Source organism: Myotis nattereri, assembly GCF_964212035.1.
Source record: "Myotis nattereri genome assembly, chromosome: 19".
Classification (NCBI taxonomy): domain Eukaryota; kingdom Metazoa; phylum Chordata; class Mammalia; order Chiroptera; family Vespertilionidae; genus Myotis; species Myotis nattereri.
In genome coordinates this window covers 649,684-721,772 of record NC_138095.1, presented here as the reverse complement: position 1 = coordinate 721,772, position 72,089 = coordinate 649,684, and positions in this window count along the sequence as shown.

The following is a 72,089-nucleotide window of genomic DNA, read 5'->3' as shown; positions in this document are numbered from 1 at the left end:
CAATTCTTCCTACATTTCCTGCCGTTTGTAATCACAGACATTACCAGTGGAAAGCCGTGAAATGACCAGCAAACTGATAATATTTACAACTCCGGGCACTTTAGGGAGCGTTTTCTCTTGAATTTGCTTTCAAATATTAGGAATTCTTGTTTATACAGCTCAAAATTTGTGCAGAAAGCCTGTAAGTGAGGATTGTACTGCTTATGTTTACAATTGAGACCGCATTACTCTGGCGAGTTTTGTGTGACTCTGTTAAAATCCTGACGGTTCCAGTACATATTTGTAAGAAAACTCTCGAGTTGTGGTAAAACTCTTAAAATACGCAATTAGAGTTTCGAGAAATGATTTAAAACTTGGAAGAACCCCTTGAAATTAAAGTAAATCAATTCTTCCTACATTTCCTGCCGTTTGTAATCACAAACATTACCAGTGGAAAGCTGTGAAATGACCAGCAAACTGATAATATTTACAACTCTGGGTTCTTAAGGGAGCGTTTTCACTTGAATTTGCTTTCAAGTATTAGGAATTCTTGTTTATACAGCTCAAAATTTGTGTAGAAAGCCTGTAAGTGAGGTCTAAACTGCGTATGTTTAAAATTGAGACCGCATTACTCTGGCGACTTTTGTATGACTCTTTTAAAATCCTGACGGTTCCAGTACATATTTGTAAGAAAGCCCTCTAGTTGTGGTAAAACTCTTAAAATACGCAATTAGAGTTTCGAGAAATGATTAAAAACTTGGAAGAACCCCTTGAAATTAAAGTAAATCACTTCTTCCTACATTTCCTGCCGTTTGTAATCACAGACATTACCAGTGGAAAGCCGTGAAATGACCAGCAAACTGATAATATTTACAACTCCGGGCACTTTAGGGAGCGTTTTCACTTGAATTTGCTTTCAAATATTAGGAATTCTTGTTTATACAGCTAAAAATTTGTGATTTGTGTAGAAAGCCTGTAAGTGAGGTCTAAACTGCATATGTTTACAATTGAGGCCCCATTACTCTGGCGACTGTTTTATGACTCTGTTAAAATCCTGACGATTCCAGTACATATTTGTAAGAAAACTCTCTAGTTGTAGTAAAACTCTTAAAATACGTAATTAGAGTTTCCAGAAATGATTAAAAACTTGGAAGAACCCCTTGAAATTAAATTAAATAGATTCTTCCTACATTTCCTGCCGTTTGTAATCACAGACATTACCAGTGGAAAGCCGTGAAATGACCAGCAAACTGATAATATTTACAACTCCGGGCACTTTAGGGAGCGTTTTCACTTGAATTTGCTTTCAAATATTAGGAATTCTTGTTTATACAGCTCAAAATTTGTGCAGAAAGCCTGTAAGTGAGGACTGTACTGCTTATGTTTACAAGTGAGACCGCATTACTCTGGCGAGTTTTGTGTGACTCTGTTAAAATCCTGAAGGTTCCAGTACATATTTGTAAGAAAACTCTCTAGTTGTGGTAAAACTCTTAAAATACGCAATTAGAGTTTCGAGAAATGATTTAAAACTTGGAAGAACCCCTTGAAATTAAAGTAAATCAATTCTTCCTACATTTCCTGCCGTTTGTAATCACAAACATTACCAGTGGAAAGCTGTGAAATGACCAGCAAACTGATAATATTTACAACTCTGGGTTCTTAAGGGAGCGTTTTCACTTGAATTTGCTTTCAAGTATTAGGAATTCTTGTTTATACAGCTCAAAATTTGTGTAGAAAGCCTGTAAGTGAGGTCTAAACTGCGTATGTTTAAAATTGAGACCGCATTACTCTGGCGACTTTTGTATGACTCTTTTAAAATCCTGACGGTTCCAGTACATATTTGTAAGAAAGCCCTCTAGTTGTGGTAAAACTCTTAAAATACGCAATTAGAGTTTCGAGAAATGATTAAAAACTTGGAAGAACCCCTTGAAATTAAAGTAAATCACTTCTTCCTACATTTCCTGCCGTTTGTAATCACAGACATTACCAGTGGAAAGCCGTGAAATGACCAGCAAACTGATAATATTTACAACTCCGGGCACTTTAGGGAGCGTTTTCACTTGAATTTGCTTTCAAATATTAGGAATTCTTGTTTATACAGCTCAAAATTTGTGCAGAAAGCCTGTAAGTGAGGACTGTACTGCTTATGTTTACAATTGAGACCGCATTACTCTGGCGAGTTTTGTGTGACTCTGTTAAAATCCTGACGGTTCCAGTACATATTTGTAAGAAAACTCTCGAGTTGTGGTAAAACTCTTAAAATACGCAATTAGAGTTTCGAGAAATGATTTAAAACTTGGAAGAACCCCTTGAAATTAAAGTAAATCAATTCTTCCTACATTTCCTGCCGTTTGTAATCACAAACATTACCAGTGGAAAGCTGTGAAATGACCAGCAAACTGATAATATTTACAACTCTGGGTTCTTAAGGGAGCGTTTTCACTTGAATTTGCTTTCAAATATTAGGAATTCTTGTTTATACAGCTCAAAATTTGTGTAGAAAGCCTGTAAGTGAGGTCTAAACTGCGTATGTTTAAAATTGAGACCGCATTACTCTGGCGACTTTTGTATGACTCTTTTAAAATCCTGACGGTTCCAGTACATATTTGTAAGAAAGCCCTCTAGTTGTGGTAAAACTCTTAAAATACGCAATTAGAGTTTCGAGAAATGATTAAAAACTTGGAAGAACCCCTTGAAATTAAAGTAAATCAATTCTTCCTACATTTCCTGCCGTTTGTAATCACAGACATTACCAGTGGAAAGCCGTGAAATGACCAGCAAACTGATAATATTTACAACTCCGGGCACTTTAGGGAGCGTTTTCACTTGAATTTGCTTTCAAATATTAGGAATTCTTGTTTATACAGCTCAAAATTTGTGCAGAAAGCCTGTAAGTGAGGACTGTACTGCTTATGTTTACAATTGAGACCGCATTACTCTGGCGAGTTTTGTGTGACTCTGTTAAAATCCTGACGGTTCCAGTACATATTTGTAAGAAAACTCTCGAGTTGTGGTAAAACTCTTAAAATACGCAATTAGAGTTCGAGAAATGATTTAAAACTTGGAAGAACCCCTTGAAATTAAAGTAAATCAATTCTTCCTACATTTCCTGCCGTTTGTAATCACAGACATTACCAGTGGAAAGCCGTGAAATGACCAGCAAACTGATAATATTTACAACTCTGGGTTCTTAAGGGAGCGTTTTCACTTGAATTTGCTTTCAAATATTAGGAATTCTTGTTTATACAGCTCAAAGTTTGTGTAGAAAGCCTGTAAGTGAGGTCTAAACTGCGTATGTTTAAAATTGAGACCGCATTACTCTGGCGACTTTTGTATGACTCTCTTAAAATCCTGACGGTTCCAGTACATATTTGTAAGAAAGCTCTCTAGTTGTGGTAAAACTCTTAAAATACGCAATTAGAGTTTCGAGAAATGATTAAAAACTTGGAAGAACCCCTTGAAATTAAAGTAAATCAATTCTTCCTACATTTCCTGCCGTTTGTAATCACAGACATTACCAGTGGAAAGCCGTGAAATGACCAGCAAACTGATAATATTTACAACTCCGGGCACTTTAGGGAGCGTTTTCACTTGAATTTGCTTTCAAATATTAGGAATTCTTGTTTATACAGCTAAAAATTTGTGATTTGTGTAGAAAGCCTGTAAGTGAGGTCTAAACTGCATATGTTTACAATTGAGGCCCCATTACTCTGGCGACTGTTTTATGACTCTGTTAAAATCCTGACGATTCCAGTACATATTTGTAAGAAAACTCTCTAGTTGTAGTAAAACTCTTAAAATACGTAATTAGAGTTTCCAGAAATGATTAAAAACTTGGAAGAACCCCTTGAAATTAAATTAAATAGATTCTTCCTACATTTCCTGCCGTTTGTAATCACAGACATTACCAGTGGAAAGCCGTGAAATGACCAGCAAACTGATAATATTTACAACTCCGGGCACTTTAGGGAGCGTTTTCACTTGAATTTGCTTTCAAATATTAGGAATTCTTGTTTATACAGCTCAAAATTTGTGCAGAAAGCCTGTAAGTGAGGACTGTACTGCTTATGTTTACAATTGAGACCGCATTACTCTGGCGAGTTTTGTGTGACTCTGTTAAAATCCTGATGGTTCCAGTACATATTTGTAAGAAAACTCTCTAGTTGTGGTAAAACTCTTAAAATACGCAATTAGAGTTTCGAGAAATGATTTAAAACTTGGAAGAACCCCTTGAAATTAAAGTAAATCAATTCTTCCTACATTTCCTGCCGTTTGTAATCACAAACATTACCAGTGGAAAGCTGTGAAATGACCAGCAAACTGAAAATATTTACAACTCGGGTTCTTAAGGGAGCGTTTTCACTTGAATTTGCTTTCAAATATTAGGAATTCTTGTTTATACAGCTCAAAATTTGTGTAGAAAGCCTGTAAGTGAGGTCTAAACTGCGTATGTTTAAATTTGAGACCGCATTACTCTGGCGACTTTTGTATGACTCTTTTAAAATCCTGACGGTTCCAGTACATATTTGTAAGAAAGCCCTCTAGTTGTGGTAAAACTCTTAAAATACGCAATTAGAGTTTCGAGAAATGATTAAAAACTTGGAAGAACCCCTTGAAATTAAAGTAAATCAATTCTTCCTACATTTCCTGCCGTTTGTAATCACAGACATTACCAGTGGAAAGCCGTGAAATGACCAGCAAACTGATAATATTTACAACTCCGGGCACTTTAGGGAGCGTTTTCACTTGAATTTGCTTTCAAATATTAGGAATTCTTGTTTATACAGCTCAAAATTTGTGCAGAAAGCCTGTAAGTGAGGACTGTACTGCTTATGTTTACAATTGAGACCGCATTACTCTGGCGAGTTTTGTGTGACTCTGTTAAAATCCTGACGGTTCCAGTACATATTTGTAAGAAAACTCTCGAGTTGTGGTAAAACTCTTAAAATACGCAATTAGAGTTTCGAGAAATGATTTAAAACTTGGAAGAACCCCTTGAAATTAAAGTAAATCAATTCTTCCTACATTTCCTGCCGTTTGTAATCACAGACATTACCAGTGGAAAGCTGTGAAATGACCAGCAAACTGATAATATTTACAACTCTGGGTTCTTAAGGGAGCGTTTTCACTTGAATTTGCTTTCAAATATTAGGAATTCTTGTTTATACAGCTCAAAGTTTGTGTAGAAAGCCTGTAAGTGAGGTCTAAACTGCGTATGTTTAAAATTGAGACCGCATTACTCTGGCGACTTTTGTATGACTCTCTTAAAATCCTGACGGTTCCAGTACATATTTTTAAGAAAGCTCTCTAGTTGTGGTAAAACTCTTAAAATACGCAATTAGAGTTTCGAGAAATGATTAAAAACTTGGAAGAACCCCTTGAAATTAAAGTAAATCAATTCTTCCTACATTTCCTGCCGTTTGTAATCACAGACATTACCAGTGGAAAGCCGTGAAATGACCAGCAAACTGATAATATTTACAACTCCGGGCACTTTAGGGAGCGTTTTCACTTGAATTTGCTTTCAAATATTAGGAATTCTTGTTTATACAGCTCAAAATTTGTGCAGAAAGCCTGTAAGTGAGGACTGTACTGCTTCTGTTTACAATTGAGACCGCATTACTCTGGCGAGTTTTGTGTGACTCTGTTAAAATCCTGACGGTTCCAGTACATATTTGTAAGAAAACTCTCGAGTTGTGGTAAAACTCTTAAAATACGCAATTAGAGTTTCGAGAAATGATTTAAAACTTGGAAGAACCCCTTGAAATTAAAGTAAATCAATTCTTCCTACATTTCCTGCCGTTTGTAATCACAAACATTACCAGTGGAAAGCTGTGAAATGACCAGCAAACTGATAATATTTACAACTCTGGGTTCTTAAGGGAGCGTTTTCACTTGAATTTGCTTTCAAATATTAGGAATTCTTGTTTATACAGCTCAAAATTTGTGTAGAAAGCCTGTAAGTGAGGTCTAAACTGCGTATGTTTAAAATTGAGACCGCATTACTCTGGCGACTTTTGTATGACTCTTTTAAAATCCTGACGGTTCCAGTACATATTTGTAAGAAAGCCCTCTAGTTGTGGTAAAACTCTTAAAATACGCAATTAGAGTTTCGAGAAATGATTAAAAACTTGGAAGAACCCCTTGAAATTAAAGTAAATCAATTCTTCCTACATTTCCTGCCGTTTGTAATCACAGACATTACCAGTGGAAAGCCGTGAAATGACCAGCAAACTGATAATATTTACAACTCCGGGCACTTTAGGGAGCGTTTTCACTTGAATTTGCTTTCAAATATTAGGAATTCTTGTTTATACTGCTCAAAATTTGTGCAGAAAGCCTGTAAGTGAGGACTGTACTGCTTATGTTTACAATTGAGACCGCATTACTCTGGCGAGTTTTGTGTGACTCTGTTAAAATCCTGACGGTTCCAGTACATATTTGTAAGAAAACTCTCGAGTTGTGGTAAAACTCTTAAAATACGCAATTAGAGTTTCGAGAAATGATTTAAAACTTGGAAGAACCCCTTGAAATTAAAGTAAATCAATTCTTCCTACATTTCCTGCCGTTTGTAATCACAGACATTACCAGTGGAAAGCTGTGAAATGACCAGCAAACTGATAATATTTACAACTCTGGGTTCTTAAGGGAGCGTTTTCACTTGAATTTGCTTTCAAATATTAGGAATTCTTGTTTATACAGCTCAAAGTTTGTGTAGAAAGCCTGTAAGTGAGGTCTAAACTGCGTATGTTTAAAATTGAGACCGCATTACTCTGGCGACTTTTGTATGACTCTCTTAAAATCCTGACGGTTCCAGTACATATTTGTAAGAAAGCTCTCTAGTTGTGGTAAAACTCTTAAAATACGCAATTAGAGTTTCGAGAAATGATTAAAAACTTGGAAGAACCCCTTGAAATTAAAGTAAATCAATTCTTCCTACATTTCCTGCCGTTTGTAATCACAGACATTACCAGTGGAAAGCCGTGAAATGACCAGCAAACTGATAATATTTACAACTCTGGGCACTTTAGGGAGCGTTTTCACTTGAATTTGCTTTCAAATATTAGGAATTCTTGTTTATACAGCTAAAAATTTGTGATTTGTGTAGAAAGCCTGTAAGTGAGGTCTAAACTGCATATGTTTACAATTGAGGCCCCATTACTCTGGCGACTGTTTTATGACTCTGTTAAAATCCTGACGATTCCAGTACATATTTGTAAGAAAACTCTCTAGTTGTAGTAAAACTCTTAAAATACGTAATTAGAGTTTCCAGAAATGATTAAAAACTTGGAAGAACCCCTTGAAATTAAATTAAATAGATTCTTCCTACATTTCCTGCCGTTTGTAATCACAGACATTACCAGTGGAAAGCCGTGAAATGACCAGCAAACTGATAATATTTACAACTCCGGGCACTTTAGGGAGCGTTTTCACTTGAATTTGCTTTCAAATATTAGGAATTCTTGTTTATACAGCTCAAAATTTGTGCAGAAAGCCTGTAAGTGAGGACTGTACTGCTTATGTTTACAATTGAGACCGCATTACTCTGGCGAGTTTTGTGTGACTCTGTTAAAATCCTGAAGGTTCCAGTACATATTTGTAAGAAAACTCTCTAGTTGTGGTAAAACTCTTAAAATACGCAATTAGAGTTTCGAGAAATGATTTAAAACTTGGAAGAACCCCTTGAAATTAAAGTAAATCAATTCTTCCTACATTTCCTGCCGTTTGTAATCACAACCATTACCAGTGGAAAGCTGTGAAATGACCAGCAAACTGATAATATTTACAACTCTGGGTTCTTAAGGGAGCGTTTTCACTTGAATTTGCTTTCAAATATTAGGAATTCTTGTTTATACAGCTCAAAATTTGTGTAGAAAGCCTGTAAGTGAGGTCTAAACTGCGTATGTTTAAAATTGAGACCGCATTACTCTGGCGACTTTTGTATGACTCTTTTAAAATCCTGACGGTTCCAGTACATATTTGTAAGAAAGCCCTCTAGTTGTGGTAAAACTCTTAAAATACGCAATTAGAGTTTCGAGAAATGATTAAAAACTTGGAAGAACCCCTTGAAATTAAAGTAAATCAATTCTTCCTACATTTCCTGCCGTTTGTAATCACAGACATTACCAGTGGAAAGCCGTGAAATGACCAGCAAACTGATAATATTTACAACTCCGGGCACTTTAGGGAGCGTTTTCACTTGAATTTGCTTTCAAATATTAGGAATTCTTGTTTATACTGCTCAAAATTTGTGCAGAAAGCCTGTAAGTGAGGACTGTACTGCTTATGTTTACAATTGAGACCGCATTACTCTGGCGAGTTTTGTGTGACTCTGTTAAAATCCTGACGGTTCCAGTACATATTTGTAAGAAAACTCTCGAGTTGTGGTAAAACTCTTAAAATACGCAATTAGAGTTTCGAGAAATGATTTAAAACTTGGAAGAACCCCTTGAAATTAAAGTAAATCAATTCTTCCTACATTTCCTGCCGTTTGTAATCACAGACATTACCAGTGGAAAGCTGTGAAATGACCAGCAAACTGATAATATTTACAACTCTGGGTTCTTAAGGGAGCGTTTTCACTTGAATTTGCTTTCAAATATTAGGAATTCTTGTTTATACAGCTCAAAGTTTGTGTAGAAAGCCTGTAAGTGAGGTCTAAACTGCGTATGTTTAAAATTGAGACCGCATTACTCTGGCGACTTTTGTATGACTCTCTTAAAATCCTGACGGTTCCAGTACATATTTGTAAGAAAGCTCTCTAGTTGTGGTAAAACTCTTAAAATACGCAATTAGAGTTTCGAGAAATGATTAAAAACTTGGAAGAACCCCTTGAAATTAAAGTAAATCAATTCTTCCTACATTTCCTGCCGTTTGTAATCACAGACATTACCAGTGGAAAGCCGTGAAATGACCAGCAAACTGATAATATTTACAACTCCGGGCACTTTAGGGAGCGTTTTCACTTGAATTTGCTTTCAAATATTAGGAATTCTTGTTTATACAGCTCAAAATTTGTGCAGAAAGCCTGTAAGTGAGGACTGTACTGCTTATGTTTACAATTGAGACCGCATTACTCTGGCGAGTTTTGTGTGACTCTGTTAAAATCCTGACGGTTCCAGTATATATTTGTAAGAAAACTCTCGAGTTGTGGTAAAACTCTTAAAATACGCAATTAGAGTTTTGAGAAATGATTTAAAACTTGGAAGAACCCCTTGAGATTAAAGTAAATCAATTCTTCCTACATTTCCTGCCGTTTGTAATCACAGACATTCCCAGGGGAAAGCTGTGAAATGACCAGCAAACTGAAAATATTTACAACTCGGGTTCTTAAGGGAGCGTTTTCACTTGAATTTGCTTTCAAATATTAGGAATTCTTGTTTATACAGCTCAAAATTTGTGTAGAAAGCCTGTAAGTGAGGTCTAAACTGCGTATGTTTAAAATTGAGGCCGCATTACTCTGGCGACTTTTGTATGACTCTTTTAAAATCCTGACGGTTCCAGTACATATTTGTAAGAAAGCCCTCTAGTTGTGGTAAAACTCTTAAAATACGCAATTAGAGTTTCGAGAAATGATTAAAAACTTGGAAGAACCCCTTGAAATTAAAGTAAATCAATTCTTCCTACATTTCCTGCCGTTTGTAATCACAGACATTACCAGTGGAAAGCCGTGAAATGACCAGCAAACTGATAATATTTACAACTCCGGGCACTTTAGGGAGCGTTTTCACTTGAATTTGCTTTCAAATATTAGGAATTCTTGTTTATACAGCTCAAAATTTGTGCAGAAAGCCTGTAAGTGAGGACTGTACTGCTTATGTTTACAATTGAGACCGCATTACTCTGGCGAGTTTTGTGTGACTCTGTTAAAATCCTGACGGTTCCAGTACATATTTGTAAGAAAACTCTCGAGTTGTGGTAAAACTCTTAAAATACGCAATTAGAGTTTCGAGAAATGATTTAAAACTTGGAAGAACCCCTTGAAATTAAAGTAAATCAATTCTTCCTACATTTCCTGCCGTTTGTAATCACAGACATTACCAGTGGAAAGCTGTGAAATGACCAGCAAACTGATAATATTTACAACTCTGGGTTCTTAAGGGAGCGTTTTCACTTGAATTTGCTTTCAAATATTAGGAATTCTTGTTTATACAGCTCAAAGTTTGTGTAGAAAGCCTGTAAGTGAGGTCTAAACTGCGTATGTTTAAAATTGAGACCGCATTACTCTGGCGACTTTTGTATGACTCTCTTAAAATCCTGACGGTTCCAGTACATATTTGTAAGAAAGCTCTCTAGTTGTGGTAAAACTCTTAAAATACGCAATTAGAGTTTCGAGAAATGATTAAAAACTTGGAAGAACCCCTTGAAATTAAAGTAAATCAATTCTTCCTACATTTCCTGCCGTTTGTAATCACAGACATTACCAGTGGAAAGCCGTGAAATGACCAGCAAACTGATAATATTTACAACTCCGGGCACTTTAGGGAGCGTTTTCACTTGAATTTGCTTTCAAATATTAGGAATTCTTGTTTATACAGCTCAAAATTTGTGCAGAAAGCCTGTAAGTGAGGACTGTACTGCTTATGTTTACAATTGAGACCGCATTACTCTGGCGAGTTTTGTGTGACTCTGTTAAAATCCTGACGGTTCCAGTATATATTTGTAAGAAAACTCTCGAGTTGTGGTAAAACTCTTAAAATACGCAATTAGAGTTTTGAGAAATGATTTAAAACTTGGAAGAACCCCTTGAGATTAAAGTAAATCAATTCTTCCTACATTTCCTGCCGTTTGTAATCACAGACATTCCCAGGGGAAAGCTGTGAAATGACCAGCAAACTGAAAATATTTACAACTCGGGTTCTTAAGGGAGCGTTTTCACTTGAATTTGCTTTCAAATATTAGGAATTCTTGTTTATACAGCTCAAAATTTGTGTAGAAAGCCTGTAAGTGAGGTCTAAACTGCGTATGTTTAAAATTGAGGCCGCATTACTCTGGCGACTTTTGTATGACTCTTTTAAAATCCTGACGGTTCCAGTACATATTTGTAAGAAAGCCCTCTAGTTGTGGTAAAACTCTTAAAATACGCAATTAGAGTTTCGAGAAATGATTAAAAACTTGGAAGAACCCCTTGAAATTAAAGTAAATCAATTCTTCCTACATTTCCTGCCGTTTGTAATCACAGACATTACCAGTGGAAAGCCGTGAAATGACCAGCAAACTGATAATATTTACAACTCCGGGCACTTTAGGGAGCGTTTTCACTTGAATTTGCTTTCAAATATTAGGAATTCTTGTTTATACAGCTCAAAATTTGTGCAGAAAGCCTGTAAGTGAGGACTGTACTGCTTATGTTTACAATTGAGACCGCATTACTCTGGCGAGTTTTGTGTGACTCTGTTAAAATCCTGACGGTTCCAGTACATATTTGTAAGAAAACTCTCGAGTTGTGGTAAAACTCTTAAAATACGCAATTAGAGTTTCGAGAAATGATTTAAAACTTGGAAGAACCCCTTGAAATTAAAGTAAATCAATTCTTCCTACATTTCCTGCCGTTTGTAATCACAGACATTACCAGTGGAAAGCTGTGAAATGACCAGCAAACTGATAATATTTACAACTCTGGGTTCTTAAGGGAGCGTTTTCACTTGAATTTGCTTTCAAATATTAGGAATTCTTGTTTATACAGCTCAAAGTTTGTGTAGAAAGCCTGTAAGTGAGGTCTAAACTGCGTATGTTTAAAATTGAGACCGCATTACTCTGGCGACTTTTGTATGACTCTCTTAAAATCCTGACGGTTCCAGTACATATTTGTAAGAAAGCTCTCTAGTTGTGGTAAAACTCTTAAAATACGCAATTAGAGTTTCGAGAAATGATTAAAAACTTGGAAGAACCCCTTGAAATTAAAGTAAATCAATTCTTCCTACATTTCCTGCCGTTTGTAATCACAGACATTACCAGTGGAAAGCCGTGAAATGACCAGCAAACTGATAATATTTACAACTCTGGGCACTTTAGGGAGCGTTTTCACTTGAATTTGCTTTCAAATATTAGGAATTCTTGTTTATACAGCTAAAAATTTGTGATTTGTGTAGAAAGCCTTTAAGTGAGGTCTAAACTGCATATGTTTACAATTGAGGCCCCATTACTCTGGCGACTGTTTTATGACTCTGTTAAAATCCTGACGATTCCAGTACATATTTGTAAGAAAACTCTCTAGTTGTAGTAAAACTCTTAAAATACGTAATTAGAGTTTCCAGAAATGATTAAAAACTTGGAAGAACCCCTTGAAATTAAATTAAATAGATTCTTCCTACATTTCCTGCCGTTTGTAATCACAGACATTACCAGTGGAAAGCCGTGAAATGACCAGCAAACTGATAATATTTACAACTCCGGGCACTTTAGGGAGCGTTTTCACTTGAATTTGCTTTCAAATATTAGGAATTCTTGTTTATACAGCTCAAAATTTGTGCAGAAAGCCTGTAAGTGAGGACTGTACTGCTTATGTTTACAATTGAGACCGCATTACTCTGGCGAGTTTTGTGTGACTCTGTTAAAATCCTGAAGGTTCCAGTACATATTTGTAAGAAAACTCTCTAGTTGTGGTAAAACTCTTAAAATACGCAATTAGAGTTTCGAGAAATGATTTAAAACTTGGAAGAACCCCTTGAAATTAAAGTAAATCAATTCTTCCTACATTTCCTGCCGTTTGTAATCACAAACATTACCAGTGGAAAGCTGTGAAATGACCAGCAAACTGATAATATTTACAACTCTGGGTTCTTAAGGGAGCGTTTTCACTTGAATTTGCTTTCAAATATTAGGAATTCTTGTTTATACAGCTCAAAATTTGTGTAGAAAGCCTGTAAGTGAGGTCTAAACTGCGTATGTTTAAAATTGAGACCGCATTACTCTGGCGACTTTTGTATGACTCTTTTAAAATCCTGACGGTTCCAGTACATATTTGTAAGAAAGCCCTCTAGTTGTGGTAAAACTCTTAAAATACGCAATTAGAGTTTCGAGAAATGATTAAAAACTTGGAAGAACCCCTTGAAATTAAAGTAAATCAATTCTTCCTACATTTCCTGCCGTTTGTAATCACAGACATTACCAGTGGAAAGCCGTGAAATGACCAGCAAACTGATAATATTTACAACTCCGGGCACTTTAGGGAGCGTTTTCACTTGAATTTGCTTTCAAATATTAGGAATTCTTGTTTATACTGCTCAAAATTTGTGCAGAAAGCCTGTAAGTGAGGACTGTACTGCTTATGTTTACAATTGAGACCGCATTACTCTGGCGAGTTTTGTGTGACTCTGTTAAAATCCTGACGGTTCCAGTACATATTTGTAAGAAAACTCTCGAGTTGTGGTAAAACTCTTAAAATACGCAATTAGAGTTTCGAGAAATGATTTAAAACTTGGAAGAACCCCTTGAAATTAAAGTAAATCAATTCTTCCTACATTTCCTGCCGTTTGTAATCACAGACATTACCAGTGGAAAGCTGTGAAATGACCAGCAAACTGATAATATTTACAACTCTGGGTTCTTAAGGGAGCGTTTTCACTTGAATTTGCTTTCAAATATTAGGAATTCTTGTTTATACAGCTCAAAGTTTGTGTAGAAAGCCTGTAAGTGAGGTCTAAACTGCGTATGTTTAAAATTGAGACCGCATTACTCTGGCGACTTTTGTATGACTCTCTTAAAATCCTGACGGTTCCAGTACATATTTGTAAGAAAGCTCTCTAGTTGTGGTAAAACTCTTAAAATACGCAATTAGAGTTTCGAGAAATGATTAAAAACTTGGAAGAACCCCTTGAAATTAAAGTAAATCAATTCTTCCTACATTTCCTGCCGTTTGTAATCACAGACATTACCAGTGGAAAGCCGTGAAATGACCAGCAAACTGATAATATTTACAACTCCGGGCACTTTAGGGAGCGTTTTCACTTGAATTTGCTTTCAAATATTAGGAATTCTTGTTTATACAGCTCAAAATTTGTGCAGAAAGCCTGTAAGTGAGGACTGTACTGCTTATGTTTACAATTGAGACCGCATTACTCTGGCGAGTTTTGTGTGACTCTCTGAAAATCCTGACGGTTCCAGTACATATTTGTAAGAAAACTCTCGAGTTGTGGTAAAACTCTTAAAATACGCAATTAGAGTTTTGAGAAATGATTTAAAACTTGGAAGAACCCCTTGAGATTAAAGTAAATCAATTCTTCCTACATTTCCTGCCGTTTGTAATCACAGACATTCCCAGGGGAAAGCTGTGAAATGACCAGCAAACTGAAAATATTTACAACTCGGGTTCTTAAGGGAGCGTTTTCACTTGAATTTGCTTTCAAATATTAGGAATTCTTGTTTATACAGCTCAAAATTTGTGTAGAAAGCCTGTAAGTGAGGTCTAAACTGCGTATGTTTAAAATTGAGACCGCATTACTCTGGCGACTTTTGTATGACTCTTTTAAAATCCTGACGGTTCCAGTACATATTTGTAAGAAAGCCCTCTAGTTGTGGTAAAACTCTTAAAATACGCAATTAGAGTTTCGAGAAATGATTAAAAACTTGGAAGAACCCCTTGAAATTAAAGTAAATCAATTCTTCCTACATTTCCTGCCGTTTGTAATCACAGACATTACCAGTGGAAAGCCGTGAAATGACCAGCAAACTGATAATATTTACAACTCCGGGCACTTTAGGGAGCATTTTCACTTGAATTTGCTTTCAAATATTAGGAATTCTTGTTTATACAGCTCAAAATTTGTGCAGAAAGCCTGTAAGTGAGGACTGTACTGCTTATGTTTACAATTGAGACCGCATTACTCTGGCGAGTTTTGTGTGACTCTGTTAAAATCCTGACGGTTCCAGTACATATTTGTAAGAAAACTCTCGAGTTGTGGTAAAACTCTTAAAATACGCAATTAGAGTTTCGAGAAATGATTTAAAACTTGGAAGAACCCCTTGAAATTAAAGTAAATCAATTCTTCCTACATTTCCTGCCGTTTGTAATCACAGACATTACCAGTGGAAAGCTGTGAAATGACCAGCAAACTGATAATATTTACAACTCTGGGTTCTTAAGGGAGCGTTTTCACTTGAATTTGCTTTCAAATATTAGGAATTCTTGTTTATACAGCTCAAAGTTTGTGTAGAAAGCCTGTAAGTGAGGTCTAAACTGCGTATGTTTAAAATTGAGACCGCATTACTCTGGCGACTTTTGTATGACTCTCTTAAAATCCTGACGGTTCCAGTACATATTTGTAAGAAAGCTCTCTAGTTGTGGTAAAACTCTTAAAATACGCAATTAGAGTTTCGAGAAATGATTAAAAACTTGGAAGAACCCCTTGAAATTAAAGTAAATCAATTCTTCCTACATTTCCTGCCGTTTGTAATCACAGACATTACCAGTGGAAAGCCGTGAAATGACCAGCAAACTGATAATATTTACAACTCCGGGCACTTTAGGGAGCGTTTTCACTTGAATTTGCTTTCAAATATTAGGAATTCTTGTTTATACAGCTCAAAATTTGTGCAGAAAGCCTGTAAGTGAGGACTGTACTGCTTATGTTTACAATTGAGACCGCATTACTCTGGCGAGTTTTGTGTGACTCTCTGAAAATCCTGACGGTTCCAGTACATATTTGTAAGAAAACTCTCAAGTTGTGGTAAAACTCTTAAAATACGCAATTAGAGTTTTGAGAAATGATTTAAAACTTGGAAGAACCCCTTGAGATTAAAGTAAATCAATTCTTCCTACATTTCCTGCCGTTTGTAATCACAGACATTCCCAGGGGAAAGCTGTGAAATGACCAGCAAACTGAAAATATTTACAACTCGGGTTCTTAAGGGAGCGTTTTCACTTGAATTTGCTTTCAAATATTAGGAATTCTTGTTTATACAGCTCAAAATTTGTGTAGAAAGCCTGTAAGTGAGGTCTAAACTGCGTATGTTTAAAATTGAGACCGCATTACTCTGGCGACTTTTGTATGACTCTTTTAAAATCCTGACGGTTCCAGTACATATTTGTAAGAAAGCCCTCTAGTTGTGGTAAAACTCTTAAAATACGCAATTAGAGTTTCGAGAAATGATTAAAAACTTGGAAGAACCCCTTGAAATTAAAGTAAATCAATTCTTCCTACATTTCCTGCCGTTTGTAATCACAGACATTACCAGTGGAAAGCCGTGAAATGACCAGCAAACTGATAATATTTACTACTCCGGGCACTTTAGGGAGCATTTTCACTTGAATTTGCTTTCAAATATTAGGAATTCTTGTTTATACAGCTCAAAATTTGTGCAGAAAGCCTGTAAGTGAGGACTGTACTGCTTATGTTTACAATTGAGACCGCATTACTCTGGCGAGTTTTGTGTGACTCTGTTAAAATCCTGACGGTTCCAGTACATATTTGTAAGAAAACTCTCGAGTTGTGGTAAAACTCTTAAAATACGCAATTAGAGTTTCGAGAAATGATTTAAAACTTGGAAGAACCCCTTGAAATTAAAGTAAATCAATTCTTCCTACATTTCCTGCCGTTTGTAATCACAGACATTACCAGTGGAAAGCTGTGAAATGACCAGCAAACTGATAATATTTACAACTCTGGGTTCTTAAGGGAGCGTTTTCACTTGAATTTGCTTTCAAATATTAGGAATTCTTGTTTATACAGCTCAAAGTTTGTGTAGAAAGCCTGTAAGTGAGGTCTAAACTGCGTATGTTTAAAATTGAGACCGCATTACTCTGGCGACTTTTGTATGACTCTCTTAAAATCCTGACGGTTCCAGTACATATTTGTAAGAAAGCTCTCTAGTTGTGGTAAAACTCTTAAAATACGCAATTAGAGTTTCGAGAAATGATTAAAAACTTGGAAGAACCCCTTGAAATTAAAGTAAATCAATTCTTCCTACATTTCCTGCCGTTTGTAATCACAGACATTACCAGTGGAAAGCCGTGAAATGACCAGCAAACTGATAATATTTACAACTCCGGGCACTTTAGGGAGCGTTTTCACTTGAATTTGCTTTCAAATATTAGCAATTCTTGTTTATACAGCTAAAAATTTGTGATTTGTGTAGAAAGCCTGTAAGTGAGGTCTAAACTGCATATGTTTACAATTGAGGCCCCATTACTCTGGCGACTGTTTTATGACTCTGTTAAAATCCTGACGATTCCAGTACATATTTGTAAGAAAACTCTCTAGTTGTAGTAAAACTCTTAAAATACGTAATTTGAGTTTCCAGAAATGATTAAAAACTTGGAAGAACCCCTTGAAATTAAATTAAATAGATTCTTCCTACATTTCCTGCCGTTTGTAATCACAGACATTACCAGTGGAAAGCCGTGAAATGACCAGCAAACTGATAATATTTACAACTCCGGGCACTTTAGGGAGCGTTTTCACTTGAATTTGCTTTCAAATATTAGGAATTCTTGTTTATACAGCTCAAAATTTGTGCAGAAAGCCTGTAAGTGAGGACTGTACTGCTTATGTTTACAATTGAGACCGCATTACTCTGGCGAGTTTTGTGTGACTCTGTTAAAATCCTGACGGTTCCAGTACATATTTGTAAGAAAACTCTCGAGTTGTGGTAAAACTCTTAAAATACGCAATTAGAGTTTCGAGAAATGATTTAAAACTTGGAAGAACCCCTTGAAATTAAAGTAAATCAATTCTTCCTACATTTCCTGCCGTTTGTAATCACAAACATTACCAGTGGAAAGCTGTGAAATGACCAGCAAACTGATAATATTTACAACTCTGGGTTCTTAAGGGAGCGTTTTCACTTGAATTTGCTTTCAAATATTAGGAATTCTTGTTTATACAGCTCAAAATTTGTGTAGAAAGCCTGTAAGTGAGGTCTAAACTGCGTATGTTGAAAATTGAGACCGCATTACTCTGGCGACTTTTGTATGACTCTTTTAAAATCCTGACGGTTCCAGTACATATTTGTAAGAAAGCCCTCTAGTTGTGGTAAAACTCTTAAAATACGCAATTAGAGTTTCGAGAAATGATTAAAAACTTGGAAGAACCCCTTGAAATTAAAGTAAATCAATTCTTCCTACATTTCCTGCCGTTTGTAATCACAGACATTACCAGTGGAAAGCCGTGAAATGACCAGCAAACTGATAATATTTACAACTCCGGGCACTTTAGGGAGCGTTTTCACTTGAATTTGCTTTCAAATATTAGGAATTCTTGTTTATACAGCTCAAAATTTGTGCAGAAAGCCTGTAAGTGAGGACTGTACTGCTTATGTTTACAATTGAGACCGCATTACTCTGGCGAGTTTTGTGTGACTCTGTTAAAATCCTGACGGTTCCAGTACATATTTGTAAGAAAACTCTCGAGTTGTGGTAAAACTCTTAAAATACGCAATTAGAGTTTCGAGAAATGATTAAAAACTTGGAAGAACCCCTTGAAATTAAAGTAAATCAATTCTTCCTACATTTCCTGCCGTTTGTAATCACAGACATTACCAGTGGAAAGCCGTGAAATGACCAGCAAACTGATAATATTTACAACTCCGGGCACTTTAGGGAGCGTTTTCACTTGAATTTGCTTTCAAATATTAGGAATTCTTGTTTATACAGCTCAAAATTTGTGCAGAAAGCCTGTAAGTGAGGACTGTACTGCTTATGTTTACAATTGAGACCGCATTACTCTGGCGAGTTTTGTGTGACTCTCTGAAAATCCTGACGGTTCCAGTACATATTTGTAAGAAAACTCTCGAGTTGTGGTAAAACTCTTAAAATACGCAATTAGAGTTTCGAGAAATGATTTAAAACTTGGAAGAACCCCTTGAAATTAAAGTAAATCAATTCTTCCTACATTTCCTGCCGTTTGTAATCACAGACATTACCAGTGGAAAGCCGTGAAATGACCAGCAAACTGATAATATTTACAACTCTGGGTTCTTAAGGGAGCGTTTTCACTTGAATTTGCTTTCAAATATTAGGAATTCTTGTTTATACAGCTCAAAGTTTGTGTAGAAAGCCTGTAAGTGAGGTCTAAACTGCGTATGTTTAAAATTGAGACCGCATTACTCTGGCGACTTTTGTATGACTCTCTTAAAATCCTGACGGTTCCAGTACATATTTGTAAGAAAGCTCTCTAGTTGTGGTAAAACTCTTAAAATACGCAATTAGAGTTTCGAGAAATGATTAAAAACTTGGAAGAACCCCTTGAAATTAAAGTAAATCAATTCTTCCTACATTTCCTGCCGTTTGTAATCACAGACATTACCAGTGGAAAGCCGTGAAATGACCAGCAAACTGATAATATTTACAACTCCGGGCACTTTAGGGAGCGTTTTCACTTGAATTTGCTTTCAAATATTAGGAATTCTTGTTTATACAGCTAAAAATTTGTGATTTGTGTAGAAAGCCTGTAAGTGAGGTCTAAACTGCATATGTTTACAATTGAGGCCCCATTACTCTGGCGACTGTTTTATGACTCTGTTAAAATCCTGACGATTCCAGTACATATTTGTAAGAAAACTCTCTAGTTGTAGTAAAACTCTTAAAATACGTAATTAGAGTTTCCAGAAATGATTAAAAACTTGGAAGAACCCCTTGAAATTAAATTAAATAGATTCTTCCTACATTTCCTGCCGTTTGTAATCACAGACATTACCAGTGGAAAGCCGTGAAATGACCAGCAAACTGATAATATTTACAACTCCGGGCACTTTAGGGAGCGTTTTCACTTGAATTTGCTTTCAAATATTAGGAATTCTTGTTTATACAGCTCAAAATTTGTGCAGAAAGCCTGTAAGTGAGGACTGTACTGCTTATGTTTACAATTGAGACCGCATTACTCTGGCGAGTTTTGTGTGACTCTGTTAAAATCCTGACGGTTCCAGTACATATTTGTAAGAAAACTCTCGAGTTGTGGTAAAACTCTTAAAATACGCAATTAGAGTTTCGAGAAATGATTTAAAACTTGGAAGAACCCCTTGAAATTAAAGTAAATCAATTCTTCCTACATTTCCTGCCGTTTGTAATCACAGACATTACCAGTGGAAAGCTGTGAAATGACCAGCAAACTGATAATATTTACAACTCTGGGTTCTTAAGGGAGCGTTTTCACTTGAATTTGCTTTCAAATATTAGGAATTCTTGTTTATACAGCTCAAAATTTGTGTAGAAAGCCTGTAAGTGAGGTCTAAACTGCGTATGTTTAAAATTGAGACCGCATTACTCTGGCGACTTTTGTATGACTCTTTTAAAATCCTGACGGTTCCAGTACATATTTGTAAGAAAGCCCTCTAGTTGTGGTAAAACTCTTAAAATACGCAATTAGAGTTTCGAGAAATGATTAAAAACTTGGAAGAACCCCTTGAAATTAAAGTAAATCAATTCTTCCTACATTTCCTGCCGTTTGTAATCACAGACATTACCAGTGGAAAGCCGTGAAATGACCAGCAAACTGATAATATTTACAACTCCGGGCACTTTAGGGAGCGTTTTCACTTGAATTTGCTTTCAAATATTAGGAATTCTTGTTTATACAGCTAAAAATTTGTGATTTGTGTAGAAAGCCTGTAAGTGAGGTCTAAACTGCATATGTTTACAATTGAGGCCCCATTACTCTGGCGACTGTTTTATGACTCTGTTAAAATCCTGACGATTCCAGTACATATTTGTAAGAAAACTCTCTAGTTGTAGTAAAACTCTTAAAATACGTAATTAGAGTTTCCAGAAATGATTAAAAACTTGGAAGAACCCCTTGAAATTAAATTAAATAGATTCTTCCTACATTTCCTGCCGTTTGTAATCACAGACATTACCAGTGGAAAGCCGTGAAATGACCAGCAAACTGATAATATTTACAACTCCGGGCACTTTAGGGAGCGTTTTCACTTGAATTTGCTTTCAAATATTAGGAATTCTTGTTTATACAGCTCAAAATTTGTGCAGAAAGCCTGTAAGTGAGGACTGTACTGCTTATGTTTACAATTGAGACCGCATTACTCTGGCGAGTTTTGTGTGACTCTGTTAAAATCCTGACGGTTCCAGTACATATTTGTAAGAAAACTCTCGAGTTGTGGTAAAACTCTTAAAATACGCAATTAGAGTTTCGAGAAATGATTTAAAACTTGGAAGAACCCCTTGAAATTAAAGTAAATCAATTCTTCCTACATTTCCTGCCGTTTGTAATCACAGACATTACCAGTGGAAAGCTGTGAAATGACCAGCAAACTGATAATATTTACAACTCTGGGTTCTTAAGGGAGCGTTTTCACTTGAATTTGCTTTCAAATATTAGGAATTCTTGTTTATACAGCTCAAAGTTTGTGTAGAAAGCCTGTAAGTGAGGTCTAAACTGCGTATGTTTAAAATTGAGACCGCATTACTCTGGCGACTTTTGTATGACTCTGTTAAAATCCTGACGGTTCCAGTACATATTTGTAAGAAAGCTCTCTAGTTGTGGTAAAACTCTTAAAATACGCAATTAGAGTTTCGAGAAATGATTAAAAACTTGGAAGAACCCCTTGAAATTAAAGTAAATCAATTCTTCCTACATTTCCTGCCGTTTGTAATCACAGACATTACCAGTGGAAAGCCGTGAAATGACCAGCAAACTGATAATATTTACAACTCCGGGCACTTTAGGGAGCGTTTTCACTTGAATTTGCTTTCAAATATTAGCAATTCTTGTTTATACAGCTAAAAATTTGTGATTTGTGTAGAAAGCCTGTAAGTGAGGTCTAAACTGCATATGTTTACAATTGAGGCCCCATTACTCTGGCGACTGTTTTATGACTCTGTTAAAATCCTGACGATTCCAGTACATATTTGTAAGAAAACTCTCTAGTTGTAGTAAAACTCTTAAAATACGTAATTAGAGTTTCCAGAAATGATTAAAAACTTGGAAGAACCCCTTGAAATTAAATTAAATAGATTCTTCCTACATTTCCTGCCGTTTGTAATCACAGACATTACCAGTGGAAAGCCGTGAAATGACCAGCAAACTGATAATATTTACAACTCCGGGCACTTTAGGGAGCGTTTTCACTTGAATTTGCTTTCAAATATTAGGAATTCTTGTTTATACAGCTCAAAATTTGTGCAGAAAGCCTGTAAGTGAGGACTGTACTGCTTATGTTTACAATTGAGACCGCATTACTCTGGCGAGTTTTGTGTGACTCTGTTAAAATCCTGACGGTTCCAGTACATATTTGTAAGAAAACTCTCGAGTTGTGGTAAAACTCTTAAAATACGCAATTAGAGTTTCGAGAAATGATTTAAAACTTGGAAGAACCCCTTGAAATTAAAGTAAATCAATTCTTCCTACATTTCCTGCCGTTTGTAATCACAAACATTACCAGTGGAAAGCTGTGAAATGACCAGCAAACTGATAATATTTACAACTCTGGGTTCTTAAGGGAGCGTTTTCACTTGAATTTGCTTTCAAATATTAGGAATTCTTGTTTATACAGCTCAAAATTTGTGTAGAAAGCCTGTAAGTGAGGTCTAAACTGCGTATGTTTAAAATTGAGACCGCATTACTCTGGCGACTTTTGTATGACTCTTTTAAAATCCTGACGGTTCCAGTACATATTTGTAAGAAAGCCCTCTAGTTGTGGTAAAACTCTTAAAATACGCAATTAGAGTTTCGAGAAATGATTAAAAACTTGGAAGAACCCCTTGAAATTAAAGTAAATCAATTCTTCCTACATTTCCTGCCGTTTGTAATCACAGACATTACCAGTGGAAAGCCGTGAAATGACCAGCAAACTGATAATATTTACAACTCCGGGCACTTTAGGGAGCGTTTTCACTTGAATTTGCTTTCAAATATTAGGAATTCTTGTTTATACAGCTCAAAATTTGTGCAGAAAGCCTGTAAGTGAGGACTGTACTGCTTATGTTTACAATTGAGACCGCATTACTCTGGCGAGTTTTGTGTGACTCTGTTAAAATCCTGACGGTTCCAGTACATATTTGTAAGAAAACTCTCGAGTTGTGGTAAAACTCTTAAAATACGCAATTAGAGTTTCGAGAAATGATTAAAAACTTGGAAGAACCCCTTGAAATTAAAGTAAATCAATTCTTCCTACATTTCCTGCCGTTTGTAATCACAGACATTACCAGTGGAAAGCCGTGAAATGACCAGCAAACTGATAATATTTACAACTCCGGGCACTTTAGGGAGCGTTGTCACTTGAATTTGCTTTCAAATATTAGGAATTCTTGTTTATACAGCTCAAAATTTGTGCAGAAAGCCTGTAAGTGAGGACTGTACTGCTTATGTTTACAATTGAGACCGCATTACTCTGGCGAGTTTTGTGTGACTCTCTTAAAATCCTGACGGTTCCAGTACATATTTGTAAGAAAACTCTCTAGTTGTGGTAAAACTCTTAAAATACGCAATTAGAGTTTCGAGAAATGATTTAAAACTTGGAAGAACCCCTTGAAATTAAAGTAAATCAATTCTTCCTACATTTCCTGCCGTTTGTAATCACAGACATTACCAGTGGAAAGCCGTGAAATGACCAGCAAACTGATAATATTTACAACTCTGGGTTCTTAAGGGAGCGTTTTCACTTGAATTTGCTTTCAAATATTAGGAATTCTTGTTTATACAGCTCAAAGTTTGTGTAGAAAGCCTGTAAGTGAGGTCTAAACTGCGTATGTTTAAAATTGAGACCGCATTACTCTGGCGACTTTTGTATGACTCTCTTAAAATCCTGACGGTTCCAGTACATATTTGTAAGAAAACTCTCTAGTTGTGGTAAAACTCTTAAAATACGCAATTAGAGTTTCGAGAAATGATTAAAAACTTGGAAGAACCCCTTGAAATTAAAGTAAATCAATTCTTCCTACATTTCCTGCCGTTTGTAATCACAGACATTACCAGTGGAAAGCCGTGAAATGACCAGCAAACTGATAATATTTACAACTCCGGGCACTTTAGGGAGCGTTTTCACTTGAATTTGCTTTCAAATATTAGGAATTCTTGTTTATACAGCTAAAAATTTGTGATTTGTGTAGAAAGCCTGTAAGTGAGGTCTAAACTGCATATGTTTACAATTGAGGCCCCATTACTCTGGCGACTGTTTTATGACTCTGTTAAAATCCTGACGATTCCAGTACATATTTGTAAGAAAACTCTCTAGTTGTAGTAAAACTCTGAAAATACGTAATTAGAGTTTCCAGAAATGATTAAAAACTTGGAAGAACCCCTTGAAATTAAATTAAATAGATTCTTCCTACATTTCCTGCCGTTTGTAATCACAGACATTACCAGTGGAAAGCCGTGAAATGACCAGCAAACTGATAATATTTACAACTCCGGGCACTTTAGGGAGCGTTTTCACTTGAATTTGCTTTCAAATATTAGGAATTCTTGTTTATACAGCTCAAAATTTGTGCAGAAAGCCTGTAAGTGAGGACTGTACTGCTTATGTTTACAATTGAGACCGCATTACTCTGGCGAGTTTTGTGTGACTCTGTTAAAATCCTGAAGGTTCCAGTACATATTTGTAAGAAAACTCTCTAGTTGTGGTAAAACTCTTAAAATACGCAATTAGAGTTTCGAGAAATGATTTAAAACTTGGAAGAACCCCTTGAAATTAAAGTAAATCAATTCTTCCTACATTTCCTGCCGTTTGTAATCACAAACATTACCAGTGGAAAGCTGTGAAATGACCAGCAAACTGATAATATTTACAACTCTGGGTTCTTAAGGGAGCGTTTTCACTTGAATTTGCTTTCAATTATTAGGAATTCTTGTTTATACAGCTCAAAATTTGTGTAGAAAGCCTGTAAGTGAGGTCTAAACTGCGTATGTTTAAAATTGAGACCTCATTACTCTGGCGACTTTTGTATGACTCTTTTAAAATCCTGACGGTTCCAGTACATATTTGTAAGAAAACTCTCGAGTTGTGGTAAAACTCTTAAAATACGCAATTAGAGTTTCGAGAAATGATTAAAAACTTGGAAGAACCCCTTGAAATTAAAGTAAATCAATTCTTCCTACATTTCCTGCCGTTTGTAATCACAGACATTACCAGTGGAAAGCCGTGAAATGACCAGCAAACTGATAATATTTACAACTCCGGGCACTTTAGGGAGCGTTTTCACTTGAATTTGCTTTCAAATATTAGGAATTCTTGTTTATACAGCTAAAAATTTGTGATTTGTGTAGAAAGCCTGTAAGTGAGGTCTAAACTGCATATGTTTACAATTGAGGCCCCATTACTCTGGCGACTGTTTTATGACTCTGTTAAAATCCTGACGATTCCAGTACATATTTGTAAGAAAACTCTCTAGTTGTAGTAAAACTCTGAAAATACGTAATTAGAGTTTCCAGAAATGATTAAAAACTTGGAAGAACCCCTTGAAATTAAATTAAATAGATTCTTCCTACATTTCCTGCCGTTTGTAATCACAGACATTACCAGTGGAAAGCCGTGAAATGACCAGCAAACTGATAATATTTACAACTCCGGGCACTTTAGGGAGCGTTTTCACTTGAATTTGCTTTCAAATATTAGGAATTCTTGTTTATACAGCTCAAAATTTGTGCAGAAAGCCTGTAAGTGAGGACTGTACTGCTTATGTTTACAATTGAGACCGCATTACTCTGGCGAGTTTTGTGTGACTCTGTTAAAATCCTGAAGGTTCCAGTACATATTTGTAAGAAAACTCTCTAGTTGTGGTAAAACTCTTAAAATACGCAATTAGAGTTTCGAGAAATGATTTAAAACTTGGAAGAACCCCTTGAAATTAAAGTAAATCAATTCTTCCTACATTTCCTGCCGTTTGTAATCACAAACATTACCAGTGGAAAGCTGTGAAATGACCAGCAAACTGATAATATTTACAACTCTGGGTTCTTAAGGGAGCGTTTTCACTTGAATTTGCTTTCAAATATTAGGAATTCTTGTTTATACAGCTCAAAATTTGTGTAGAAAGCCTGTAAGTGAGGTCTAAACTGCGTATGTTTAAAATTGAGACCTCATTACTCTGGCGACTTTTGTATGACTCTTTTAAAATCCTGACGGTTCCAGTACATATTTGTAAGAAAACTCTCGAGTTGTGGTAAAACTCTTAAAATACGCAATTAGAGTTTCGAGAAATGATTAAAAACTTGGAAGAACCCCTTGAAATTAAAGTAAATCAATTCTTCCTACATTTCCTGCCGTTTGTAATCACAGACATTACCAGTGGAAAGCCGTGAAATGACCAGCAAACTGATAATATTTACAACTCCGGGCACTTTAGGGAGCGTTTTCACTTGAATTTGCTTTCAAATATTAGGAATTCTTGTTTATACAGCTCAAAATTTGTGCAGAAAGCCTGTAAGTGAGGACTGTACTGCTTATGTTTACAAGTGAGACCGCATTACTCTGGCGAGTTTTGTGTGACTCTGTTAAAATCCTGACGGTTCCAGTACATATTTGTAAGAAAACTCTCGAGTTGTGGTAAAACTCTTAAAATACGCAATTAGAGTTTCGAGAAATGATTTAAAACTTGGAAGAACCCCTTGAAATTAAAGTAAATCAATTCTTCCTACATTTCCTGCCGTTTGTAATCACAGACATTACCAGTGGAAAGCTGTGAAATGACCAGCAAACTGATAATATTTACAACTCTGGGTTCTTAAGGGAGCGTTTTCACTTGAATTTGCTTTCAAATATTAGGAATTCTTGTTTATACAGCTCAAAGTTTGTGTAGAAAGCCTGTAAGTGAGGTCTAAACTGCGTATGTTTAAAATTGAGACCGCATTACTCTGGCGACTTTTGTATGACTCTCTTAAAATCCTGACGGTTCCAGTACATATTTTTAAGAAAGCTCTCTAGTTGTGGTAAAACTCTTAAAATACGCAATTAGAGTTTCGAGAAATGATTAAAAACTTGGAAGAACCCCTTGAAATTAAAGTAAATCAATTCTTCCTACATTTCCTGCCGTTTGTAATCACAGACATTACCAGTGGAAAGCCGTGAAATGACCAGCAAACTGATAATATTTACAACTCCGGGCACTTTAGGGAGCGTTTTCACTTGAATTTGCTTTCAAATATTAGGAATTCTTGTTTATACAGCTCAAAATTTGTGCAGAAAGCCTGTAAGTGAGGACTGTACTGCTTCTGTTTACAATTGAGACCGCATTACTCTGGCGAGTTTTGTGTGACTCTGTTAAAATCCTGACGGTTCCAGTACATATTTGTAAGAAAACTCTCGAGTTGTGGTAAAACTCTTAAAATACGCAATTAGAGTTTCGAGAAATGATTTAAAACTTGGAAGAACCCCTTGAAATTAAAGTAAATCAATTCTTCCTACATTTCCTGCCGTTTGTAATCACAAACATTACCAGTGGAAAGCTGTGAAATGACCAGCAAACTGATAATATTTACAACTCTGGGTTCTTAAGGGAGCGTTTTCACTTGAATTTGCTTTCAAATATTAGGAATTCTTGTTTATACAGCTCAAAATTTGTGTAGAAATCCTGTAAGTGAGGTCTAAACTGCGTATGTTTAAAATTGAGACCGCATTACTCTGGCGACTTTTGTATGACTCTTTTAAAATCCTGACGGTTCCAGTACATATTTGTAAGAAAGCCCTCTAGTTGTGGTAAAACTCTTAAAATACGCAATTAGAGTTTCGAGAAATGATTAAAAACTTGGAAGAACCCCTTGAAATTAAAGTAAATCAATTCTTCCTACATTTCCTGCCGTTTGTAATCACAGACATTACCAGTGGAAAGCCGTGAAATGACCAGCAAACTGATAATATTTACAACTCCGGGCACTTTAGGGAGCGTTTTCACTTGAATTTGCTTTCAAATATTAGGAATTCTTGTTTATACAGCTCAAAATTTGTGCAGAAAGCCTGTAAGTGAGGACTGTACTGCTTATGTTTACAATTGAGACCGCATTACTCTGGCGAGTTTTGTGTGACTCTGTTAAAATCCTGACGGTTCCAGTACATATTTGTAAGAAAACTCTCGAGTTGTGGTAAAACTCTTAAAATACGCAATTAGAGTTTCGAGAAATGATTTAAAACTTGGAAGAACCCCTTGAAATTAAAGTAAATCAATTCTTCCTACATTTCCTGCCGTTTGTAATCACAGACATTACCAGTGGAAAGCTGTGAAATGACCAGCAAACTGATAATATTTACAACTCTGGGTTCTTAAGGGAGCGTTTTCACTTGAATTTGCTTTCAAATATTAGGAATTCTTGTTTATACAGCTCAAAGTTTGTGTAGAAAGCCTGTAAGTGAGGTCTAAACTGCGTATGTTTAAAATTGAGACCGCATTACTCTGGCGACTTTTGTATGACTCTCTTAAAATCCTGACGGTTCCAGTACATATTTGTAAGAAAGCTCTCTAGTTGTGGTAAAACTCTTAAAATACGCAATTAGAGTTTCGAGAAATGATTAAAAACTTGGAAGAACCCCTTGAAATTAAAGTAAATCAATTCTTCCTACATTTCCTGCCGTTTGTAATCACAGACATTACCAGTGGAAAGCCGTGAAATGACCAGCAAACTGATAATATTTACAACTCTGGGCACTTTAGGGAGCGTTTTCACTTGAATTTGCTTTCAAATATTAGGAATTCTTGTTTATACAGCTAAAAATTTGTGATTTGTGTAGAAAGCCTGTAAGTGAGGTCTAAACTGCATATGTTTACAATTGAGGCCCCATTACTCTGGCGACTGTTTTATGACTCTGTTAAAATCCTGACGATTCCAGTACATATTTGTAAGAAAACTCTCTAGTTGTAGTAAAACTCTTAAAATACGTAATTAGAGTTTCCAGAAATGATTAAAAACTTGGAAGAACCCCTTGAAATTAAATTAAATAGATTCTTCCTACATTTCCTGCCGTTTGTAATCACAGACATTACCAGTGGAAAGCCGTGAAATGACCAGCAAACTGATAATATTTACAACTCCGGGCACTTTAGGGAGCGTTTTCACTTGAATTTGCTTTCAAATATTAGGAATTCTTGTTTATACAGCTCAAAATTTGTGCAGAAAGCCTGTAAGTGAGGACTGTACTGCTTATGTTTACAATTGAGACCGCATTACTCTGGCGAGTTTTGTGTGACTCTGTTAAAATCCTGAAGGTTCCAGTACATATTTATAAGAAAACTCTCTAGTTGTGGTAAAACTCTTAAAATACGCAATTAGAGTTTCGAGAAATGATTTAAAACTTGGAAGAACCCCTTGAAATTAAAGTAAATCAATTCTTCCTACATTTCCTGCCGTTTGTAATCACAAACATTACCAGTGGAAAGCTGTGAAATGACCAGCAAACTGATAATATTTACAACTCTGGGTTCTTAAGGGAGCGTTTTCACTTGAATTTGCTTTCAAATATTAGGAATTCTTGTTTATACAGCTCAAAATTTGTGTAGAAAGCCTGTAAGTGAGGTCTAAACTGCATATGTTTAAAATTGAGACCGCATTACTCTGGCGACTTTTGTATGACTCTTTTAAAATCCTGACGGTTCCAGTACATATTTGTAAGAAAGCCCTCTAGTTGTGGTAAAACTCTTAAAATACGCAATTAGAGTTTCGAGAAATGATTAAAAACTTGGAAGAACCCCTTGAAATTAAAGTAAATCAATTCTTCCTACATTTCCTGCCGTTTGTAATCACAGACATTACCAGTGGAAAGCCGTGAAATGACCAGCAAACTGATAATATTTACAACTCCGGGCACTTTAGGGAGCGTTTTCACTTGAATTTGCTTTCAAATATTAGGAATTCTTGTTTATACTGCTCAAAATTTGTGCAGAAAGCCTGTAAGTGAGGACTGTACTGCTTATGTTTACAATTGAGACCGCATTACTCTGGCGAGTTTTGTGTGACTCTGTTAAAATCCTGACGGTTCCAGTACATATTTGTAAGAAAACTCTCGAGTTGTGGTAAAACTCTTAAAATACGCAATTAGAGTTTCGAGAAATGATTTAAAACTTGGAAGAACCCCTTGAAATTAAAGTAAATCAATTCTTCCTACATTTCCTGCCGTTTGTAATCACAGACATTACCAGTGGAAAGCTGTGAAATGACCAGCAAACTGATAATATTTACAACTCTGGGTTCTTAAGGGAGCGTTTTCACTTGAATTTGCTTTCAAATATTAGGAATTCTTGTTTATACAGCTCAAAGTTTGTGTAGAAAGCCTGTAAGTGAGGTCTAAACTGCGTATGTTTAAAATTGAGACCGCATTACTCTGGCGACTTTTGTATGACTCTCTTAAAATCCTGACGGTTCCAGTACATATTTGTAAGAAAGCTCTCTAGTTGTGGTAAAACTCTTAAAATACGCAATTAGAGTTTCGAGAAATGATTAAAAACTTGGAAGAACCCCTTGAAATTAAAGTAAATCAATTCTTCCTACATTTCCTGCCGTTTGTAATCACAGACATTACCAGTGGAAAGCCGTGAAATGACCAGCAAACTGATAATATTTACAACTCCGGGCACTTTAGGGAGCGTTTTCACTTGAATTTGCTTTCAAATATTAGGAATTCTTGTTTATACAGCTCAAAATTTGTGCAGAAAGCCTGTAAGTGAGGACTGTACTGCTTATGTTTACAATTGAGACCGCATTACTCTGGCGAGTTTTGTGTGACTCTGTTAAAATCCTGACGGTTCCAGTATATATTTGTAAGAAAACTCTCGAGTTGTGGTAAAACTCTTAAAATACGCAATTAGAGTTTTGAGAAATGATTTAAAACTTGGAAGAACCCCTTGAGATTAAAGTAAATCAATTCTTCCTACATTTCCTGCCGTTTGTAATCACAGACATTCCCAGGGGAAAGCTGTGAAATGACCAGCAAACTGAAAATATTTACAACTCGGGTTCTTAAGGGAGCGTTTTCACTTGAATTTGCTTTCAAATATTAGGAATTCTTGTTTATACAGCTCAAAATTTGTGTAGAAAGCCTGTAAGTGAGGTCTAAACTGCGTATGTTTAAAATTGAGACCGCATTACTCTGGCGACTTTTGTATGACTCTTTTAAAATCCTGACGGTTCCAGTACATATTTGTAAGAAAGCCCTCTAGTTGTGGTAAAACTCTTAAAATACGCAATTAGAGTTTCGAGAAATGATTAAAAACTTGGAAGAACCCCTTGAAATTAAAGTAAATCAATTCTTCCTACATTTCCTGCCGTTTGTAATCACAGACATTACCAGTGGAAAGCCGTGAAATGACCAGCAAACTGATAATATTTACAACTCCGGGCACTTTAGGGAGCGTTTTCACTTGAATTTGCTTTCAAATATTAGGAATTCTTGTTTATACAGCTCAAAATTTGTGCAGAAAGCCTGTAAGTGAGGACTGTACTGCTTATGTTTACAATTGAGACCGCATTACTCTGGCGAGTTTTGTGTGACTCTGTTAAAATCCTGACGGTTCCAGTACATATTTGTAAGAAAACTCTCGAGTTGTGGTAAAACTCTTAAAATACGCAATTAGAGTTTCGAGAAATGATTTAAAACTTGGAAGAACCCCTTGAAATTAAAGTAAATCAATTCTTCCTACATTTCCTGCCGTTTGTAATCACAGACATTACCAGTGGAAAGCTGTGAAATGACCAGCAAACTGATAATATTTACAACTCTGGGTTCTTAAGGGAGCGTTTTCACTTGAATTTGCTTTCAAATATTAGGAATTCTTGTTTATACAGCTCAAAGTTTGTGTAGAAAGCCTGTAAGTGAGGTCTAAACTGCGTATGTTTAAAATTGAGACCGCATTACTCTGGCGACTTTTGTATGACTCTCTTAAAATCCTGACGGTTCCAGTACATATTTGTAAGAAAGCTCTCTAGTTGTGGTAAAACTCTTAAAATACGCAATTAGAGTTTCGAGAAATGATTAAAAACTTGGAAGAACCCCTTGAAATTAAAGTAAATCAATTCTTCCTACATTTCCTGCCGTTTGTAATCACAGACATTACCAGTGGAAAGCCGTGAAATGACCAGCAAACTGATAATATTTACACTCCGGGCACTTTAGGGAGCGTTTTCACTTGAATTTGCTTTCAAATATTAGGAATTCTTGTTTATACAGCTAAAAATTTGTGATTTGTGTAGAAAGCCTGTAAGTGAGGTCTAAACTGCATATGTTTACAATTGAGGCCCCATTACTCTGGCGACTGTTTTATGACTCTGTTAAAATCCTGACGATTCCAGTACATATTTGTAAGAAAACTCTCTAGTTGTAGTAAAACTCTTAAAATACGTAATTAGAGTTTCCAGAAATGATTAAAAACTTGGAAGAACCCCTTGAAATTAAATTAAATAGATTCTTCCTACATTTCCTGCCGTTTGTAATCACAGACATTACCAGTGGAAAGCCGTGAAATGACCAGCAAACTGATAATATTTACAACTCCGGGCACTTTAGGGAGCGTTTTCACTTGAATTTGCTTTCAAATATTAGGAATTCTTGTTTATACAGCTCAAAATTTGTGCAGAAAGCCTGTAAGTGAGGACTGTACTGCTTATGTTTACAATTGAGACCGCATTACTCTGGCGAGTTTTGTGTGACTCTGTTAAAATCCTGACGGTTCCAGTACATATTTGTAAGAAAACTCTCTAGTTGTGGTAAAACTCTTAAAATACGCAATTAGAGTTTCGAGAAATGATTTAAAACTTGGAAGAACCCCTTGAAATTAAAGTAAATCAATTCTTCCTACATTTCCTGCCGTTTGTAATCACAAACATTACCAGTGGAAAGCTGTGAAATGACCAGCAAACTGATAATATTTACAACTCTGGGTTCTTAAGGGAGCGTTTTCACTTGAATTTGCTTTCAAATATTAGGAATTCTTGTTTATACAGCTCAAAATTTGTGTAGAAACCTGTAAGTGAGGTCTAAACTGCGTATGTTTAAAATTGAGACCGCATTACTCTGGCGACTTTTGTATGACTCTTTTAAAATCCTGACGGTTCCAGTACATATTTGTAAGAAAGCCCTCTAGTTGTGGTAAAACTCTTAAAATACGCAATTAGAGTTTCGAGAAATGATTAAAAACTTGGAAGAACCCCTTGAAATTAAAGTAAATCAATTCTTCCTACATTTCCTGCCGTTTGTAATCACAGACATTACCAGTGGAAAGCCGTGAAATGACCAGCAAACTGATAATATTTACAACTCCGGGCACTTTAGGGAGCGTTTTCACTTGAATTTGCTTTCAAATATTAGGAATTCTTGTTTATACAGCTCAAAATTTGTGCAGAAAGCCTGTAAGTGAGGACTGTACTGCTTATGTTTACAATTGAGACCGCATTACTCTGGCGAGTTTTGTGTGACTCTGTTAAAATCCTGACGGTTCCAGTACATATTTGTAAGAAAACTCTCGAGTTGTGGTAAAACTCTTAAAATACGCAATTAGAGTTTCGAGAAATGATTTAAAACTTGGAAGAACCCCTTGAAATTAAAGTAAATCAATTCTTCCTACATTTCCTGCCGTTTGTAATCACAGACATTACCAGTGGAAAGCTGTGAAATGACCAGCAAACTGATAATATTTACAACTCTGGGTTCTTAAGGGAGCGTTTTCACTTGAATTTGCTTTCAAATATTAGGAATTCTTGTTTATACAGCTCAAAGTTTGTGTAGAAAGCCTGTAAGTGAGGTCTAAACTGCGTATGTTTAAAATTGAGACCGCATTACACTGGCGACTTTTGTATGACTCTCTTAAAATCCTGACGGTTCCAGTACATATTTGTAAGAAAGCTCTCTAGTTGTGGTAAAACTCTTAAAATACGCAATTAGAGTTTCGAGAAATGATTAAAAACTTGGAAGAACCCCTTGAAATTAAAGTAAATCAATTCTTCCTACATTTCCTGCCGTTTGTAATCACAGACATTACCAGTGGAAAGCCGTGAAATGACCAGCAAACTGATAATATTTACAACTCCGGGCACTTTAGGGAGCGTTTTCACTTGAATTTGCTTTCAAATATTAGGAATTCTTGTTTATACAGCTCAAAATTTGTGCAGAAAGCCTGTAAGTGAGGACTGTACTGCTTATGTTTACAATTGAGACCGCATTACTCTGGCGAGTTTTGTGTGACTCTGTTAAAATCCTGACGGTTCCAGTATATATTTGGAAGAAAACTCTCGAGTTGTGGTAAAACTCTTAAAATACGCAATTAGAGTTTTGAGAAATGATTTAAAACTTGGAAGAACCCCTTGAGATTAAAGTAAATCAATTCTTCCTACATTTCCTGCCGTTTGTAATCACAGACATTCCCAGGGGAAAGCTGTGAAATGACCAGCAAACTGAAAATATTTACAACTCGGGTTCTTAAGGGAGCGTTTTCACTTGAATTTGCTTTCAAATATTAGGAATTCTTGTTTATACAGCTCAAAATTTGTGTAGAAAGCCTGTAATGAGGTCTAAACTGCGTATGTTTAAAATTGAGACCGCATTACTCTGGCGACTTTTGTATGACTCTGTTAAAACCCTGACGGTTCCAGTACATATTTGTAAGAAAGCCCTCTAGTTGTGGTAAAACTCTTAAAATACGCAATTAGAGTTTCGAGAAATGATTAAAAACTTGGAAGAACCCCTTGAAATTAAAGTCAATCAATTCTTCCTACATTTCCTGCCGTTTGTAATCACAGACATTACCAGTGGAAAGCCGTGAAATGACCAGCAAACTGATAATATTTACAACTCCGGGCACTTTAGGGAGCGTTTTCACTTGAATTTGCTTTCAAATATTAGGAATTCTTGTTTATACAGCTCAAAATTTGTGCAGAAAGCCTGTAAGTGAGGACTGTACTGCTTATGTTTACAATTGAGACCGCATTACTCTGGCGAGTTTTGTGTGACTCTGTTAAAATCCTGACGGTTCCAGTACATATTTGTAAGAAAACTCTCGAGTTGTGGTAAAACTCTTAAAATACGCAATTAGAGTTTCGAGAAATGATTTAAAACTTGGAAGAACCCCTTGAAATTAAAGTAAATCAATTCTTCCTACATTTCCTGCCGTTTGTAATCACAGACATTACCAGTGGAAAGCTGTGAAATGACCAGCAAACTGATAATATTTACAACTCTGGGTTCTTAAGGGAGCGTTTTCACTTGAATTTGCTTTCAAATATTAGGAATTCTTGTTTATACAGCTCAAAGTTTGTGTAGAAAGCCTGTAAGTGAGGTCTAAACTGCGTATGTTTAAAATTGAGACCGCATTACTCTGGCGACTTTTGTATGACTCTCTTAAAATCCTGACGGTTCCAGTACATATTTGTAAGAAAGCTCTCTAGTTGTGGTAAAACTCTTAAAATACGCAATTAGAGTTTCGAGAAATGATTAAAAACTTGGAAGAACCCCTTGAAATTAAAGTAAATCAATTCTTCCTACATTTCCTGCCGTTTGTAATCACAGACATTACCAGTGGAAAGCCGTGAAATGACCAGCAAACTGATAATATTTACAACTCCGGGCACTTTAGGGAGCGTTTTCACTTGAATTTGCTTTCAAATATTAGGAATTCTTGTTTATACAGCTAAAAATTTGTGATTTGTGTAGAAAGCCTGTAAGTGAGGTCTAAACTGCATATGTTTACAATTGAGGCCCCATTACTCTGGCGACTGTTGTATGACTCTGTTAAAATCCTGACGGTTCCAGTACATATTTGTAAGAAAACTCTCTAGTTGTAGTAAAACTCTTAAAATACGTAATTAGAGTTTCCAGAAATGATTAAAAACTTGGAAGAACCCCTTGAAATTAAATTAAATCGATTCTTCCTACATTTCCTGCCGTTTGTAATCACAGACATTACCAGAGGAAAGCCGTGAAATGACCAGCAAACTGATAATATTTACAACTCCGGGCACTTTAGGGAGCGTTTTCACTTGAATTTGCTTTCAAATATTAGGAATTCTTGTTTATACAGCTCAAAATTTGTGCAGAAAGCCTGTAAGTGAGGACTGTACTGCTTATGTTTACAATTGAGACCGCATTACTCTGGCGAGTTTTGTGTGACTCTGTTAAAATCCTGACGGTTCCAGTATATATTTGTAAGAAAACTCTCGAGTTGTGGTAAAACTCTTAAAATACGCAATTAGAGTTTTGAGAAATGATTTAAAACTTGGAAGAACCCCTTGAGATTAAAGTAAATCAATTCTTCCTACATTTCCTGCCGTTTGTAATCACAGACATTCCCAGGGGAAAGCTGTGAAATGACCAGCAAACTGATAATATTTACAACTCGGGTTCTTAAGGGAGCGTTTTCACTTGAATTTGCTTTCAAATATTAGGAATTCTTGTTTATACAGCTCAAAATTTGTGTAGAAAGCCTGTAAGTGAGGTCTAAACTGCGTATGTTTAAAATTGAGACCGCATTACTCTGGCGACTTTTGTATGACTCTGTTAAAATCCTGACGGTTCCAGTACATATTTGTAAGAAAGCCCTCTAGTTGTGGTAAAACTCTTAAAATACGCAATTAGAGTTTCGAGAAATGATTAAAAACTTGGAAGAACCCCTTGAAATTAAAGTAAATCAATTCTTCCTACATTTCCTGCCGTTTGTAATCACAGACATTACCAGTGGAAAGCCGTGAAATGACCAGCAAACTGATAATATTTACAACTCCGGGCACTTTAGGGAGCGTTTTCACTTGAATTTGCTTTCAAATATTAGGAATTCTTGTTTATACAGCTCAAAATTTGTGCAGAAAGCCTGTAAGTGAGGACTGTACTGCTTATGTTTACAATTGAGACCGCATTACTCTGGCGAGTTTTGTGTGACTCTGTTAAAATCCTGACGGTTCCAGTACATATTTGTAAGAAAACTCTCGAGTTGTGGTAAAACTCTTAAAATACGCAATTAGAGTTTCGAGAAATGATTTAAAACTTGGAAGAACCCCTTGAAATTAAAGTAAATCAATTCTTCCTACATTTCCTGCCGTTTGTAATCACAGACATTACCAGTGGAAAGCTGTGAAATGACCAGCAAACTGATAATATTTACAACTCTGGGTTCTTAAGGGAGCGTTTTCACTTGAATTTGCTTTCAAATATTAGGAATTCTTGTTTATACAGCTCAAAGTTTGTGTAGAAAGCCTGTAAGTGAGGTCTAAACTGCGTATGTTTAAAATTGAGACCGCATTACTCTGGCGACTTTTGTATGACTCTCTTAAAATCCTGACGGTTCCAGTACATATTTGTAAGAAAGCTCTCTAGTTGTGGTAAAACTCTTAAAATACGCAATTAGAGTTTCGAGAAATGATTAAAAACTTGGAAGAACCCCTTGAAATTAAAGTAAATCAATTCTTCCTACATTTCCTGCCGTTTGTAATCACAGACATTACCAGTGGAAAGCCGTGAAATGACCAGCAAACTGATAATATTTACACTCCGGGCACTTTAGGGAGCGTTTTCACTTGAATTTGCTTTCAAATATTAGGAATTCTTGTTTATACAGCTAAAAATTTGTGATTTGTGTAGAAAGCCTGTAAGTGAGGTCTAAACTGCATATGTTTACAATTGAGGCCCCATTACTCTGGCGACTGTTTTATGACTCTGTTAAAATCCTGACGATTCCAGTACATATTTGTAAGAAAACTCTCTAGTTGTAGTAAAACTCTTAAAATACGTAATTAGAGTTTCCAGAAATGATTAAAAACTTGGAAGAACCCCTTGAAATTAAATTAAATAGATTCTTCCTACATTTCCTGCCGTTTGTAATCACAGACATTACCAGTGGAAAGCCGTGAAATGACCAGCAAACTGATAATATTTACAACTCCGGGCACTTTAGGGAGCGTTTTCACTTGAATTTGCTTTCAAATATTAGGAATTCTTGTTTATACAGCTCAAAATTTGTGCAGAAAGCCTGTAAGTGAGGACTGTACTGCTTATGTTTACAATTGAGACCGCATTACTCTGGCGAGTTTTGTGTGACTCTGTTAAAATCCTGACGGTTCCAGTACATATTTGTAAGAAAACTCTCTAGTTGTGGTAAAACTCTTAAAATACGCAATTAGAGTTTCGAGAAATGATTAAAAACTTGGAAGAACCCCTTGAAATTAAAGTAAATCAATTCTTCCTACATTTCCTGCCGTTTGTAATCACAAACATTACCAGTGGAAAGCTGTGAAATGACCAGCAAACTGATAATATTTACAACTCTGGGTTCTTAAGGGAGCGTTTTCACTTGAATTTGCTTTCAAATATTAGGAATTCTTGTTTATACAGCTCAAAATTTGTGTAGAAACCTGTAAGTGAGGTCTAAACTGCGTATGTTTAAAATTGAGACCGCATTACTCTGGCGACTTTTGTATGACTCTTTTAAAATCCTGACGGTTCCAGTACATATTTGTAAGAAAGCCCTCTAGTTGTGGTAAAACTCTTAAAATACGCAATTAGAGTTTCGAGAAATGATTAAAAACTTGGAAGAACCCCTTGAAATTAAAGTAAATCAATTCTTCCTACATTTCCTGCCGTTTGTAATCACAGACATTACCAGTGGAAAGCCGTGAAATGACCAGCAAACTGATAATATTTACAACTCCGGGCACTTTAGGGAGCGTTTTCACTTGAATTTGCTTTCAAATATTAGGAATTCTTGTTTATACAGCTCAAAATTTGTGCAGAAAGCCTGTAAGTGAGGACTGTACTGCTTATGTTTACAATTGAGACCGCATTACTCTGGCGAGTTTTGTGTGACTCTGTTAAAATCCTGACGGTTCCAGTACATATTTGTAAGAAAACTCTCGAGTTGTGGTAAAACTCTTAAAATACGCAATTAGAGTTTCGAGAAATGATTTAAAACTTGGAAGAACCCCTTGAAATTAAAGTAAATCAATTCTTCCTACATTTCCTGCCGTTTGTAATCACAGACATTACCAGTGGAAAGCTGTGAAATGACCAGCAAACTGATAATATTTACAACTCTGGGTTCTTAAGGGAGCGTTTTCACTTGAATTTGCTTTCAAATATTAGGAATTCTTGTTTATACAGCTCAAAGTTTGTGTAGAAAGCCTGTAAGTGAGGTCTAAACTGCGTATGTTTAAAATTGAGACCGCATTACACTGGCGACTTTTGTATGACTCTCTTAAAATCCTGACGGTTCCAGTACATATTTGTAAGAAAGCTCTCTAGTTGTGGTAAAACTCTTAAAATACGCAATTAGAGTTTCGAGAAATGATTAAAAACTTGGAAGAACCCCTTGAAATTAAAGTAAATCAATTCTTCCTACATTTCCTGCCGTTTGTAATCACAGACATTACCAGTGGAAAGCCGTGAAATGACCAGCAAACTGATAATATTTACAACTCCGGGCACTTTAGGGAGCGTTTTCACTTGAATTTGCTTTCAAATATTAGGAATTCTTGTTTATACAGCTCAAAATTTGTGCAGAAAGCCTGTAAGTGAGGACTGTACTGCTTATGTTTACAATTGAGACCGCATTACTCTGGCGAGTTTTGTGTGACTCTGTTAAAATCCTGACGGTTCCAGTATATATTTGGAAGAAAACTCTCGAGTTGTGGTAAAACTCTTAAAATACGCAATTAGAGTTTTGAGAAATGATTTAAAACTTGGAAGAACCCCTTGAGATTAAAGTAAATCAATTCTTCCTACATTTCCTGCCGTTTGTAATCACAGACATTCCCAGGGGAAAGCTGTGAAATGACCAGCAAACTGAAAATATTTACAACTCGGGTTCTTAAGGGAGCGTTTTCACTTGAATTTGCTTTCAAATATTAGGAATTCTTGTTTATACAGCTCAAAATTTGTGTAGAAAGCCTGTAATGAGGTCTAAACTGCGTATGTTTAAAATTGAGACCGCATTACTCTGGCGACTTTTGTATGACTCTGTTAAAACCCTGACGGTTCCAGTACATATTTGTAAGAAAGCCCTCTAGTTGTGGTAAAACTCTTAAAATACGCAATTAGAGTTTCGAGAAATGATTAAAAACTTGGAAGAACCCCTTGAAATTAAAGTCAATCAATTCTTCCTACATTTCCTGCCGTTTGTAATCACAGACATTACCAGTGGAAAGCCGTGAAATGACCAGCAAACTGATAATATTTACAACTCCGGGCACTTTAGGGAGCGTTTTCACTTGAATTTGCTTTCAAATATTAGGAATTCTTGTTTATACAGCTCAAAATTTGTGCAGAAAGCCTGTAAGTGAGGACTGTACTGCTTATGTTTACAATTGAGACCGCATTACTCTGGCGAGTTTTGTGTGACTCTGTTAAAATCCTGACGGTTCCAGTACATATTTGTAAGAAAACTCTCGAGTTGTGGTAAAACTCTTAAAATACGCAATTAGAGTTTCGAGAAATGATTTAAAACTTGGAAGAACCCCTTGAAATTAAAGTAAATCAATTCTTCCTACATTTCCTGCCGTTTGTAATCACAGACATTACCAGTGGAAAGCTGTGAAATGACCAGCAAACTGATAATATTTACAACTCTGGGTTCTTAAGGGAGCGTTTTCACTTGAATTTGCTTTCAAATATTAGGAATTCTTGTTTATACAGCTCAAAGTTTGTGTAGAAAGCCTGTAAGTGAGGTCTAAACTGCGTATGTTTAAAATTGAGACCGCATTACTCTGGCGACTTTTGTATGACTCTCTTAAAATCCTGACGGTTCCAGTACATATTTGTAAGAAAGCTCTCTAGTTGTGGTAAAACTCTTAAAATACGCAATTAGAGTTTCGAGAAATGATTAAAAACTTGGAAGAACCCCTTGAAATTAAAGTAAATCAATTCTTCCTACATTTCCTGCCGTTTGTAATCACAGACATTACCAGTGGAAAGCCGTGAAATGACCAGCAAACTGATAATATTTACAACTCCGGGCACTTTAGGGAGCGTTTTCACTTGAATTTGCTTTCAAATATTAGGAATTCTTGTTTATACAGCTAAAAATTTGTGATTTGTGTAGAAAGCCTGTAAGTGAGGTCTAAACTGCATATGTTTACAATTGAGGCCCCATTACTCTGGCGACTGTTGTATGACTCTGTTAAAATCCTGACGGTTCCAGTACATATTTGTAAGAAAACTCTCTAGTTGTAGTAAAACTCTTAAAATACGTAATTAGAGTTTCCAGAAATGATTAAAAACTTGGAAGAACCCCTTGAAATTAAATTAAATCGATTCTTCCTACATTTCCTGCCGTTTGTAATCACAGACATTACCAGAGGAAAGCCGTGAAATGACCAGCAAACTGATAATATTTACAACTCCGGGCACTTTAGGGAGCGTTTTCACTTGAATTTGCTTTCAAATATTAGGAATTCTTGTTTATACAGCTCAAAATTTGTGCAGAAAGCCTGTAAGTGAGGACTGTACTGCTTATGTTTACAATTGAGACCGCATTACTCTGGCGAGTTTTGTGTGACTCTGTTAAAATCCTGACGGTTCCAGTATATATTTGTAAGAAAACTCTCGAGTTGTGGTAAAACTCTTAAAATACGCAATTAGAGTTTTGAGAAATGATTTAAAACTTGGAAGAACCCCTTGAGATTAAAGTAAATCAATTCTTCCTACATTTCCTGCCGTTTGTAATCACAGACATTCCCAGGGGAAAGCTGTGAAATGACCAGCAAACTGATAATATTTACAACTCGGGTTCTTAAGGGAGCGTTTTCACTTGAATTTGCTTTCAAATATTAGGAATTCTTGTTTATACAGCTCAAAATTTGTGTAGAAAGCCTGTAAGTGAGGTCTAAACTGCGTATGTTTAAAATTGAGACCGCATTACTCTGGCGACTTTTGTATGACTCTTTTAAAATCCTGACGGTTCCAGTACATATTTGTAAGAAAGCCCTCTAGTTGTGGTAAAACTCTTAAAATACGCAATTAGAGTTTCGAGAAATGATTAAAAACTTGGAAGAACCCCTTGAAATTAAAGTAAATCAATTCTTCCTACATTTCCTGCCGTTTGTAATCACAGACATTACCAGTGGAAAGCCGTGAAATGACCAGCAAACTGATAATATTTACAACTCCGGGCACTTTAGGGAGCGTTTTCACTTGAATTTGCTTTCAAATATTAGGAATTCTTGTTTATACAGCTCAAAATTTGTGCAGAAAGCCTGTAAGTGAGGACTGTACTGCTTATGTTTACAATTGAGACCGCATTACTCTGGCGAGTTTTGTGTGACTCTGTTAAAATCCTGACGGTTCCAGTACATATTTGTAAGAAAACTCTCGAGTTGTGGTAAAACTCTTAAAATACGCAATTAGAGTTTCGAGAAATGATTTAAAACTTGGAAGAACCCCTTGAAATTAAAGTAAATCAATTCTTCCTACATTTCCTGCCGTTTGTAATCACAGACATTACCAGTGGAAAGCTGTGAAATGACCAGCAAACTGATAATATTTACAACTCTGGGTTCTTAAGGGAGCGTTTTCACTTGAATTTGCTTTCAAATATTAGGAATTCTTGTTTATACAGCTCAAACTTTGTGTAGAAAGCCTGTAAGTGAGGTCTAAACTGCGTATGTTTAAAATTGAGACCGCATTACTCTGGCGACTTTTGTATGACTCTCTTAAAATCCTGACGGTTCCAGTACATATTTGTAAGAAAGCTCTCTAGTTGTGGTAAAACTCTTAAAATACGCAATTAGAGTTTCGAGAAATGATTAAAAACTTGGAAGAACCCCTTGAAATTAAAGTAAATCAATTCTTCCTACATTTCCTGCCGTTTGTAATCACAGACATTACCAGTGGAAAGCCGTGAAATGACCAGCAAACTGATAATATTTACAACTCCGGGCACTTTAGGGAGCGTTTTCACTTGAATTTGCTTTCAAATATTAGGAATTCTTGTTTATACAGCTAAAAATTTGTGATTTGTGTAGAAAGCCTGTAAGTGAGGTCTAAACTGCATATGTTTACAATTGAGGCCCCATTACTCTGGCGACTGTTGTATGACTCTGTTAAAATCCTGACGGTTCCAGTACATATTTGTAAGAAAACTCTCTAGTTGTAGTAAAACTCTTAAAATACGTAATTAGAGTTTCCAGAAATGATTAAAAACTTGGAAGAACCCCTTGAAATTAAATTAAATCGATTCTTCCTACATTTCCTGCCGTTTGTAATCACAGACATTACCAGTGGAAAGCCGTGAAATGACCAGCAAACTGATAATATTTACAACTCCGGGCACTTTAGGGAGCGTTTTCACTTGAATTTGCTTTCAAATATTAGGAATTCTTGTTTATACAGCTAAAAATTTGTGATTTGTGTAGAAAGCCTGTAAGTGAGGTCTAAACTGCATATGTTTACAATTGAGGCCCCATTACTCTGGCGACTGTTGTATGACTCTGTTAAAATCCTGATGATTCCAGTACATATTTGTAAGAAAACTCTCTAGTTGTAGTAAAACTCTTAAAATACGTAATTAGAGTTTTCAGAAATGATTAAAAACTTGGAAGAACCCCTTGAAATTAAATTAAATAGATTCTTCCTACATTTCCTGCCGTTTGTAATCACAGACATTACCAGTGGAAAGCCGTGAAATGACCAGCAAACTGATAATATTTACAACTCCTGGCACTTTAGGGAGCGTTTTCACTTGAATTTGCTTTCAAATATTAGGAATTCTTGTTTATACAGCTCAAAATTTGTGCAGAAAGCCTGTAAGTGAGGACTGTACTGCTTATGTTTACAATTGAGACCGCATTACTCTGGCGAGTTTTGTGTGACTCTGTTAAAATCCTGACGGTTCCAGTATATATTTGTAAGAAAACTCTCGAGTTGTGGTAAAACTCTTAAAATACGCAATTAGAGTTTTGAGAAATGATTTAAAACTTGGAAGAACCCCTTGAGATTAAAGTAAATCAATTCTTCCTACATTTCCTGCCGTTTGTAATCACAGACATTCCCAGGGGAAAGCTGTGAAATGACCAGCAAACTGATAATATTTACAACTCGGGTTCTTAAGGGAGCGTTTTCACTTGAATTTGCTTTCAAATATTAGGAATTCTTGTTTATACAGCTCAAAATTTGTGTAGAAAGCCTGTAAGTGAGGTCTAAACTGCGTATGTTTAAAATTGAGACCGCATTACTCTGGCGACTTTTGTATGACTCTTTTAAAATCCTGACGGTTCCAGTACATATTTGTAAGAAAGCCCTCTAGTTGTGGTAAAACTCTTAAAATACGCAATTAGAGTTTCGAGAAATGATTAAAAACTTGGAAGAACCCCTTGAAATTAAAGTAAATCAATTCTTCCTACATTTCCTGCCGTTTGTAATCACAGACATTACCAGTGGAAAGCCGTGAAATGACCAGCAAACTGATAATATTTACAACTCCGGGCACTTTAGGGAGCGTTTTCACTTGAATTTGCTTTCAAATATTAGGAATTCTTGTTTATACAGCTCAAAATTTGTGCAGAAAGCCTGTAAGTGAGGACTGTACTGCTTATGTTTACAATTGAGACCGCATTACTCTGGCGAGTTTTGTGTGACTCTGTTAAAATCCTGACGGTTCCAGTACATATTTGTAAGAAAACTCTCGAGTTGTGGTAAAACTCTTAAAATACGCAATTAGAGTTTCGAGAAATGATTTAAAACTTGGAAGAACCCCTTGAAATTAAAGTAAATCAATTCTTCCTACATTTCCTGCCGTTTGTAATCACAGACATTACCAGTGGAAAGCTGTGAAATGACCAGCAAACTGATAATATTTACAACTCTGGGTTCTTAAGGGAGCGTTTTCACTTGAATTTGCTTTCAAATATTAGGAATTCTTGTTTATACAGCTCAAAGTTTGTGTAGAAAGCCTGTAAGTGAGGTCTAAACTGCGTATGTTTAAAATTGAGACCGCATTACTCTGGCGACTTTTGTATGACTCTCTTAAAATCCTGACGGTTCCAGTACATATTTGTAAGAAAGCTCTCTAGTTGTGGTAAAACTCTTAAAATACGCAATTAGAGTTTCGAGAAATGATTAAAAACTTGGAAGAACCCCTTGAAATTAAAGTAAATCAATTTTTCCTACATTTCCTGCCGTTTGTAATCACAGACATTACCAGTGGAAAGCCGTGAAATGACCAGCAAACTGATAATATTTACAACTCCGGGCACTTTAGGGAGCGTTTTCACTTGAATTTGCTTTCAAATATTAGGAATTCTTGTTTATACAGCTCAAAATTTGTGTAGAAAGCCTGTAATGAGGTCTAAACTGCGTATGTTTACAATTGAGGCCCCATTAATTTGGCGACTTTTGTATGACTCTGTTAAAATCCTGACGGTTCCAGTACATATTTGTAAGAAAACTCTCTAGTTGTGGTAAAACTCTTAAAATACGTAATTAGAGTTTCCAGAAATGATTAAAAACTTGGAAGAACCCCTTGAAATTTAAGTAAATAGATTCTTCCTACATTTCCTGCCGTGTGTAATCACAGACATTACCAGTGGAAAGCCGTGAAATGACCAGCAAACTGATAATATTTACAACTCCGGGCACTTTAGGGAGCTTTTTCACTTGAATTTGCTTTCAAATATTAGGAATTCTTGTTTATACAGCTAAAAATTTGTGCAGAAAGCCTGTAAGTGAGGACTGTACTGCTTCTGTTTACAATTGATACCGCATTACTCTGGCGAGTTTTGTGTGACTCTTTTAAAATCCTGACGGTTCCAGTACATATTTGTAAGAAAACTCTCTAGTTGTGGTAAAACTCTTAAAATACGTAATTAGAGTTTCCAGAAATGATTAAAAACTTGGAAGAACCCCTTGAAATTAAAGTAAATAGATTCTTCCTACATTTCCTGCTGTTTGTAATCACAGACATTACCAGTGGAAAGCCGTGAAATGACCAGCAAACTGATAATATTTACAACTCCGGGCACTTTAGGGAGCTTTTTCACTTGAATTTGCTTTCAAATATTAGGAATTCTTGTTTATACATCTAAAAATTTGTGCAGAAAGCCTGTAAGTGAGGACTGTACTGCTTCTGTTTACAATTGAGACCGCATTACTCTGGCGAGTTTTGTGTGACTCTTTTAAAATCCTGACGGTTCCAGTACATATTTGTAAGAAAACTCTCTAGTTGTGGTAAAACTCTTAAAATACGTAATTAGAGTTTCCAGAAATGATTAAAAACTTGGAAGAACCCCTTGAAATTAAAGTAAATAGATTCTTCCTACATTTCCTGCTGTTTGTAATCACAGACATTACCAGTGGAAAGCCGTGAAATGACCAGCAAACTGATAATATTTACAACTCCGGGCACTTTAGGGAGCTTTTTCACTTGAATTTGCTTTCAAATATTAGGAATTCATGTTTATACATCTAAAAATTTGTGCAGAAAGCCTGTAAGTGAGGACTGTACTGCTTCTGTTTACAATTGAGACCGCATTACTCTGGCGAGTTTTGTGTGACTCTTTTAAAATCCTGACGGTTCCAGTACATATTTGTAAGAAAACTCTCTAGTTGTGGTAAAACTCTTAAAATACGTAATTAGAGTTTCCAGAAATGATCAAAAACTTGGAAGAACCCCTTGAAATTAAAGTAAATAGATTCTGCCTACATTTCCTGCCATTTGTAATCACAGACATTACCAGTGGAAAGCCGTGAAATGACCAGCAAACTGATAATATTTACAACTCCGGGCACTTTAGGGAGCTTTTTCACTTGAATTTGCTTTCAAATATTAGGAATTCTTGTTTATACAGCTAAAAATTTGTGCAGAAAGCCTGTAAGTGAGGACTGTACTGCTTCTGTTTACAATTGAGACCGCATTACTCTGGCGAGTTTTGTGTGACTCTTTTAAAATCCTGACGGTTCCAGTACATATTTGTAAGAAAACTCTCTAGTTGTGGTAAAACTCTTAAAATACGTAATTAGAGTTTCCAGAAATGATTAAAAACTTGGAAGAACCCCTTGAAATTAAAGTAAATCGATTCTTCCTACATTTCCTGCCGTTTGTAATCACAGACATTACCAGTGGAAAGCCGTGAAATGACCAGCAAACTGATAATATTTACAACTCCGGGGACTTCAGGGAGCGTTTTCACTTGAGTTTGCTTTCAAATATTAGGAATTCTTGTTTATACAGCTCAAAATTTGTGTAGAAAGCCTGTAATGAGGTCTAAACTGCGTATGTTTACAATTGAGGCCCCATTAATTTGGCGACTTTTGTATGACTCTGTTAAAATCCTGACGGTTCCAGTACATATTTGTAAGAAAACTCTCTAGTTGTGGTAAAACTCTTAAAATACGTAATTAGAGTTTCCAGAAATGATTAAAAACTTGGAAGAACCCCTTGAAATTAAAGTAAATAGATTCTTCCTACATTTCCTGCCGTTTGTAATCACAGACATTACCAGTGGAAAGCCGTGAAATGACCAGCAAACTGATAATATTTACAACTCCGGGCACTTTAGGGAGCTTTTTCACTTGAATTTGCTTTCAAATATTAGGAATTCTTGTTTATACAGCTCAAAATTTGTGCAGAAAGCCTGTAAGTGAGGACTGTACTGCTTTTGTTTACAATTGAGACCGCATTACTCTGGCGAGTTTTGTGTGACTCTTTTAAAATCCTGACGGTTCCAGTACATATTTGTAAGAAAACTCTCTAGTTGTGGTAAAACTCTTAAAATACGTAATTAGAGTTTCCAGAAATGATTAAAAACTTGGAAGAACCCCTTGAAATTAAAGTAAATAGATTCTTCCTACATTTCCTGCCGTTTGTAATCACAGACATTACCAGTGGAAAGCCGTGAAATGACCAGCAAACTGATAGTATTTACAACTCCGGGCTCTTTAGGGAGCTTTTTCACTTGAATTTGCTTTCAAATATTAGGAATTCTTGTTTATACAGCTCAAAATTTGTGCAGAAAGCCTGTAAGTGAGGACTGTACTGCTTTTGTTTACAATTGAGACCGCATTACTCTGGCGAGTTTTGTGTGACTCTTTTAAAATCCTGACGGTTCCAGTACATATTTGTAAGAAAACTCTCTAGTTGTGGTAAAACTCTTAAAATACGTAATTAGAGTTTCCAGAAATGATTAAAAACTTGGAAGAACCCCTTGAAATTAAAGTAAATACATTCTTCCTACATTTCCTGCCGTTTGTAATCACAGACATTACCAGTGGAAAGCCGTGAAATGACCAGCAAACTGATAATATTTACAACTCCGGGGACTTTAGGGAGCGTTTTCACTTGAGTTTGCTTTCAAATATTAGGAATTCTTGTTTATACAGCTCAAAATTTGTGTAGAAATCCTGTAATGAGGTCTAAACTGCGTATGTTTACAATTGAGGCCCCATTAATTTGGCGACTTTTGTATGACTCTGTTAAAATCCTGACGGTTCCAGTACATATTTGTAAGAAAACTCTCTAGTTGTGGTAAAACTCTTAAAATACGTAATTAGAGTTTCCAGAAATGATTAAAAACTTGGAAGAACCCCTTGAAATTAAAGTAAATAGATTCTTCCTACATTTCCTGCCGTTTGTAATCACAGACATTACCAGTGGAAAGCCGTGAAATGACCAGCAAACTGATAATATTTACAACTCCGGGCACTTTAGGGAGCTTTTTCACTTGAATTTGCTTTCAAATATTAGGAATTCTTGTTTATACAGCTAAAAATTTGTGCAGAAAGCCTGTAAGTGAGGACTGTACTGCTTCTGTTTACAATTGAGACCGCATTATTCTGGCGAGTTTTGTGTGACTCTTTTAAAATCCTGAAGGTTCCAGTACATATTTGTAAGAAAACTCTCTAGTTGTGGTAAAAATCTTAAAATACGTAATTAGAGTTTCCAGAAATGATTAAAAACTTGGAAGAACCCCTTGAAATTAAAGTAAATAGATTCTTCCTACATTTCCTGCCGTTTGTAATCACAGACATTACCAGTGGAAAGCCGTGAAATGACCAGCAAACTGATAATATTTACAACTCCGGGGACTTTAGGGAGCGTTTTCACTTGAGTTTGCTTTCAAATATTAGGAATTCTTGTTTATACAGCTCAAAATTTGTGTAGAAAGCCTGTAATGAGGTCTAAACTGCGTATGTTTACAATTGAGGCCCCATTAATTTGGCGACTTTTGTATGACTCTGTTAAAATCCTTACGGTTCCAGTACATATTTGTAAGAAAACTCTCTAGTTGTGGTAAAACTCTTAAAATACGTAATTAGAGTTTCCAGAAATGATTAAAAACTTGGAAGAACCCCTTGAAATTAAAGTAAATAGATTCTTCCTACATTTCCTGCCGTTTGTAATCACAGACATTACCAGTGGAAAGCCGTGAAATGACCAGCAAACTGATAATATTTACAACTCCGGGCACTTTAGGGAGCTTTTTCACTTGAATTTGCTTTCAAATATTAGGAATTCTTGTTTATACAGCTCAAAATTTGTGCAGAAAGCCTGTAAGTGAGGACTGTACTGCTTCTGTTTACAATTGAGACCGCATTACTCTGGCGAGTTTTGTGTGACTCTTTAAAAATCCTGACGGTTCCAGTACATATTTTTAAGAAAACTCTCTAGTTGTGGTAAAACTCTTAAAATACGTAATTAGAGTTTCCAGAAATGATTAAAAACTTGGAAGAACCCCTTGAAATTAAAGTAAATAGATTCTTCCTACATTTCCTGCTGTTTGTAATCACAGACATTACCAGTGGAAAGCCGTGAAATGACCAGCAAACTGATAATATTTACAACTTCGGGCACTTTAGGGAGCTTTTTCACTTGAATTTGCTTTCAAATATTAGGAATTCTTGTTTATACATCTAAAAATTTGTGCAGAAAACCTGTAAGTGAGGACTGTACTGCTTCTGTTTACAATTGAGACCGCATTACTCTGGCGAGTTTTGTGTGACTCTTAAAATCCTGACGGTTCCAGTACATATTTGTAAGAAAACTCTCTAGTTGTGGTAAAACTCTTAAAATACGTAATTAGAGTTTCCAGAAATGATTAAAAACTTGGAAGAACCCCTTGAAATTAAAGTAAATAGATTCTTCCTACATTTCCTGCCGTTTGTAATCACAGACATTACCAGTGGAAAGCCGTGAAATGACCAGCAAACTGATAATATTTACAACTCCGGGCACTTTAGGGAGCTTTTTCACTTGAGTTTGCTTTCAAATATTAGGAATTCTTGTTTATACAGCTCAAAATTTGTGTAGAAAGCCTGTAATGAGGTCTAAACTGCGTATGTTTACAATTGAGGCCCCATTAATTTGGCGACTTTTGTATGACTCTGTTAAAATCCTTACGGTTCAAGTACATATTTGTAAGAAAACTCTCTAGTTGTGGTAAAACTCTTAAAATACGTAATTAGAGTTTCCAGAAATGATTAAAAACTTGGAAGAACCCCTTGAAATTAAAGTAAATAGATTCTGCCTACATTTCCTGCCATTTGTAATCACAGACATTACCAGTGGAAAGCCGTGAAATGACCAGCAAACTGATAATATTTACAACTCCGGGCACTTTAGGGAGCTTTTTCACTTGAATTTGCTTTCAAATATTAGGAATTCTTGTTTATACAGCTAAAAATTTGTGCAGAAAGCCTGTAAGTGAGGACTGTACTGCTTCTGTTTACAATTGAGGCCCCATTACTCTGGCGACTTTTGTATGACTCTGTTAAAATCCTGACGGTTCCAGTACATATTTGTAAGAAAACTCTCTAGTTGTGGTAAAACTCTTAAAATACGTAATTAGAGTTTCCAGAAATGATTAAAAACTTGGAAGAACCCCTTGAAATTAAAGTAAATACATTCTTCCTACATTTCCTGCCGTTTGTAATCACAGACATTACCAGTGGAAAGCCGTGAAATGACCAGCAAACTGATAATATTTACAACTCCGGGGACTTTAGGGAGCGTTTTCACTTGAGTTTGCTTTCAAATATTAGGAATTCTTGTTTATACAGCTCAAAATTTGTGTAGAAATCCTGTAATGAGGTCTAAACTGCGTATGTTTACAATTGAGGCCCCATTAATTTGGCGACTTTTGTATGACTCTGTTAAAATCCTGACGGTTCCAGTACATATTTGTAAGAAAACTCTCTAGTTGTGGTAAAACTCTTAAAATACGTAATTAGAGTTTCCAGAAATGATTAAAAACTTGGAAGAACCCCTTGAAATTAAAGTAAATAGATTCTTCCTACATTTCCTGCCGTTTGTAATCACAGACATTACCAGTGGAAAGCCATGAAATGACCAGCAAACTGATAATATTTACAACTCCGGGCACTTTAGGGAGCTTTTTCACTTGAATTTGCTTTCAAATATTAGGAATTCTTGTTTATACAGCTAAAAATTTGTGCAGAAAGCCTGTAAGTGAGGACTGTACTGCTTCTGTTTACAATTGAGACCGCATTATTCTGGCGAGTTTTGTGTGACTCTTTTAAAATCCTGAAGGTTCCAGTACATATTTGTAAGAAAACTCTCTAGTTGTGGTAAAAATCTTAAAATACGTAATTAGAGTTTCCAGAAATGATTAAAAACTTGGAAGAACCCCTTGAAATTAAAGTAAATAGATTCTTCCTACATTTCCTGCCGTTTGTAATCACAGACATTACCAGTGGAAAGCCGTGAAATGACCAGCAAACTGATAATATTTACAACTCCGGGGACTTTAGGGAGCGTTTTCACTTGAGTTTGCTTTCAAATATTAGGAATTCTTGTTTATACAGCTCAAAATTTGTGTAGAAAGCCTGTAATGAGGTCTAAACTGCGTATGTTTACAATTGAGGCCCCATTAATTTGGCGACTTTTGTATGACTCTGTTAAAATCCTTACGGTTCCAGTACATATTTGTAAGAAAACTCTCTAGTTGTGGTAAAACTCTTAAAATACGTAATTAGAGTTTCCAGAAATGATTAAAAACTTGGAAGAACCCCTTGAAATTAAAGTAAATAGATTCTTCCTACATTTCCTGCCGTTTGTAATCACAGACATTACCAGTGGAAAGCCGTGAAATGACCAGCAAACTGATAATATTTACAACTCCGGGCACTTTAGGGAGCTTTTTCACTTGAATTTGCTTTCAAATATTAGGAATTCTTGTTTATACAGCTAAAAATTTGTGCAGAAAGCCTGTAAGTGAGGACTGTACTGCTTCTGTTTACAATTGAGACCGCATTACTCTGGCGAGTTTTGTGTGACTCTTTTAAAATCCTGACGGTTCCAGTACATATTTGTAAGAAAACTCTCTAGTTGTGGTAAAACTCTTAAAATACGTAATTAGAGTTTCCAGAAATGATTAAAAACTTGGAAGAACCCCTTGAAATTAAAGTAAATAGATTCTTCCTACATTTCCTGCCGTTTGTAATCGCAGACATTACCAGTGGAAAGCAGTGAAATGACCAGCAAACTGATAATATTTACAACTCCGGGCACTTTAGGGAGCGTTTTCACTTGAATTTGCTTTCAAATATTAGGAATTCTTGTTTATAAAGCTCAAAATTTGTGTAGAAAGCCTGTAAGTGAGGTCTAAACTGCGTATGTTTACAATTGAGGCCCCATTACTCTGTCGAGTTTTTTGTGACTCTGTTAAAATCCTGACGGTTCCAGTACATATTTGTAAGAAAACTCTCTAGTTGTGGTAAAACTCTTAAAATACGTAATTAGAGTTTCCAGAAATGATTAAAAACTTGGAAGAACCCCTTGAAATAAAAGTAAATAGATTCTTCCTACATTTCCTGCGGTTTGTAATCACAGACATTACCAGTGGAAAGCCGTGAAATGACCAGCAAACTGATAACATTTACAACTCCGGGCACTTTAGCGAGCGTTTTCACTTGAACTTGCTTTCAAATATTAGGAATTCTTGTTTATACAGCTCAAAATTTGTGTAGAAAGCCTATAAGTGAGGTCTATACTGCGTATGTTTAAAATTGAGGCCCCATTACTCTGGCGACTTTTGTATGACTCAGTTAAAATCCTGACGGTTCCAGTACATATTTGTAAGAAAACTCTCTAGTTGTGGTAAAACTCTTAAAATACGTAATTAGAGTTTCCAGAAATGATTAAAAACTTGGAAGAACCCCTTGAAATTAAAGTAAATAGATTCTTCCTACATTTCCTGCTGTTTGTAATCACAGACATTACCAGTGGAAAGCCGTGAAATGACCAGCAAACTGATAATATTTACAACTCCGGGCACTTTAGGGAGCTTTTTCACTTGAATTTGCTTTCAAATATTAGGAATTCTTGTTTATACAGCTAAAAATTTGTGCAGAAAGCCTGTAAGTGAGGACTGTATTGCTTCTGTTTACAATTGAGACCGCATTACTCTGGCGAGTTTTGTGTGACTCTTTTAAAATCCTGATGGTTCCAGTACATATTTGTAAGAAAACTCTCTAGTTGTGGTAAAACTCTTAAAATACGTAATTAGAGTTTCCAGAAATGATTAAAAACTTGGAAGAACCCCTTGAAATTAAAGTAAATAGATTCTTCCTACATTTCCTGCGGTTTGTAATCACAGACATTACCAGTGGAAAGCCGTGAAATGACCAGCAAACTGATAATATTTACAACTCCGGGCACTTTAGGGAGCGTTTTCACTTGAATTTGCTTTCAAATATTAGGAATTCTTGTTTATACAGCTCAAAATTTGTGTAGAAAGCCTATAAGTGAGGTCTATACTGCGTATGTTTAAAATTGAGGCCCCATTACTCTGGCGACTTTTGTATGACTCTGTTAAAATCCTGACGGTTCCAGTACATATTTGTAAGAAAACTCTCTAGTTGTGGTAAAACTCTTAAAATACGTAATTAGAGTTTCCAGAAATGATTAAAAACTTGGAAGAACCCCTTGAAATTAAAGTAAATAGATTCTTCCTACATTTCCTGCCGTTTGTAATCACAGACATTACCAGTGGAAAGCCGTGAAATGACCAGCAAACTGATAATATTTACAACTCCGGGCAATTTAGGGAGCTTTTTCACTTGAATTTGCTTTCAAATATTAGGAATTCTTGTTTATACAGCTAAAAATTTGTGCAGAAAGCCTGTAAGTGAGGACTGTATTGCTTCTGTTTACAATTGAGACCGCATTACTCTGGCGAGTTTTGTGTGACTCTTTTAAAATCCTGACGGTTCCAGTACATATTTGTAAGAAAACTCTCTAGTTGTGGTAAAACTCTTAAAATACGTAATTAGAGTTTCCAGAAATGATTAAAAACTTGGAAGAACCCCTTGAAATTAAAGTAAATAGATTCTTCCTACATTTCCTGCCGTTTGTAATCACAGACATTACCAGTGGAAAGCCGTGAAATGACCAGCAAACTGATAATATTTACAACTCCGGGGACTTTAGGGAGCGTTTTCACTTGAGTTTGCTTTCAAATATTAGGAATTCTTGTTTATACAGCTCAAAATTTGTGTAGAAAGCCTGTAATGAGGTCTAAACTGCGTATGTTTACAATTGAGGCCCCATTAATTTGGCGACTTTTTTATGACTCTGTTAAAATCCTTACGGTTCAAGTACATATTTGTAAGAAAACTCTCTAGTTGTGGTAAAACTCTTAAAATACGTAATTAGAGTTTCCAGAAATGATTAAAAACTTGGAAGAACCCCTTGAAATTAAAGTAAATAGATTCTGCCTACATTTCCTGCCATTTGTAATCACAGACATTACCAGTGGAAAGCCGTGAAATGACCAGCAAACTGATAATATTTACAACTCCGGGCACTTTAGGGAGCTTTTTCACTTGAATTTGCTTTCAAATATTAGGAATTCTTGTTTATACAGCTAAAAATTTGTGCAGAAAGCCTGTAAGTGAGGACTGTACTGCTTCTGTTTACAATTGAGGCCCCATTACTCTGGCGACTTTTGTATGACTCTGTTAAAATCCTGACGGTTCCAGTACATATTTGTAAGAAAACTCTCTAGTTGTGGTAAAACTCTTAAAATACGTAATTAGAGTTTCCAGAAATGATTAAAAACTTGGAAGAACCCCTTGAAATTAAAGTAAATACATTCTTCCTACATTTCCTGCCGTTTGTAATCACAGACATTACCAGTGGAAAGCCGTGAAATGACCAGCAAACTGATAATATTTACAACTCCGGGGACTTTAGGGAGCGTTTTCACTTGAGTTTGCTTTCAAATATTAGGAATTCTTGTTTATACAGCTCAAAATTTGTGTAGAAATCCTGTAATGAGGTCTAAACTGCGTATGTTTACAATTGAGGCCCCATTAATTTGGCGACTTTTGTATGACTCTGTTAAAATCCTGACGGTTCCAGTACATATTTGTAAGAAAACTCTCTAGTTGTGGTAAAACTCTTAAAATACGTAATTAGAGTTTCCAGAAATGATTAAAAACTTGGAAGAACCCCTTGAAATTAAAGTAAATAGATTCTTCCTACATTTCCTGCCGTTTGTAATCACAGACATTACCAGTGGAAAGCCGTGAAATGACCAGCAAACTGATAATATTTACAACTCCGGGCACTTTAGGGAGCTTTTTCACTTGAATTTGCTTTCAAATATTAGGAATTCTTGTTTATACAGCTAAAAATTTGTGCAGAAAGCCTGTAAGTGAGGACTGTACTGCTTCTGTTTACAATTGAGACCGCATTATTCTGGCGAGTTTTGTGTGACTCTTTTAAAATCCTGAAGGTTCCAGTACATATTTGTAAGAAAACTCTCTAGTTGTGGTAAAAATCTTAAAATACGTAATTAGAGTTTCCAGAAATGATTAAAAACTTGGAAGAACCCCTTGAAATTAAAGTAAATAGATTCTTCCTACATTTCCTGCCGTTTGTAATCACAGACATTACCAGTGGAAAGCCGTGAAATGACCAGCAAACTGATAATATTTACAACTCTGGGGACTTTAGGGAGCGTTTTCACTTGAGTTTGCTTTCAAATATTAGGAATTCTTGTTTATACAGCTCAAAATTTGTGTAGAAAGCCTGTAATGAGGTCTAAACTGCGTATGTTTACAATTGAGGCCCCATTAATTTGGCGACTTTTGTATGACTCTGTTAAAATCCTTACGGTTCCAGTACATATTTGTAAGAAAACTCTCTAGTTGTGGTAAAACTCTTAAAATACGTAATTAGAGTTTCCAGAAATGATTAAAAACTTGGAAGAACCCCTTGAAATTAAAGTAAATAGATTCTTCCTACATTTCCTGCCGTTTGTAATCACAGACATTACCAGTGGAAAGCCGTGAAATGACCAGCAAACTGATAATATTTACAACTCCGGGCACTTTAGGGAGCTTTTTCACTTGAATTTGCTTTCAAATATTAGGAATTCTTGTTTATACAGCTCAAAATTTGTGCAGAAAGCCTGTAAGTGAGGACTGTACTGCTTCTGTTTACAATTGAGACCGCATTACTCTGGCGAGTTTTGTGTGACTCTTTAAAAATCCTGACGGTTCCAGTACATATTTTTAAGAAAACTCTCTAGTTGTGGTAAAACTCTTAAAATACGTAATTAGAGTTTCCAGAAATGATTAAAAACTTGGAAGAACCCCTTGAAATTAAAGTAAATAGATTCTTCCTACATTTCCTGCTGTTTGTAATCACAGACATTACCAGTGGAAAGCCGTGAAATGACCAGCAAACTGATAATATTTACAACTCCGGGCACTTTAGGGAGCTTTTTCACTTGAATTTGCTTTCAAATATTAGGAATTCTTGTTTATACATCTAAAAATTTGTGCAGAAAACCTGTAAGTGAGGACTGTACTGCTTCTGTTTACAATTGAGACCGCATTACTCTGGCGAGTTTTGTGTGACTCTTAAAATCCTGACGGTTCCAGTACATATTTGTAAGAAAACTCTCTAGTTGTGGTAAAACTCTTAAAATACGTAATTAGAGTTTCCAGAAATGATTAAAAACTTGGAAGAACCCCTTGAAATTAAAGTAAATAGATTCTTCCTACATTTCCTGCCGTTTGTAATCACAGACATTACCAGTGGAAAGCCGTGAAATGACCAGCAAACTGATAATATTTACAACTCCGGGCACTTTAGGGAGCTTTTTCACTTGAGTTTGCTTTCAAATATTAGGAATTCTTGTTTATACAGCTCAAAATTTGTGTAGAAAGCCTGTAATGAGGTCTAAACTGCGTATGTTTACAATTGAGGCCCCATTAATTTGGCGACTTTTGTATGACTCTGTTAAAATCCTTACGGTTCAAGTACATATTTGTAAGAAAACTCTCTAGTTGTGGTAAAACTCTTAAAATACGTAATTAGAGTTTCCAGAAATGATTAAAAACTTGGAAGAACCCCTTGAAATTAAAGTAAATAGATTCTGCCTACATTTCCTGCCATTTGTAATCACAGACATTACCAGTGGAAAGCCGTGAAATGACCAGCAAACTGATAATATTTACAACTCCGGGCACTTTAGGGAGCTTTTTCACTTGAATTTGCTTTCAAATATTAGGAATTCTTGTTTATACAGCTAAAAATTTGTGCAGAAAGCCTGTAAGTGAGGACTGTACTGCTTCTGTTTACAATTGAGACCGCATTACTCTGGCGAGTTTTGTGTGACTCTTTTAAAATCCTGACGGTTCCAGTACATATTTGTAAGAAAACTCTCTAGTTGTGGTAAAACTCTTAAAATACGTAATTAGAGTTTCCAGAAATGATTAAAAACTTGGAAGAACCCCTTGAAATTAAAGTAAATAGATTCTTCCTACATTTCCTGCCGTTTGTAATCGCAGACATTACCAGTGGAAAGCAGTGAAATGACCAGCAAACTGATAATATTTACAACTCCGGGCACTTTAGGGAGCGTTTTCACTTGAATTTGCTTTCAAATATTAGGAATTCTTGTTTATAAAGCTCAAAATTTGTGTAGAAAGCCTGTAAGTGAGGTCTAAACTGCGTATGTTTACAATTGAGGCCCCATTACTCTGTCGAGTTTTTTGTGACTCTGTTAAAATCCTGACGGTTCCAGTACATATTTGTAAGAAAACTCTCTAGTTGTGGTAAAACTCTTAAAATACGTAATTAGAGTTTCCAGAAATGATTAAAAACTTGGAAGAACCCCTTGAAATAAAAGTAAATAGATTCTTCCTACATTTCCTGCGGTTTGTAATCACAGACATTACCAGTGGAAAGCCGTGAAATGACCAGCAAACTGATAACATTTACAACTCCGGGCACTTTAGCGAGCGTTTTCACTTGAACTTGCTTTCAAATATTAGGAATTCTTGTTTATACAGCTCAAAATTTGTGTAGAAAGCCTATAAGTGAGGTCTATACTGCGTATGTTTAAAATTGAGGCCCCATTACTCTGGCGACTTTTGTATGACTCAGTTAAAATCCTGACGGTTCCAGTACATATTTGTAAGAAAACTCTCTAGTTGTGGTAAAACTCTTAAAATACGTAATTAGAGTTTCCAGAAATGATTAAAAACTTGGAAGAACCCCTTGAAATTAAAGTAAATAGATTCTTCCTACATTTCCTGCTGTTTGTAATCACAGACATTACCAGTGGAAAGCCGTGAAATGACCAGCAAACTGATAATATTTACAACTCCGGGCACTTTAGGGAGCTTTTTCACTTGAATTTGCTTTCAAATATTAGGAATTCTTGTTTATACAGCTAAAAATTTGTGCAGAAAGCCTGTAAGTGAGGACTGTATTGCTTCTGTTTACAATTGAGACCGCATTACTCTGGCGAGTTTTGTGTGACTCTTTTAAAATCCTGATGGTTCCAGTACATATTTGTAAGAAAACTCTCTAGTTGTGGTAAAACTCTTAAAATACGTAATTAGAGTTTCCAGAAATGATTAAAAACTTGGAAGAACCCCTTGAAATTAAAGTAAATAGATTCTTCCTACATTTCCTGCGGTTTGTAATCACAGACATTACCAGTGGAAAGCCGTGAAATGACCAGCAAACTGATAATATTTACAACTCCGGGCACTTTAGGGAGCGTTTTCACTTGAATTTGCTTTCAAATATTAGGAATTCTTGTTTATACAGCTCAAAATTTGTGTAGAAAGCCTATAAGTGAGGTCTATACTGCGTATGTTTAAAATTGAGGCCCCATTACTCTGGCGACTTTTGTATGACTCTGTTAAAATCCTGACGGTTCCAGTACATATTTGTAAGAAAACTCTCTAGTTGTGGTAAAACTCTTAAAATACGTAATTAGAGTTTCCAGAAATGATTAAAAACTTGGAAGAACCCCTTGAAATTAAAGTAAATAGATTCTTCCTACATTTCCTGCCGTTTGTAATCACAGACATTACCAGTGGAAAGCCGTGAAATGACCAGCAAACTGATAATATTTACAACTCCGGGCAATTTAGGGAGCTTTTTCACTTGAATTTGCTTTCAAATATTAGGAATTCTTGTTTATACAGCTAAAAATTTGTGCAGAAAGCCTGTAAGTGAGGACTGTATTGCTTCTGTTTACAATTGAGACCGCATTACTCTGGCGAGTTTTGTGTGACTCTTTTAAAATCCTGACGGTTCCAGTACATATTTGTAAGAAAACTCTCTAGTTGTGGTAAAACTCTTAAAATACGTAATTAGAGTTTCCAGAAATGATTAAAAACTTGGAAGAACCCCTTGAAATTAAAGTAAATAGATTCTTCCTACATTTCCTGCCGTTTGTAATCACAGACATTACCAGTGGAAAGCCGTGAAATGACCAGCAAACTGATAATATTTACAACTCCGGGGACTTTAGGGAGCGTTTTCACTTGAGTTTGCTTTCAAATATTAGGAATTCTTGTTTATACAGCTCAAAATTTGTGTAGAAAGCCTGTAATGATGTCTAAACTGCGTATGTTTTCAATTGAGGCCCCATTAATTTGGCGACTTTTGTATGACTCTGTTAAAATCCTGACGGTTCCAGTACATATTTGTAAGAAAACTCTCTAGTTGTGGTAAAACTCTTAAAATACGTAATTAGAGTTTCCAGAAATGATTAAAAACTTGGAAGAACCCCTTGAAATTAAAGTAAATAGATTCTTCCTACATTTCCTGCCGTTTGTAATCACAGACATTACCAGTGGAAAGCCGTGAAATGACCAGCAACTGATAATATTTACAACTCCGGGCACTTTAGGGAGCTTTTTCACTTGAGTTTGCTTTCAAATATTAGGAATTCTTGTTTATACAGCTCAAAATTTGTGTAGAAAGCCTGTAATGAGGTCTAAACTGCGTATGTTTACAATTGAGGCCCCATTAATTTGGCGACTTTTGTATGACTCTGTTAAAATCCTTACGGTTCCAGTACATATTTGTAAGAAAACTCTCTAGTTGTGGTAAAACTCTTAAAATACGTAATTAGAGTTTCCAGAAATGATTAAAAACTTGGAAGAACCCCTTGAAATTAAAGTAAATAGATTCTTCCTACATTTCCTGCCGTTTGTAATCACAGACATTACCAGTGGAAAGCCGTGAAATGACCAGCAAACTGATAATATTTACAACTCCGGGGACTTTAGGGAGCGTTTTCACTTGAGTTTGCTTTCAAATATTAGGAATTCTTGTTTATACAGCTCAAAATTTGTGTAGAAAGCCTGTAATGAGGTCTAAACTGCGTATGTTTTCAATTGAGGCCCCATTAATTTGGCGACTTTTGTATGACTCTGTTAAAATCCTGACGGTTCCAGTACATATTTGTAAGAAAACTCTCTAGTTGTGGTAAAACTCTTAAAATACGTAATTAGAGTTTCCAGAAATGATTAAAAACTTGGAAGAACCCCTTGAAATTAAAGTAAATAGATTCTTCCTACATTTCCTGCCGTTTGTAATCACAGACATTACCAGTGGAAAGCCGTGAAATGACCAGCAACTGATAATATTTACAACTCCGGGCACTTTAGGGAGCTTTTTCACTTGAATTTGCTTTCAAATATTAGGAATTCTGGTTTATACAGCTAAAAATTTGTGCAGAAAGCCTGTAAGTGAGGACTGTACTGCTTCTGTTTACAATTGAGACCGCATTATTCTGGCGAGTTTTGTGTGACTCTTTTAAAATCCTGACGGTTCCAGTACATATTTGTAAGAAAACTCTCTAGTTGTGGTAAAACTCTTAAAATACGTAATTAGAGTTTCCAGAAATGATTAAAAACTTGGAAGAACCCCTTGAAATTAAAGTAAATAGATTCTTCCTACATTTCCTGCCGTTTGTAATCACAGACATTACCAGTGGAAAGCCGTGAAATGACCAGCAAACTGATAATATTTACAACTCCGGGCACTTTAGGGAGCTTTTTCACTGGAGTTTGCTTTCAAATATTAGGAATTCTTGTTTATACAGCTCAAAATTTGTGTAGAAAGCCTGCAAGTGAGGTCTAAACTGCGTATGTTTACAATTGAGGCCCCATTAATTTGGCGACTTTTGTATGACTCTGTTAAAATCCTTACGGTTCAAGTACATATTTGTAAGAAAACTCTCTAGTTGTGGTAAAACTCTTAAAATACGTAATTAGAGTTTCCAGAAATGATTAAAAACTTGGAAGAACCCCTTGAAATTAAAGTAAATAGATTCTTCCTACATTTCCTGCCGTTTGTAATCACAGACATTACCAGTGGAAAGCCGTGAAATGACCAGCAAACTGATAATATTTACAACTCTGGGCACTTTAGGGAGCTTTTTCACTTGAATTTGCTTTCAAATATTAGGAATTCTTGTTTATACAGCTAAAAATTTGTGCAGAAAGCCTGTAAGTGAGGACTGTACTGCTCCTGTTTGCAATTGAGACCGCATTACTCTGGCGAGTTTTGTGTGACTCTTTTAAAATCCTGACGGTTCCAGTACATATTTGTAAGAAAACTCTCTAGTTGTGGTAAAACTCTTAAAATACGTAATTAGAGTTTCCAGAAATGATTAAAAACATGGAAGAACCCCTTGAAATTAAAGTAAATAGATTCTTCCTACATTTCCTGCTGTTTGTAATCACAGACATTACCAGTGGAAAGCCGTGAAATGACCAGCAAACTGATAATATTTACAACTCCGGGCACTTTAGGGAGCTTTTTCACTTGAATTTGCTTTCAAATATTAGGAATTCTTGTTTATACAGCTAAAAATTTGTGCAGAAAGCCTGTAAGTGAGGACTGTACTGCTTCTGTTTACAATTGAGACCGCATTACTCTGGCGAGTTTTGTGTGACTCTTTTAAAATCCTGACGGTTCCAGTACATATTTGTAAGAAAACACTCTAGTTGTGGTAAAACTCTTAAAATACGTAATTAGAGTTTCCAGAAATGATTAAAAACTTGGAAGAACCCCTTGAAATTAAAGTAAATAGATTCTTCCTACATTTCCTGCCGTTTGTAATCGCAGACATTACCAGTGGAAAGCCGTGAAATGACCAGCAAACTGATAATTTTTACAACTCCGGGCACTTTAGGGAGTGTTTTCACTTGAATTTGCTTTCAAATATTAGGAATTCTTGTTTATAAAGCTGAAAATTTGTGTAGAAAGCTTGTAAGTGAGGTCTAAACTGCGTATGTTTACAATTGAGGCCCTATTACTCTGTCGAGTTTTTTGTGACTCTGTTAAAATCCTGACGGTTCCAGTACATATTTGTAAGAAACTCTCTAGTTGTGGTAAAACTCTTAAAATACGTAATTAGAGTTTCCAGAAATGATTAAAAACTTGGAAGAACCCCTTGAAATAAAAGTAAATAGATTCTTCCTACATTTCCTGCGGTTTGTAATCACAGACATTACCAGTGGAAAGCCGTGAAATGACCAGCAAACTGATAATATTTACAACTCCGGGCACTTTAGGGAGCGTTTTCACTTGAATTTGCTTTCAAATATTAGGAATTCTTGTTTATACAGCTAAAAATTTGTGAAGAAAGCCTGTAAGTGAGGACTGTACTGCTTCTGTTTACAATTGAGACCGCATTACTCTGGCGAGTTTTGTGTGACTCTTTTAAAATCCTGACGGTTCCAGTACATATTTGTAAGAAAACTCTCTAGTTGTGGTAAAACTCTTAAAATACGTAATTAGAGTTTCCAGAAATGACTAAAAACTTGGAAGAACCCCTTGAAATTAAAGTAAATAGATTCTTCCTACATTTCCTGCCGTTTGTAATCACAGACATTACCAGTGGAAAGCCGTGAAATGACCAGCAAACTGATAATATTTACAACTCCGGGGACTTTAGGGAGCGTTTTCACTTGAGTTTGCTTTCAAATATTAGGAATTCTTGTTTATACAGCTCAAAATTTGTGTAGAAAGCCTGTAATGAGGTCTAAACTGCGTATGTTTACAATTGAGGCCCCATTAATTTGGCGACTTTTGTATGACTCTGTTAAAATCCTTACGGTTCCAGTACACATTTGTAAGAAAACTCTCTAGTTGTGGTAAAACTCTTAAAATACGTAATTAGAGTTTCCAGAAATGATTAAAAACTTGGAAGAACCCCTTGAAATTAAAGTAAATAGATTCTTCCTACATTTCCTGCCGTTTGTAATCACAGACATTACCAGTGGAAAGCCGTGAAATGACCAGCAAACTGATAATATTTACAACTCCGGGCACTTTAGGGAGCTTTTTCACTTGAATTTGCTTTCAAATATTAGGAATTCTTGTTTATACAGCTAAAAATTTGTGCAGAAAGCCTGTAAGTGAGGACTGTACTGCTTCTGTTTACAATTGAGACCGCATTACTCTGGCGAGTTTTGTGTGACTCTTTTAAAATCCTGACGGTTCCAGTACATATTTGTAAGAAAACTCTCTAGTTGTGGTAAAACTCTTAAAATACGTAATTAGAGTTTCCAGAAATGATTAAAAACTTGGAAGAAGCCCTTGAAATTAAAGTAAATAGATTCTTCCTACATTTCCTGCTGTTTGTAATCACAGACATTACCAGTGGAAAGCCGTGAAATGACCAGCAAACTGATAATATTTACAACTCCGGGCACTTTAGGGAGCTTTTTCACTTGAATTTGCTTTCAAATATTAGGAATTCTTGTTTATACAGCTAAAAATTTGTGCAGAAAGCCTGTAAGTGAGGACTGTACTGCTTCTGTTTACAATTGAGACCGCATTACTCTGGCGAGTTTTGTGTGACTCTTTTAAAATCCTGACGGTTCCAGTACATATTTGTAAGAAAACTCTCTAGTTGTGGTAAAACTCTTAAAATACGTAATTAGAGTTTCCAGAAATGATTAAAAACTTGGAAGAACCCCTTGAAATTAAAGTAAATAGATTCTTCCTACATTTCCTGCCGTTTGTAATCGCAGACATTACCAGTGGAAAGCCGTGAAATGACCAGCAAACTGATAATATTTACAACTCCGGGCACTTTAGGGAGCGTTTTCACTTGAATTTGCTTTCAAATATTAGGAATTCTTGTTTATAAAGCTCAAAATTTGTGTAGAAAGCCTGTAAGTGAGGTCTAAACTGCGTATGTTTACAATTGAGGCCCTATTACTCTGTCGAGTTTTTTGTGACTCTGTTAAAATCCTGACGGTTCCAGTACATATTTGTAAGAAAACTCTCTAGTTGTGGTAAAACTCTTAAAATACGTAATTAGAGTTTCCAGAAATGATTAAAAACTTGGAAGAACCCCTTGAAATTAAAGTAAATTGATTCTTCCTACATTTCCTGCCGTTTGTAATCACAGACATTACCAGTGGAAAGCCGTGAAATGACCAGCAAACTGATAATATTTACAACTCCGGGCACTTTAGGGAGCTTTTTCACTTGAATTTGCTTTCAAATATTAGGAATTCTTGTTTATACAGCTAAAAATTTGTGCAGAAAGCCTGTAAGTGAGGACTGTACTGCTTCTGTTTACAATTGAGACCGCATTACTCTGGCGAGTTTTGTGTGACTCTTTTAAAATCCTGACGGTTCCAGTACATATTTGTAAGAACACTCTCTAGTTGTGGTAAAACTCTTAAAATACGTAATTAGAGTTTCCAGAAATGATTAAAAACTTGGAAGAACCCCTTGAAATTAAAGTAAATAGATTCTTCCTACATTTCCTGCTGTTTGTAATCACAGACATTACCAGTGGAAAGCCGTGAAATGACCAGCAAACTGATAATATTTACAACTCCGGGCACTTTAGGGAGCTTTTTCACTTGAATTTGCTTTCAAATATTAGGAATTCTTGTTTATACATCTAAAAATTTGTGCAGAAAACCTGTAAGTGAGGACTGTACTGCTTATGTTTACAATTGAGACCGCATTACTCTGGCGAGTTTTGTGTGACTCTTTTAAAATCCTGACGGTTCCAGTACATATTTGTAAGAAAACTCTCTAGTTGTGGTAAAACTCTTAAAATACGTAATTAGAGTTTCCAGAAATGATTAAACTTGGAAGAACCCCTTGAAATTAAAGTAAATAGATTCTTCCTACATTTCCTGCCGTTTGTAATCGCAGACATTACCAGTGGAAAGCCGTGAAATGACCAGCAAACTGATAATATTTACAACTCCGGGCACTTTAGGGAGCGTTTTCACTTGAATTTGCTTTCAAATATTAGGAATTCTTGTTTATAAAGCTCAAAATTTGTGTAGAAAGCCTGTAAGTGAGGTCTAAACTGCGTATGTTTACAATTGAGGCCCCATAACTCTGTCGAGTTTTTTGTGACTCTGTTAAAATCCTGACGGTTCCAGTACATATTTGTAAGAAAACTCTCTAGTTGTGGTAAAACTCTTAAAATACGTAATTAGAGTTTCCAGAAATGATTAAAAACTTGGAAGAACCCCTTGAAATAAAAGTAAATAGATTCTTCCTACATTTCCTGCGGTTTGTAATCACAGACATTACCAGTGGAAATCCGTGAAATTAACTGCAAACTGATAATATTTACAACTCCGGGCACTTTAGGGAGCGTTTTCACTTGAATTTGCTTTCAAATATTAGGAATTCTTGTTTATACAGCTCAAAATTTGTGTAGAAAGCCTATAAGTGAGGTCTATACTGCGTATGTTTAAAATTGAGGCCCCATTACTCTGGCGACTTTTGTATGACTCTGTTAAAATCCTGACGGTTCCAGTACATATTTGTAAAAAAACTCTCTAGTTGTGGTAAAACTCTTAAAATACGTAATTAGAGTTTCCAGAAATGATTAAAAACTTGGAAGAACCCCTTGAAATTAAAGTAAATAGATTCTTCCTACATTTCCTGCTGTTTGTAATCACAGACATTACCAGTGGAAAGCCGTGAAATGACCAGCAAACTGATAATATTTACAACTCCGGGCACTTTAGGGAGCTTTTTCACTTGAATTTGCTTTCAAATATTAGGAATTCTTGTTTATACATCTAAAAATTTGTGCAGAAAGCCTGTAAGTGAGGACTGTACTGCTTCTGTTTACAATTGAGACCGCATTACTCTGGCGAGTTTTGTGTGACTCTGTTAAAATCCTGACGGTTCCAGTACATATTTGTAAGAAAACTCTCTAGTTGTGGTAAAACTCTTAAAATACGTAATTAGAGTTTCCAGAAATGATTAAAAACTTGGAAGAACCCCTTGAAATTAAAGTAAGTAGATTCTTCCTACATTTCCTGCCGTTTGTAATCACAGATATTACCATTGGAAAGCCGTGAAATGACCGGCAAACTGATAATATTTACAACTCCGGGCATTTTAGGGAGCTTTTTCACTTGAATTTGCTTTCAAATATTAGGAATTCTTATTTATACAGCTCAAAATTTGTGGAGAAAGCCGGTAAGTGAGGACTGTACTGCTTATGTTTACAATTGAGGCCGCATTACTCTGGCGACTTTTTTATGACTCTGTTAAAACCCTGACGGTTCCAGTACATATTTGTAAGAAAACTCTCTAGTTTTGGTAAAACTCTTAAAATACGTAATTAGAGTTTCCAGAAATGATTAAAAACTTGGAAGAAGCCCTTGAAATAAAAGTAAATAGATTCTTCCTACATTTCCTGCCGTTTGTAATCACAGACATTACCAGTGGAAAGCCGTGAAATGACCAGCAAACTGATAATATTTACAACTCCGGGCACTTTAGGGAGCGTTTTCACTTGAATTTGCTTTCAAATATTAGGAATTCTTGTTTATACAGCTAAAAATTTGTGCAGAAAGCCTGTAAGTGAGGACTGTACTGCTTAGGTTTACAATTGAGACCGCATTACTCTGGCGAGTTTTGTGTGACTCTTTTAAAATCCTGACGGTTCCAGTACATATTTGTAAGAAAACTCTCTAGTTGTGGTAAAACTCTTAAAATACGTAATTAGAGTTTCCAGAAATGATTAAAAACTTGGAAGAACCCCTTGAAATTAAAGTAAATAGATTCTTCCTACATTTCCTGCCGTTTGTAATCACAGACATTACCAGTGGAAAGCCGTGAAATGACCAGCAAACTGATAATATTTCCAACTCCGGGCACTTTAGGGAGCGTTTTCACTTGAATTTGCTTTCAAATATTAGGAATTCTTGTTTATAAAGCTCAAAATTTGTGTAGAATGCCTGCAAGTGAGGTCTAAACTGCGTATGTTTACAATTGAGGCCCCATTACTCTGGCGAGTTTTGTGTGACTCTGTTAAAATCCTTACGGTTCCAGTACATATTTGTAAGAAAACTCTCTAGTTGTGGTAAAACTCTTAAAATACGTAATTAGAGTTTCCAGAAATGATTAAAAACTTGGAAGAACCCCTTGAAATTAAAGTAAATCGATTCTTCCTACATTTCCTGCCGTTTGTAATCACAGACATTACCAGTGGAAAGCCGTGAAATGACCAGCAAACTGATAATATTTACAACTCTGGGCACTTTAGAGAGCGTTTTCACTTGAATTTGCTTTCTAGTATTAGGAATTCTTGTTTATACAGCTAAAAATTGGTGTAGAAAGCCTGTACGTGTGGACTGTACTGCTTATCTTTACAATTGAGACCGCATTACTCTGGCGACTTTTTTATGACTCTGTTAAAACCCTGACGGTTCCAGTACATATTTGTAAGAAAACTCTCTAGTTGTGGTAAAACTCTTAAAATACGTAATTAGAGTTTCCAGAAATGATTAAAAACTTGGAAGAACCCCTTGAAATTAAAGTAAATAGATTCTTCCTACATTTCCTGCCGTTTGTAATCGCAGACATTACCAGTGGAAAGCCGTGAAATGACCAGCAAACTGATAATATTTACAACTCCGGGCACTTTAGGGAGCTTTTTCACTTGAATTTGCTTTCAAATATTAGGAATTCTTGTTTATACAGCTAAAAATTTGTGCAGAAAGCCTGTAAGTGAGGACTGTACTGCTTCTGTTTACAATTGAGACCGCATTACTCTGGCGAGTTTTGTGTGACTCTTTTAAAATCCTGACGGTTCCAGTACATATTTGTAAGAAAACTCTCTAGTTGTGGTAAAACTCTTAAAATACGTAATTAGAGTTTCCAGAAATGATTAAAAACTTGGAAGAACCCCTTGAAATTAAAGTAAATAGATTCTTCCTACATTTCCTGCCGTTTGTAATCACAGACATTACCAGTGGAAAGCCGTGAAATGACCAGCAAACTGATAATATTTACAACTCCGGGCACTTTAGGGAGCTTTTTCACTTGAATTTGCTTTCAAATATTAGGAATTCTTGTTTATACAGCTAAAAATTTGTGCAGAAAGCCTGTAAGTGAGGACTGTACTGCTTCTGTTTACAATTGAGACCGCATTACTCTGGCGAGTTTTGTGTGACTCTTTTAAAATCCTGACGGTTCCAGTACATATTTGTAAGAAAACTCTCTAGTTGTGGTAAAACTCTTAAAATACGTAATTAGAGTTTCCAGAAATGATTAAAAACTTGGAAGAACCCCTTGAAATTAAAGTAAATAGATTCTTCCTACATTTCCTGCTGTTTGTAATCACAGACATTACCAGTGGAAAGCCGTGAAATGACCAGCAAACTGATAATATTTACAACTCCGGGCACTTTAGGGAGCTTTTTCACTTGAATTTGCTTTCAAATATTAGGAATTCTTGTTTATACAGCTAAAAATTTGTGCAGAAAGCCTGTAAGTGAGGACTGTACTGCTTCTGTTTACAATTGAGACCGCATTACTCTGGCGAGTTTTGTGTGACTCTTTTAAAATCCTGACGGTTCGAGTACATATTTGTAAGAAAACTCTCTAGTTGTGGTAAAACTCTTAAAATACGTAATTAGAGTTTCCAGAAATGATTAAAAACTTGGAAGAACCCCTTGAAATTAAAGTAAATAGATTCTTCCTACATTTCCTGCCGTTTGTAATCGCAGACATTACCAGTGGAAAGCCGTGAAATGACGAGCAAACTGATAATATTTACAACTCCGGGCACTTTAGGGAGCGTTTTCACTTGAATTTGCTTTCAAATATTAGGAATTCTTGTTTATAAAGCTCAAAATTTGTGTAGAAAGCCTGTAAATGAGGTCTAAACTGGGTATGTTTACAATTGAGGCCCCATTACTCTGTCGAGTTTTTTGTGACTCTGTTAAAATCCTGACGGTTCCAGTACATATTTGTAAGAAAACTCTCTAGTTGTGGTAAAACTCTTAAAATACGTAATTAGAGTTTCCAGAAATGATTAAAAACTTGGAAGAACCCCTTGAAATAAAAGTAAATAGATTCTTCCTACATTTCCTGCGGTTTGTAATCACAGACATTACCAGTGGAAAGCCGTGAAATTACCAGCAAACTGATAATATTTACAACTCCGGGCACTTTAGGGAGCGTTTTCACTTGAATTTGCTTTCAAATATTAGGAATTCTTGTTTATACAGCTCAAAATTTGTGTAGAAAGCCTATAAGTGAGGTTATACTGCGTATGTTTAAAATTGAGGCCCCATTACTCTGGCGACTTTTGTATGACTCTGTTAAAATCCTGACGGTTCCAGTACATATTTGTAAGAAAACTCTCTAGTTGTGGTAAAACTCTTAAAATACGTAATTAGAGTTTCCAGAAATGATTAAAAACTTGGAAGAACCCCTTGAAATTAAAGTAAATAGATTCTTCCTACATTTCCTGCCGTTTGTAATCACAGACATTACCAGTGGAAAGCCGTGAAATGACCAGCAAACTGATAATATTTACAACTCCGGGCACTTTAGGGAGCTTTTTCACTTGAATTTGCTTTCAAATATTAGGAATTCTTGTTTATACAGCTAAAAATTTGTGCAGAAAGCCTGTAAGTGAGGACTGTACTGCTTCTGTTTACAATTGAGACCGCATTACTCTGGCGAGTTTTGTGTGACTCTTTTAAAATCCTGACGGTTCCAGTACATATTTGTAAGAAAACTCTCTAGTTGTGGTAAAACTCTTAAAATACGTAATTAGAGTTTCCAGAAATGATTAAAAACTTGGAAGAACCCCTTGAAATTAAAGTAAATAGATTCTTCCTACATTTCCTGCTGTTTGTAATCACAGACATTACCAGTGGAAAGCCGTGAAATGACCAGCAAACTGATAATATTTACAACTCCGGGCACTTTAGGGAGCTTTTTCACTTGAATTTGCTTTCAAATATTAGGAATTCTTGTTTATACATCTAAAAATTTGTGCAGAAAGCCTGCAAGTGAGGACTGTACTGCTTCTCTTTACAATTGAGACCGCATTACTCTGGCGAGTTTTGTGTGACTCTTTTAAAATCCTGACGGTTCCAGTACATATTTGTAAGAAAACTCTCTAGTTGTGGTAAAACTCTTAAAATACGTAATTAGAGTTTCCAGAAATGATTAAAAACTTGGAAGAACCCCTTGAAATTAAAGTAAATAGATTCTTCCTACATTTCCTGCCGTTTGTAATCGCAGACATTACCAGTGGAAAGCCGTGAAATGACCAGCAAACTGATAATATTTACAACTCCGGGCACTTTAGGGAGCTTTTTCACTTGAATTTGCTTTCAAATATTAGGAATTCTTGTTTATACAGCTAAAAATTTGTGCAGAAAGCCTGTAAGTGAGGACTGTACTGCTTCTGTTTACAATTGAGACCGCATTACTCTGGCGAGTTTTGTGTGACTCTTTTAAAATCCTGACGGTTCCAGTACATATTTGTAAGAAAACTCTCTAGTTGTGGTAAAACTCTTAAAATACGTAATTAGAGTTTCCAGAAATGATTAAAAACTTGGAAGAACCCCTTGAAATTAAAGTAAATAGATTCTTCCTACATTTCCTGCTGTTTGTAATCACAGACATTACCAGTGGAAAGCCGTGAAATGACCAGCAAACTGATAATATTTACAACTCCGGGCACTTTAGGGAGCTTTTTCACTTGAATTTGCTTTCAAATATTAGGAATTCTTGTTTATACAGCTAAAAATTTGTGCAGAAAGCCTGTAAGTGAGGACTGTACTGCTTCTGTTTACAATTGAGACCGCATTACTCTGGCGAGTTTTGTGTGACTCTTTTAAAATCCTGACGGTTCCAGTACATATTTGTAAGAAAACTCTCTAGTTGTGGTAAAACTCTTAAAATACGTAATTTGAGTTTCCAGAAATGATTAAAAACTTGGAAGAACCCCTTGAAATTAAAGTAAATAGATTCTTCCTACATTTCCTGCCGTTTGTAATCGCAGACATTACCAGTGGAAAGCCGTGAAATGACCAGCAAACTGATAATATTTACAACTCCGGGCACTTTAGGGAGCGTTTTCACTTGAATTTGCTTTCAAATATTAGGAATTCTTGTTTATAAAGCTCAAAATTTGTGTAGAAAGCCTGTAAGTGAGGTCTAAACTGCGTATGTTTACAATTGAGGCCCCATTACTCTGTCGAGTTTTTTGTGACTCTGTTAAAATCCTGACGGTTCCAGTACATATTTGTAAGAAAACTCTCTAGTTGTGGTAAAACTCTTAAAATACGTAATTAGAGTTTCCAGAAATGATTAAAAACTTGGAAGAACCCCTTGAAATAAAAGTAAATAGATTCTTCCTACATTTCCTGCGGTTTGTAATCACAGACATTACCAGTGGAAAGCCGTGAAATGACCAGCAAACTCATAATATTTACAACTCCGGGCACTTTAGGGAGCGTTTTCACTTGAATTTGCTTTCAAATATTAGGAATTCTTGTTTATACAGCTCAAAATTTGTGTAGAAAGCCTATAAGTGAGGTTATACTGCGTATGTTTAAAATTGAGGCCCCATTACTCTGCCGACTTTTGTATGACTCTGTTAAAATCCTGACGGTTCCAGTACATATTTGTAAGAAAACTCTCTAGTTGTGGTAAAACTCTTAAAATACGTAATTAGAGTTTCCAGAAATGATTAAAAACTTGGAAGAACCCCTTGAAATTAAAGTAAATAGATTCTTCC